The sequence below is a fragment of the Cupressus sempervirens genome, chromosome 11, assembly GCF_028749045.1.
Source record: "Cupressus sempervirens isolate cs-2001-9-10 chromosome 11, ASM2874904v1, whole genome shotgun sequence".
NCBI classification, from domain to species: domain Eukaryota; kingdom Viridiplantae; phylum Streptophyta; class Pinopsida; order Cupressales; family Cupressaceae; genus Cupressus; species Cupressus sempervirens.
In genome coordinates this window covers 461,385,940-461,458,028 of record NC_143128.1, presented here as the reverse complement: position 1 = coordinate 461,458,028, position 72,089 = coordinate 461,385,940, and the positions used below count along the sequence as shown (strand labels likewise).

Here is a 72,089-nt window from a genome sequence, read left to right as displayed (position 1 = left end):
TGGGGTAATTTGGATATGTGAAACTCACAATAACATCAAAATCTCAACCACAAAGAGATCTTTTAAGAGGTTAGCATTTTCAGTATCAAAAGAGGAAGCAATGAAAATAAAAAGCAAAAATGATCAATAAATAAGAAATAATTTTAAACAAATGATGCAAGTTGTACATTTGTTCTTTATTGTTCTCCTTCTCTTGCAATGTCGGGCTCTCAGTATTTAAGCTCAAAATCATAGCAGCATAAGAATTTCAAATCTATGGTTACCAAAATGTGAGAATCAACACTTTATTTATAAGAACATTAGGGGGTTCAATCAAAGATTTCATGATTGAAGGATTGATTGGGAGTGATTGAAGGGTTAAACTCTAAATGAGTCACAGTTTGCTAAGTTGATTTCTAAGGTAAGATGATATATTGCTCCAAATCAACAATTTTGATTGATATATAATAGATTTGATTGAGGACATAACAGATTACATGGGTGGGTTAATTGATTTGATTGGTTACAAGAGTGATTAGATGCATTAGAAGACTAAATTGATTGAATTGTAAACTGGTTACTGGGGGAGGAATTAATAATGTTGATTGAATATTCAAATTTGTGATTGAAGAGTGAGTTGAAAGTCAGTATGAGTTAACTTTTGGAAGAATAATTATGATTAAATAAAAATATTTTATTTACTTGCACATGTAAGAAGAATAATTACTTTAATTAATTAAATATAATGTATTTAATTGTGAATGGAGATCTGATTTAATTATTACATAAATGCAATAACAACAAAGAGGGAATATGATTAAATAATATGCATTATTTAATTAATTATAATGAGATAGAGTATAACCGAATAATGCTGATTTTTTAATTATATTAAATATATATAATTGATGAAGTATTAATTTTGATGTTCAATAATTAAAGTAATTAATGAAAATCACTTAATTATGAAATTAAAGAGAAATTATGCTTTGGAATTTAGAGTACAATAAAATGACACAATTTAATCAAATAATGAGATTACTTAATAACTTAAGAGGAATGTTAGGAAGTTGTTGCATTAGAGAAATTGGCCATTTTTAGGTGTCTACATTTTGTCCCTTTTTGATACAATGCTTTTTGATAACAAAGGAAATGATGCCCCTCGAGAGATTGTTTATACAAGAAAGGCCTAAATGATCTCTCAAAATGCCAATAGTGGCATGTTGTGATTGTTAAGTTGTTGAGTTGTTATCCTTGCCATCAAGGTTTGAATCTAATGGGGATGAGGTCTCCCATTTGTGGCCTCACCCCTCTTTAAAAAAAAAAAATGATCTCTCGAAATAAGACGTGGATTAAATGATGCAAGAAAAGTATAATGAGTAAGAAGTGAAGAATGTTGGTTCTCTAATAAGTAGATTTCAATGGATTTATTTCTCTATTAAATACCATTAATTAAGTTTTTAACTCTAGAAAAGAAATCTCACATGAATGTAGAACCGTCATAAGCTCATCATTTGTTATAGAAATTGGTAGTAGCATTAATTGATGTAGGAACATTTGAGGTAAAAATTAATCTAGTATGAATTAAAAATAATAATCATAGGGTTTGTTATTTTAATTTTTTCAAAAATTTATGTTATTTTATAATAGTATTCAAATTTATAATATTGCATATTTTGGTACCTTCATGTTTATTAGTATAAAGCTTCATATTTGCTATTGTAAATAAACATTCAAAAAGTATAGGCTCACACACATATCTTACCTCTTATAATTTTATGCACTCAAGATTTATAAGGTACATCTCTAGTAGGCTATATCACAAAGAATTTTGGCATTTTGAAAGGAAAAAATAGGACCATGCATATGATAAAACCACCCAATTAGAGACAATTATAGCGTCAATTCATGCCTATGATGAACATAATGTGATATAGGCTATTTGTCAACTTTGTACTGAGTGCATTTGATATTTTTGAAATGAACATAAAAATTGCTTCCCCAAAAATATGACTTTGATTCATTAAAAACCAAGACACATTGTTGTAGAGGGGACTAACATGAGCCTATGGGTGCAAACAAATCATGTGCAAGTACCATGGTGGGAAATAAATAGTTCATCAAAGTATGTCAATCTTATGCACTTAGTGCAAATAGGGGCTAGCCTTAAACATCACACATAGTAAGGAATAAACTAAGCTTGGAAAAATAAGTCAACTTTGATTATTTAACACTTTTAGCTTAGGATTCAAATCTTAGTGTGTGATGTTTAAGCCATCTGATAGTTAGGGGACATCACTGATAGGGTATATCTCTAAGTGTTTTGATGTGTTGAGATGCAAAATGGGACTATGTGTAGGGTTGCCCAGCACATTCAAACATGATCATAGTGCTAGTTTGTTACAATGATGATAAAATGTGGTATGAGCTACTCCAAAACTTTGTGCAATGAATGAATTTGATAATTTTTGCATGAATAGGAAAAAAAATCCCTTAAAAAATGACTTGAAGTCTTCAAAAACTAAGACAATTTATTAAAAAGGAGATTGCATGATTGTATAGGTTTAAACAAATCATGCATTGTTAGAATGTTTAGAATAACTAAGAGAGTGGGGGGGTGTGAATCAGTTACTCAAGGTCCATAAGTACCATTTGAACAATCAAACATTTAAACATTATTTGTTCTACTTAACTTGCATATGCTTATACGATCTTGAAAAAATCCCTAAAAATCATAAAATGTCCTGAGAAAATCTATAAAAATCACATAATGTCCTGAAAAAAAATCTTTAAAAATTCAAATATGATCCTGTAAAAATCACTAAAAATCACATAATGTTTTAAAAAAATCCTGAAAAATTCAAATATGATCCTGAAAAAATCACTAAAAATCATAAAATGTCCTGAAAAAACCCTAAAAATCGTAAAATGACCTGAAGAAATCAGTTACACAAAAAAATCAAATATCCCCCAAAAACCCTAAAAATCACAAAACTCGTCAAAAATTTGCAATAAACCTTGTACATACTCACTGTGGATAACTATCCCTTTGCGTTCACCCTTGCACTTTGCAGACTAAAAATCAAAGCACTACACTTCAATGCCAATCACAATATCTAAACAACGTGAACCAACAATCAATCCAACATGTCACTACGAACCTATCAACTGAATCCACAAATAGTGCTATCACATTATCAACTTGTCGAACACCTTCTAAACACCTAACACACTAAAAAGAAAGTAATAATGGACAAGGATAGTTGTTGGCTCACGTTGTTTAGTGAGTGATTTATTTTTTTTGCTTTGTTTTTCTTTGATCATGTTCCTATGCCACTCGATGATATAAAACTAATCTATGAGACTGGCCGGGATGGTTCATGGTCATCTTTTCCCATTTTTGTCTGTTACAATGTACCTTTGAGAGTTTGGGGCATGTACATATGCCTCAGGAAGGACAAGGTCATTCTATGTTTGCATCGTGCTTATTTACGCAAAAGGCTTGCATTTGCGCTCTGGCCCTTTATGCCATGATGTGTTGCATTCCCTTTTCCATATCAAAATAAAGCTCCATTTGACATATAGTGCACTTTCTACAAGCAAAAGTCTTTCCATCAAACTAACATCTCCTCATTTCATCTTTCTTTTTCATCTCATTCTCCATCACCATGATCATGTCTTCCGATTCACCAAATCATCTTGATGTCACATTCATGCATTCCTGCATCATCCTGCACTATCAATCAACCTTTCTGTGGCTTTCCACCTGGTTCAACCTTAGTCTAACTTTTGTCTCATCATATTTGACCAAATATGTCCATTTGTGATGATTTCCCTCATGTTAGGACATCTTTCCATCATTTTGGGCATGCACGCACAGTTTTGGGTCATTCTTAGTCCAATCGAGCTGATTCTGGACCCCGGAGCCTTTTAGGGCATAGTTTGCACTTTTAGGGTACAACTGGGGTTCCCAACTGCATCATTGATGCACTTGGTCATGCCAACTGCGTCATTGATGCACTTGGTAGAGTTTGGGCGCACTTGGGAACCTAGGTTATCCAGAACTGCTCCCGGAGCCCGTATGTTGCACTCCGGAGCCTGCATTTTAACTCATAATTCCAATCCGTCAGTTGCGTTGGATTCATATCTTCATTACAAAAAACATGAACTACCATTTTAACCATTTTGTGTCTTTCTTAAGTGGTAACCCATGCAATTATTCTTGGGCTACGGATTGACCCTGTTTTGCACTCTAGGCCTCATAACTTTCACATTTTAGCTCTGATTTTCATTCTGTCAGTCGCTATGGTTTTTTCTTCTTGTTGTCAATAAATTGACTTATCATATGAATATCTTAGTCAATTTCTTGAGGGGACACCCATATATATCATCCCTACTGGGGCATGTTGTGGCTTTCTCATCAGTTATTCTTTGATACAACGCTGTAAATCACATGATATCAAAGAGGGGCAAAATGTAGACACTCAAAACTGGTTCGCATCTACAACTTCATCACTTCTTCATACCAATTTTCCCATTTTCTCATTCTACTAACTTTGATCTTTTGGCCAGATTGACCATATTTCGTCATTTGTATCCCCTTTCACATCAATTTCATATCAACTCGGAATCACCCCAAATCAACCCGAAATCACTTGAAATCAGTCCTAGTCAACCCGAAACATAGAAAACATCCCAAATCAATCATCATTTGTCCGACTCCTAGGTATTGTTGTGGCTTTCAGTGCCTTGGAAACCTATCAACTTATCAATCTTTTCAATATGACCTTAGTACTGTCATGGCTCTCAGTGCTTGGTCAAACTATCATTCATATCATTCAATCTTTGACGTTGTTGAGGCTTTCAATGTCAGATCATGGCATCATCAATCATTTTAATAATATTGATAGCGTCCATCAATGTTATTATGATCAAACCTTATCAATCAATTTCGATCCTGTAGCATTTACAATGTCGGTTAAATGTTACATATCAATTTATTCATGTCATGTGTCCTTGGCATGTTATCAATTTCAATCTATCAATCAATTTGACCATGGCTTTGGTCTACTTTCCATCATCTTATTCGATATCCATCATCGTTACATTTTTGTCAAAGGATACGGTCGCATTCATTTAATCAATTTGGCCAATTATTTACTAATTTTCTCTATAGAATTAAATAACCCATAATTTAATTCTATGATTCCTTCTAATTATTCTTCCTAATTATCATCCTCAATTAATTAATTTTATTAATTAATTGGTTCATTATCTGCAAACCATGGAAATTCTTAATTTCCTAAGTTCCATTTTCCATCATTAATTCCATTTTCTACTAATTCTTATTTTGTGGAATAAGAGGATTTTTAATTCAAATATTCCATAAAATATTCCATCCTCATGACACTTGGATGTAACACCTCGTGGATTCTCCTTTGACACTTGGCTGAGATTTGTCATAATCAAATATTATTACCTCTTACGCATGTCTCTAATTGGCTTCTTTGTCATAGATTCTTGATTTTAAGTGGGTTGAGGTGTCTTATGACGCGTCATAGATTCTCTTCCACATTTAGCCAAGTTTGACTTGCATGTGTCATAGAATCTCACAATTTGCATATTCTGTCATATGCGTCATAGGAATCTCTTGCCACATCGCACATCTATGGGTGACAAATCCAATGCCCTCACTTTGAGTGTTGATTATAAAATGAACACTCTTTCTCTCATCTTGGGACCTTGAATCCTTGAATGCTTAAGTTTTGAAAATCCAAATCTTTGAATCATTGAGTCTCTACTTTTTTGCATTTTGCATTCTTGCTCTCACATGAAAAATCTGGTTCACAAATTATAACATGATTTTTCCCTCTTCTTCTTCGTGAATTTCCCTCTTCTTCTTCGTGAATTCCTTATCCTTAGTGCATGATGTTTAAAGATGGCGGTAAAACATACCTTGATGGGGCTTGTGGAATGCTGAATCTTCTGCCGACTTGAGACTCTTTTCGGTTCTCTCTTAGAGGTGGAAGCACTTGGCATCTTCATCCTGCTATTATGCTTCAGTTTTGAAAGAGAATACCTGTGATTGCGAGCGGCCTTGGTATGATCAATGAAATTGCTACTCTCTGCTGCCTCTGGAATCATAAATCTTGACTTGGCTCCATTAATGGAGGATGACTAGTATTGGGCAGTGGAAGGACCAATCGAAGAGTTGGGTATGCCCTGATTGATTAGGGCATCCATGTTATCCAAGATTTCATCAGAGGCCTCCGAGACTCCAATTCCTCCAAGTAGACTATCAACACAACAATCCACAAGGAGAGGATCAGGAGGACCCATAATTGAAGGTGGAATAAATGCATACCCCAAGAACTTCACAATTCCCCTTCTCCCTCCCCCAAAAGCATTGATCTGCGCTTTCACATTATTCATACCCATAAAACTGAAAACCCCACTGATTTCATTCACCGAGACAGGACACCTATTTATGTCCAACCACTTATGAGCTAGCTGCTCCAACAAAGAATAATGCTGAAACTGCATATTTATACTATGCATATTGCAGTTGTACTCCAAACAAAAATTCTGCTCATTCTGTATATGCCAATTGTAGCTTACATGCAAAGCCCCTTCAACAGGGTGTTGTGACTGCAAACCCACTTGAGGTGGAGGTGGAGGTGCAATAGTGGTATTAATGGCGGCATAAGGAGTAATACTGGTATTAAAGGCGGCATAAGGAGTAATACTGGTATTAAAGGCGGTATAAGGAGCAATAGTGGTATTAATGGCGGCATAATTTCCATCTTCCCCTGCCGCCTCCGTCTCTGGGAGCTCAAGGACTGATTTCCCCTTGTAATCTATGTTGTCTGTGAACGGGTCATATAAGAACCAGGCGTCCAGTTCAGAACGCATACCGGCATAATCAGCGCTGCCGGAATTAATGAAAGAAGCATCAGATGCCTCTGCAAAAAAATCAGGCTCCGGAACATTTGACATTGTGATAAATGCCCTTCTTGACAAATGGCGGTCTGTAAAAGTGTCACTACCGAGTCACTGACACGGCCTTCTATCATGTTCTTCAGATTTCCCCTCCTTGAATAAATCCGGTGATCTTGCACACTGTACTAATATTTTTGCGATCCAGGATGACTGCTTGTCTCAGATTCCTCGTTTTCATCAAATCGTTCTCCATGGCAATCATCTTTACTAGTAGCTGACTGAATGAATACAGAGCTTAAATCTATTCCCCTCTAAATTAGAATTAATTCACCGCCTGATGCTTGGCGAGCTTAAATCTCCCCAGTGGTACAAAATTTGAAAGAAGAGAAATCTTCTTTTAGGGTTTCCACTAACGATTTCTCATACACCAAGATCAGCATTCATATACAGAAAGGGACCATTCAGTTTTCCCAATGCACTTTTTCCCAAATATCTAAATATGTTGTTTCCCTCCAAGAAGTGGAGGAAAAACTTGTGTAAAATGTTCTTGAATCATGATTATATTGTAGAGGGAAACTTTGTTTAGGTATTATGAAATTGAAGGCCATCTTCATATGATTTGCTTTAGCTTTTTTGAATTTTTCTAACCCTTTCTAACCGTTGCAACGCGTCGAGAACAAAAATTTGGGTACAGATGGAACCAATAGATCATCCGCCCGTTAAGGATTCATTAAGGCTCAACGCCTTTTTCGGCTTTGCCTCTTTTAGGTTTATGATAATGAGATGGATACTGACATCATAATGTACAATGATATATTAGAGATGTTATGCCACAATGCAATAACTCAATACATTGTAGCTCTCTTTGAGAAGATTTAGGTTAATGATATCTGATTAGGCATTCACATCATAATGAACACTTACACACTAGAGATGTCATCACACAATGCAATGACTTGATACATGCAATATCAATGCACAAAGCTTGGTAGTGTAACTGGGGTAATTTGGATATGCGAAACTCACAATAACATCAAAATCTCAACCACAAAGAGATATTTTAAGAGGTTAGCATTTTCAGTATCAAAAGAGGAAGCAATGAAAATAAAAAGCAAAAATGATCAATAAATAAGAAATAATTTTAAACAAATGATGCAAGTTGTACATTTGTTCTTTATTGTTCTCCTTCTCTTGCAATGTTGGGCTCTCAGTATTTAAGCTCAAAATCTTAGCAGCATAAGAATTTCAAATCTATGGTTACCAAAATGTGAGAATCAACTATTTATTTATAAGAATATTAGGGGGTTCAATCAAAGATTTCATGATTGAAGGATTGATTGGGAGTGATTGAAGGGTTAAACTCTAAATGAGTCACACTTTGCTAAGTTGATTTCTAAGGTAAGATGATATATTGCTCCAAATTAACAATTTTGATTGATCTATAATAGATTTGATTGTGGACATAACAGATTACATAGGTGAGTTAATTGATTTGATTGATTACAAGAGTGATTAGATGTATTAGAAGACTAAATTGATTGAATTGTTAACTGGTTACTGGGGAAGGAATTAATAATGTTGGTTGAATATTCAAATTTGTGATTGAAGAGTGAGTTGAAAGTCAGTACGAGTTAACTTTTGGAAGAATAATTATGATTAAATAAAAATATTTTATTTACTTGCACATGTAAGAAGAATAATTACTTTAATTAAATAAATATAATGTATTTAATTGTGAATGGAGATCTGATTTAATTATTACATAAATGCAATAACAACAAAGAGGGAATATGATTAAATAATATGCATTATTTAATTAATTATAATGAGATAGAGTATAACTGAATAATGTTGATTTTTTAATTATATTATATATACATAATTGATGAAGTATTAATTTTGATGTTCAATAATTAAAGTAATTAATGAAAATCACTTAATTATTAAATTAAAGAGAAATTATGCTTTGGAATTTAGAGTACAATAAAATGACACAATTTAATCAAATAATGAGATTACTTAATAACTTAAGAGGAATGCTAGTAAGTTGTTGCATTAGAGAAATTGGCCATTTTTAGGTGTCTACATTTTGTCCCTTCTTGATACAATGCTTTTTGATAACAAAGGAAATGATGCCCCTCCAGAGATTGTTTATACAAGAAAGGCCTAAATGATCTCTCAAAATGCCAATAGTGGCATGTTGTGATGGTTAAGTTGTTGAGTTGTTATCCTTTCCATCAAGGTTTGAATCTAATGGGGATGAGGTCTCCCATCTGTGGCCTCACCCCTCTTTTAAAAAAAAATGATCTCTCGAAATAAGACGTCGATTAAATGATGCAAGAAAAGTATAATGAGTAAGAAGTGAAGAATGTTGGTTCTCTAATAAGTAGATTTCAATGGATTTATTTCTCTATTAAATACCATTAATTAAGTTTTTAACTCTAGAAAAGAAATCTCACATGAATGTAGAACGGTCATATGCTCATCATTTGTTATAGAAATTGGTAGTAGCATTAATTGATGTAGGAACATTTGAGGTAAAAATTAATCTAGTATGAATTAAAAATAATAATCATAGGGCTTGTTATTTTATTTTTTTCAAAAATTTATGTTATTTTATAATAGTATTCAAATTTATAATATTGCATCTTTTGGTACCTTCATGTTTATTAGTATAAAGCTTCATATTTGCTATTGTAAATAAACATTCAAAAAGTATAGGCCCACACACATATCTTACCTCTTATAATTTTATGCACTCAAGATTTATAAGGTACATCTCTAGTAGGCTATATCACTAAGAATTTTGGCATTTTGAGAGGAAAAAATAGGACCATGCATATGATAAAACCACCCAATTAGAGACAATTATAGCGTCAATTCATGCCTATGATGAACATAATGTGATATAGGCTATTTGTCAACTTTGTACTGAGTGCATTTGATATTTTTGAAATGAACATAAAAATTGCTTCCCCAAAAATATGACTTTGATTCATTAAAAACCAAGACACATTGTTGTAGAGGGGACTAACATGAGCCTATGGGTGCAAACAAATCATGTGCAAGTACCATGGTGGGAAATAAATAGTTCATCAAAGTATGTCAATCTTATGCACTTAGTGCGAATAGGGGCTAGCCTTAAACATCACACATAGTACTAAGGAATAAATTAAGCTTGGAAAAATAAGTCAACTTTGACTATTTAACACTTTTAGCTTAGGATTCAAATCTTAGTGTGTGATGTTTAAGCCATCTGATAGTTAGGGGACATCACTGATAGGGTATATCTCTAAGTGTTTTGATGTGTTGAGAGGCAAAATGGGACTGTGTAGGGTTGACCAGCACATTCAAACATGATCATAGTGCTAGTTTGTTACAATGATGATAAAATGTGATATGAGCTACTCCAAAACTTTGTGCAATGAATGAATTTGATAATTTTTGCATTAATAGGAAAAAAAATCCCTAAAAAAATGACTTGAAGTCTTCAAAAACTAAGACAATTTATTAAAAAGGGGATTGCATGATTGTATAGGTTTAAACAAATCATGCATTGTTAGAATGTTTAGAATAACTAAGAGAGTGGAGGTGGTGTGAATCAGTTACTCAAGGTCCATAAGTACCATTTGAACAATCAAACATTTAAACATTATTTGTTCTACTTAACTTGTTGTAACTCGATCTCTACTATAATTTGTGCTAGTTCTAAGAAGTAAAAATGTACCTTCAATTCTTCAAAACTCGATTAGGTTTCGAAGAACATTGTTTTGATTTTACCAATTTGTGACTCGAGTGGATTAATTAAAATTTTATATGATCTGATTGAGTTAATAAGAATTTTGGCTTTTGTTTTTATATTTGGCCACTTTTTTTACCAGCAACTTGGTGCATTCATGCATAAGAAACATATTATTTTAATGTTGATCATCACTACATATTATAGATCAATCATACTTGTAGAAATATGAAATTGTCAAATACATAATAAAAAAAGATTACAGAAGATTTATAATGAAGCATTGAATAATTAGTGATCATGAGTATCAACACAAAGACAATAAGAATCCAATATTAAGATAATATATTATCCTTCATCAATCAAAAAATGGTCAAATATCAATGCATACTAGATAAAGGTGATTATTTATAATAGAGAATCATTGATGTAGTGATTAACCTTAAGATAACTAATGACATATGTTGCCAATAACATGAAAATTTGTGATTATTCCTGAATGATAGCATCAATAAGAGATAATTACCAAAGTAGATAGGCAAATACAAAGATGACATATGTGATTGAGATTAGTAAAGGGATATAAAAAAAATATTGATTGTGTGGAAGGTAACAATACTAAGTTGGTCAATGTTATTTAATGTGTGTCAAAATTACCGATTTGTTTTACTTAACATAAAGAGTGAACAATGAATGGATGAAATTAGTCAAGAGGTGGCCAACACCCTCAAAGAGATAGCCTAATGTCTTTTTTTTTCTTCTAGTCATGTTTTTTTTTTTGTTGTTGGCTTCGCATGAGGTTTTTCATTTTTTGTTTCTTCTGTTGTTGTTAGGGGTGTTGGCTTTTTGCTAGCCTTTTGTTATTGGTTGCTGCATTTTTTCGCTCTATTGAAATATTTTGTTGTTCTATGGGCTTGGAACTATATCTTTGTAATCTTATATTGTAAAAGTTTTTAGGGCCCATCAAAACCTATTTTTCCCATAATAAAAAACAAAAAGAGTGTAAAACACTAGTCATAAAGATTTACATATAGGAAAATATACATGTTATGAAGAGATGTGATTATGGAGAAGCATAAGATGTCTCTATGAGAATATAATAATTTCCTTCTATTGAAAGGGAATAATTGGAAAATAAATCTTAGTCAATTAAATCATCAATTATCGAACAATCAAACTCAGTCAATTTTTAATTATAGGTAATCGATTGAAGACTAGATTATTTATTATTATTATTTTTAGATTAATTATTATCATGTGTTAATCTAATGTAGAATTGAACCCAAGACCTCCTCAATGAGAGGCTCGCAATTTGCCGAGGCATCCTAGGCTCTTGCCTAATCAAACTCAATCAATTAAGGCATCAATCAAAAAAAAATTTATCTCTTATGCATATCTTATGATTTGGATAGCTTGAATGAGCATTTTGGATGAAGTGCCAAAGATGGTTGCATACATTTTAAGAATCAATGTCAAAGAGAGAACTACCATTTTTGCAAACTTCTATAGTAAGATTAAAAACAAAATAATTGATTTTTTTGCAAGCATATAAATTTATATAAAAAACAACATGTCACTATAAGTGATTCCCTGATAATTGCATATTCATATTTTTATATCAAAAATGACAACATATCACTCTTGTCGATATCTTGAAATTGACTACATAAGTTCAAGGATTATCTTTATACATCTATCTAAAACATGTGGAGAGATCAATCTTGAGGGCCCTATCTATTATCAATAACTATTTATTGAAATGGGAACCTTCAGATAGATATCTCTCAGTGTGTTTTAGATAGACGTATAAAGATATCTAAGCTAGTAAAATAATATACTAACAAATTAAAATTTATGATTTTTTTTTTTAAATTAGTATATTAAAATAATATTATTATATTCATTTTATTTTTTATTTGAATTAAATTGATCTTCAAATGTACTAAATTACTATTTTCTCATCTTTAGTTTAATATTAAAAAAGTTGCACATTATTAAATAAAAATTGACTATGCAAAGTTTTTATATTTAAAAAAATTCTACATTATTGTTGTTAAACATATTTGTCACTGTGAATGTTTTCTTCACAATGACCTTGTGTGCCATGTGAATAGTGATAATTTTGCCAATAGTTGGATTGGATACAATTGATCACTATCAACTTACAATCTTCCTTTGCATTTGAGAGGGGAAACCCCCTCATATGATGGGTGTATTTGAATTTTTGTGTACTTTTATAATGTCCCCACTAATAGGGTTAGTTAGGGACAAGTAATACTTGCAAAATAAATGTTAGAATCACAATAATAATAAAATTAACTATATTACTCTACCCTCTAATTTAACCCCAATCTTAAGGACGTCTCCAAGTCAGGCTTCTTAGCTCATACCTACCTTGTCATCTTCTCGAAAGCGCACCCCTTAGGATTCTTCTTGGATAGGCATCATCTATCCAAGGATACTCACATATGCATATGTTGACAACTTCAGAATATTCTAGTAGGTCGATTATTGGCCATGGCGGACAATGGAGATCTTAAATATCTCACATGCTCCATGCTACGATATCAACACTCAGCCATGGTAGACAATTGAGATCTTAAATATCTCACATGTTCCATGCTACAAGTAACATTGATTCTCGGCCATGGCAAACAATGAAGATCTTAAATAACTTGCATGCTCCATGCTACGAGTAGCATTAATTCTCGACCATGGCAGACAATGGAGATCTTAAATATCTCACATGCTCTATGCTTCAAGTCTCATTAATATCTATGGTGTTAACCCCATGAGCTAACACAATATTATCCACAAGTATGGTTCATAAATAAATTCATAAAAAAAATTAAACAAAAATAATTCATAAACATACTTTTCTCACCTTCTTCTTTTTCAAGAGTCACACCCTTTCATAATACAAATCCTTTGAAAAGTCACAACACTTCATAGTTATAATCCTTCCAAAAAGTCACAACCCTTCATAACTAAAATCCTTTGGAATAATCTCAATACTTTATAATCAAAATATTTTTGAAGAGTCGCGACTGTTCATAATTATGACCCTTTCAAAAGTTACACATCCTTTCAATATCATTGATACTTTTTCAGAAAGTCACTTTCTTATTTTCTTCACATTACTTTCCTCTTCCATTTTCCCTTTCTGAACTCCTCTCCTCTTCTCTTCCTTTTTTTTTTCCCTCCCCTCTCTAAAATAAACTCTCATCTCTTTTATATCTTAATTTTAAAGAGTCATGTCTATTTGTTAAACATCTCTTGACTTTTTATTAGATTTAGTTAATTTTTTTATTATTCTATGTTATATTATTTATTTACTTACTTATTTATATTTATTTTATTTATTATTAAATTGTATTTAGAATGTTAACATACTATCTACAATATTGTCTCTTGTATTTAATTTTATTTATTTCTTTACTCATTGAAATTTTATTATTTTTTAATTATTTAAAATATCATACTAAATATTATTTTATTAATAATATAGATTAAATAAATATTATTTTCTTATTTATATTTTAGTATTAGTTTTAATATAACTTTATTATTTATTTAATAACATTGTATTATCTAATAATTATTAAAATTCTATCTTAAAATGGGGATATGACAACTTTTTACCTAAAAGTACAAAATCATAGAAAGAAAAATGAATATTGGAAACCTCACTGATAGAACTACGCATACCAAATTAGATTCCATAGTGGATAGAAAATTGTAAGAATGATAATGTTGGAAATATAATAGGGAAAGTGTGATACTAAGGGGAGGGGTTGGGGGGTGCATCAATAAGGATCTATAAAAATTCTTTCACTTCAAACAATAAAACAAATTGATATCACCACATAAAAACCCTCATTTAAATATTTATCTCATATCAATGCAATCATTCACATTAACATAATATCATATCTACCTTCTAACTTTATGAATGTAAACTCATAAACACATAACACATCATGACACAAATTTGGTAACGCAAAAACCCTCCAAGATGAAGGTAAAACTGCGGTTGGGATGACACCCACAAAATCTTCACTACTGCAACAATAAAGTTGTGTATGCTAAGGATACAATGATTTGATCACTTTTGATGATCTACCCTATGAAGAGTCTACTTTATTAAAGGCTAAAAGAACTACTAAGTTCTACCTTGGTTAAAAGATTTTTACATCACAATGAAGTGAGTACTCTATTAGGAGATTTACATAGGCATTCTAAAGCTACCCTATTAAGAGATTTAAACCTTGAAACACATGTTAAAATTTTTAGTACTCAATCCTTTGGCTAGCACTTCAATGCTTGATAACAAATCTCCTCTATTCAATATAATATCACCTTGTTGTGATAGATTTCCTCTATCTCTGCTCAAAACTCTTCACTAAACTATTTGGTATCTACACTATGATTAATCTCCAAAACTTCACATGCAATCAAAATCTCCACACACATGCACCCATACACTTATTATATTGAATTAGGTCATAGATCTTCCTTAAATAGATGTTTAGGTGAATCTTCTAGATCCAAATCCATGTTCTAGAATCAATCCTTTTATAAAATAGTCCTTACATTTTTCAAATGGGTGGATTACCTTACCTAGGGATTAGTGGTCTTCCTTTGAATGCGTAATCATCTCCTTGATTACCTCCTCAATCTTCAAAATATGCTTCCATCTCAATAAAAATGATTAACATAAGATTTTATGTCATTCCAAAAAAAAATGTTAAACTAAGTTACTCATCACTTACATAAGACTGATGCTTGACATAAATTATTTCTTCATATTGTCCCTCGGCATGAACTAAATAACTCAGCTTTGTAGTACCCCTAAATTGGCACATTGGCATTATGAGCACATAAATAAATTGATACAGGAGCATCTTGTGTCAGAAAAAACAAAAAAACAAAAACTAGAGGAGAGAGAAAGTGACAAAATTAGACAAAAAAAATAGAAAAAAGGAGAAAAAGAGGAATTTCTATTTTTGAGGTGCATAGGTGGCATAAATAAAAAAATAAATAAAAATGGTTGTCATTCCATTTATCAAGGTGTGTAGGTGGAATTCTAGAATTTTTTGGACATTTCTTTAAATCATGCATTTAATATTTGTTGGGCCACATGATGGTCCTTAGTTGTATTTGGGTGGGAATTAAATATTTGTTGAAGGTAGTTGCATTTACTTTTTATCCCACATTGGTTTTGTTTGTAACATCTTGGGTGATAAGTGCCTATTTAAGCAAGACATATGAGCATTTGTAATCAGGCTTCAAGGTGTGATCTCTTCTTAGTAGAAGCTTGGAGAGAAAGAGGAAGCTAAACATAAAGTTTTCCTAAGTTTGTCGATAGAGAATCGAATGTGAGGCAATTTACAATAGGATTGTGGTGGATTTGTGAGTTTGCAGAGAGAGCACCAAATGTGAGGCAATTTACACTTGGATCTTGGATAAATTTGAAGAAGAGCTAGTGGTTGCAATTTCAAAACAAGGAGGTTTCTTGGCGGCTTGCGAGCACAAGTTGAGATCTTAGAGTTTTCTATCAGAGTGTAGATTTGGACTAGCTAGTGTAGATTTGGACTAGATTACAATGCACTTATTTAGCTTAATTTCCTTCTCATTGATCTAAGATTAATTTGAAAATCATCTAGATTAATTCATATCTTTGCATACAAAAAATATCAAAAACATAGATCAATATTGCATTTTCATTGATTCAAATCCTTTATACTAGTTTGGTTTGGTTACTGAATGTTAGCGTGAATGTTGATGCTATGCGAGAGCATTGCAAAGCATTGTCATGATGTGTTTGTAACTATGTTTGTCATTGATGACAACATAGTAATAAGTCTGTAGAAGATTGACAGAGTAGTAGACTATGATTTTTGTATTGAGAACATTATATTACTTATCTAATGATGCATAGTTACCTGAGTATACTACAATGTGTTTTTGTTACATGGGCAAGTTCTCAGAACCTGAATCGACAGTGTACAAAAGATATGATTGATTTATAGAGAACTGTATAGAAACATCGTATTGGAAAAGAAGTTCCCATTGCATGATTGCTACAATTCACTACAATTGAAGTAAAAGGTTGCATAGTGAACTAGAGATAGGTTATTGACCATTGATGATGTCAGAAAGTGCGTATGTACAGAAGTTGCATGTGTGAAAGTTTGTGTATAACTGTGACCGGACAACCTTGATTAAATAGGTATTTCATTTAATTAATGTATGATAATATAGTGTGAAGCCAACTCAAGGATTTATTATTGAGCATGGTATAATGAAAGATATTTTTCATGTTTTACAAACATGGTGAAGAAGAAAAGACTTGCAAATTATTGAGTAGAAGAGAAAAGTGATTTACTAATGTGTGTAAGTGACCTTAAGGGTTACTGTTACTGATCACAGAGTTCCAAATCTAATTGCATGATTTGAAGGTGAAGGAGTATGATGTACTAGATAGAGGAAGAATTAAAAGCCTATTACACATCTATTATTTTGAAAGGAATAGTATTGAGGTCAATTGGACAGTGGGTTTGTTGATATGATCCTGCAGTTGTTTGGACAGTGGGTTCAGTTGTCTTCCACAACTCCTAACAAGATTGAAATCTGCAACGCCCTGCCAATGGATCCAAAAGAATTAACCTAAATTTTTACTAAGTTTTCCAAACAATTTTTTTAAAAAAACATGAAAGATAAACCATTCATATCAAACACATAGTAGTGGAAGTAATAACATACATACAACTAAAACCATTCATAACAAGTTACATTCCTTAAGGATCCCAAGACGTTGAGTCACATTTAATCTAACTAGTACTAAGTCTAACAACTACCACATCCACATGAAAGAATAAATAGAAATTTCAATGTCCACATTATACATTTGTTTGAAATGTCTATTCGGAATGCTCAATCATCCACTATACATGTCACAGGGTATGAAAGGCTTAAAAGAATATACATATGTAAAAATAAAGATGCATCATCCTCATCAAATCCATGATACAAGTGGAATAAAGTAAATGAAACCAATAACATACATGATACATCCATCCAACAATAAAGATATAACAACCATCATAAAAGATATCCATCCATCAATAAAACACATCTAATCTAAGTGTGTGGTTCCTCCCAATCGTCAATAACATCATTAGACCATCGTGGGCCCTAGCCATCCCTCTGCATGTAACATCCCAAATCACCAAATAGATCATTGGTATTAACATAGTAGGGACATCACTCCTAAAACATACTACATCATATGCAGAAAGCAATCTAACATGCAAAATAACGCATAAGATAAGTAAACAACATCATCTATCATATGCTAATCATCAATATAAGGATACATGTTCGTCATTATAATCCAAGAATAGAATGAAGATAGATACCAACCAAGATGCAAAAGATGGAATATCACCTACTTGATATGTTGATGCTGTGCCCTCAACATGACATGATGGAGTGTGTACATTGTTAGATGTAGATATTAGAATCTCTTCAACATGAGATGATGATATGACTCCAACATAGGAAGATGGTGTAGCTTCACAATTCAATTGTCATCTTGAGCATTGTTCTCTTTTTCTTTCCAATTCTTCCTCTTTATTTCTTTGTATTGGTGGTTCATGTTCCTCTTCAAAAGACAATTCTTCATTATTGCATTACAATTTTCTTTGTTTATGTAGTAGTTTCATTTTATCTCCTTTATTTACAAAATCTCTCTCCCTCTCTTCCATTGTTTCAGTTTTTGGTTTCTTCCTTGGCATGATAACAAATCATTCAAATACATATAAAAATTACAATTATTTCAATGAATACAATCAATATATATATATATATATAACAACTTTTAAAATTGTAATGAAATATTCATACGTTAAAATTTCTAACCATGTCCAAATAATAATTCATTCAAACATACAAATTTTAATGAATTCACTATATATTAAACAACTTATCAAATTATAATGAAATTTATCTCTATAGTGACAAAGAATATTTAAAAATGATTGCATTAACCTTTTCTATACAAAAAATGTTCAAAAACTCTTCAAATAGTATATTTAATGATTCAATTTGGTGTTTGATAGCTTCTAATACCATGAAACCCATGCTTTTTATCAGAACAACACAATAGACAATAGACAAAAAAGAGAATATGGGTTAGTAGGGACCCAAACTTTCATTGTAAGCATTTTTTGGTGTTTTCACATAGCACATATGTACGATATAAAAACTCTCTCCCCCCCCTCTCTCTCCCCTATCCCACCCCCTCTCTCTTCCCCCTATCTCACCCTCTCCCATCCCCTACTCTCTCTCTCTCTCCCCTCCATCCCACCCTCTTCCATCCCCTACTCTCTCTGTCCCTATCCCACCCCTCTCTCTCTCTCCCCCCCTCCCTCTCCCTATCTTGCCCTCTCCCATCTACTAGTCCCTCCCTCCCTCCCCTACTCCCCCACTCCATTTCTCCCTCTGTCTCTCCCTATCCTAGCCTCTCCTATCCCCTACTCTCTCTCTCTCTCTCTCTCTCTCTCTCTCTCTCTCTCTCTCCCCCCATTTCTCCCTTTGTCTCTCCCTAAGTCACCCTCTCCCATCCCTTACTCACTATCTCTCCATTTCTCCCTCTGTCTCTCCCTATCCCACCCTCTCCTATCCCCTAATCTCTCTCTCCCTCTCTCCCTATCCCACCCTCTCCCACCCCCTACTCTCTCTCTCTCTATTTCTCCTCCATCTCTCATCCCCTTCTCTCTCTCTCTCTCTATATATATATATATATATATATATATATATATATATCTTGATCTTCATCTCCATGTTTCTCTAGCCAAATTTTTCTCTTACTCCTCTCTTTTACTATATATTTCTCCCACACACATCTCTCTCTCTCTCTCTCTCTCTCTCTCTCTCTCTCTCTCTCTCTCTCTCTCTCTCTCTCTCTCTCTCCCCCTCTCCCTATCCCACCCTCTCTCATCCCCTACTCTCTCCCCATCCTCTACTCTCTCTTGAACTCTCTAGCCTCTCTTTCTATCTCCTTCCCTCTCTCCCTATCCATCCTCTCTATTGAAGTACAAGGCTTACACAGTGTGTGTGTACTATAGTGCATGCACACTATTTAAGGTTTGAAATTAAAAATGCTTTAAATTGCATGGAAACACTATATAAAGAATTGGATACCACCATGCCTAAGGCTTAGATTTTCCTTGGGGATCCAACTTAAAGGTTTGGAGTTTCTAAATTGGCCTAAGACATGTTTTGTAGCAAGTAGACAAAAAATGATTGATTTTCCTTGTGTGCTCTCCTTCAAGTTTCCTCATGCTTGAGCATCAATAAAATCAAGTTACATGATATTGTAGATCTCTGTATTAGCTATATAACCATACAATTTATTTTGAATTCATACTATTTCAAGCCTTTTAGCTATAATATCTTTTGAATGTATATCCATTTTCTCTCAAAAACCAACGTCCACTAATTGGGGTGTAGATTTTAGCTCGTTCATTGAATTTTGCAACTTAGGTTTTTAGAAACTAGACTCCATTCTATACACTTTGAAAATAAGAAATTTTGATTTTGGATTAGTTTTCAATCATTTCTAGGGGGAGCACAGAGATATTTCACAATACTGGGATGTGTCCAATTACAAAATTCATATTAAAAAAAATACACATTATAAAATTGCCTGAAAAATCTAGGATAAACTATGCAGTGTTAGAAAGCTTTTGACTATAGTGATAAAGAATTTTTATGAAAAAAAAAAAATTATGGGGGCCACACTTTGCACTATGTTATGTTTTTCTGAAAAAATAGTACCACTTTCTATGGCCCCATTTTTGAGGACCTAAATCTAAACCATTTTGAAAAAAAATTAGTGATTTAGAAACTAGATTCAAAGGAATACTACTTTTTTTTTTGTCATATCTTAAAAATTTAAGTGTAATTATCTTCATATTCTTGTTAAAGTTCATAAATTGTTGATTTTAGAAAAGAAAAGAAAAAGTGGCCACTTGTACTCCACTTTTGGCACCAAAACTTGGTCCACTTACCCCTAGATGTTGGTTATGACTAGTGTATTGATATCCATTTGGGATTTGAGACTATCTCCTTAGTGTGGTGAGATTGGGCCATTTAGGTTCCACGAGGGCGGGTGGTAGTGCTTTTTCTTATACCATTGAGATCTGATAGTTGGATGTCCTTGTGCAATATTTCTTTTCTTTCTAATCTTTTATTTTATTATGGATGGTTATACTCTATTGTACTGTATTTGATTTTTAGAGATTATATGACATGATGTATTTTATTGATGATGTATATTATTTGAACTTTTCATACCCCTTGACTTGTATAATGGATGATTGTTCAAATTAACTATAGACATAAATAACATTTACATGCAAATATAACTAACATCAAATATACCTTTCGGGAGGCCAACGGTGCTGCTGATTGGGTTGCCAACTATGCTGTCCTAACAGGGCAAATGGTGAGGTGGATTGATGAATTAAATAATCAAGTTGATCTCAAAGAAATTATTCATCATGAAGCTATTCATGCGAAGGTGGGTAAGATTTAAAAAGATTGGAAAGTTAATGATTTCGTGGAGTGATCAAATTATTGCCAGATTTTCTTCCCCTATGAAGTACACTCAAATGAATGTGACGTGGTGTTCGCACATTTCTCCGAACGAAGGTGTCTCTTTTGGTGGGAAGAAAAGCAGTTTTCTTTCTAACCCTCTCTTTCTATGCATCTGGGTTTTCTGGTTTGAATGTGTTTACTATTCTCTACTGATCGAGGGTGAACCGTGCAAACAAGAACCAAAAAATTGTGAGGCATGGAAGGCTTGCAAGGATGTTTGGAAAATTCTGCAGAAAGGAAAAGTGACTTGTTACATGGAGCGACTCAATGGTTTTAAGCCTCACATCACTACGACTTTCTTTAAGAACTGGTCCAATGACAAAGTCACTCTCCATGGTGTGACTATGAAACTTACGGAGGAGTTTATTGCTAAGATCACAGGACTTCCAATGCTGGGCATAAAATTCACGAAGCAAACTAGTATATCAAATGCAGCCTACAAAAAGTTTTCGAAAATGAAAGAAGAGGAGAAGCTTCTGGAAAAGAATAGTGATTTCTTTGATGCGAACTAGATAAAGGAGATCTGAAGGGATGTTCTCTGCTGCATCCGTGAGTATTTCATACTTGACGGAAGAAATAAAAGAGTACATAAATGTCATTTTGTTTTTTTGAATCATTTCAGATATAAAGATAGAATATCTTTCCCCTTCTTTTTGCGGTTTTCTTTACTTAATAGTTTAGAAGCCCATAAGAATAAGGATTCCAGACCCATTCTTCATGAAGGTCTGATCCTTCTTATTGAGGGATATTGTAAAAATAAGCACATTGCCTCTACTCCCTCTAAGGACAAGAAGAAAGAGCCCATAGAAGGGTGACTCTGTTAAAGGTAAAGAAAATGGCCTGAATTTGAAACCCTCTGCCTCTCAAGTTCTTGAGGATGAGGAGTTTGAGACTGATAATTCGAAAAGTTGTGAGAATTGGAAACCTGAGGATGAGGATGATACTGAAACTGGAGAGTTAAGTTCTGATTTGGACGGGTATCCAGAGACTGAAGATGAAAAAGGAAAAGAGGAAAACAATAGTGAAGGTAATTTTGAACAGAGTAAATCTAATAATGAGGGTAACCAGGTTATTTCTAGTGGGGGTAATAAAGTGGAAGATAACACTGATGGGAATCCTATTGAGAAGAATAAGTAGGACCATACGGCTATTACTGCTTCTCCTATTAAGGGGATACAGGAAGTAAAAAGGAAGGACTCTTCTCATCCTGAGGACTATGCCGAGGGTAGAAAGGAGGATCAAACGAAAAATGGAGGATATCAATGACAATGTCTACTCCCCACCACACGAGACTACTGAAGATGTTTGTGATGCTATGCAGAGGGATACCATGCTTACCTTCCTGCATTCTCCTAAGGAGAAAGCCGACACCAGCCTTAAGGGTTATTCCTAGATCTACAATGAAATAATGGGTTTGAAGAAAAAGGTGAAAATTTTGCAACATAACCTAGATACTATCAATGCTAAACTTAGTCATATGGAAGGACAGATGGGAGACATCCCTAACAGACTCAACAACTATGAGCAAAACCTCACAATGTTAATCAAGGAGAGTAGCACTAAGATGGAACAAGTCACCTCGAGTATTTGGGCAGCCGCTGCCAGCCTGGGCAAAAGGGCAAATGAAGATATCATTTCGGCTAAGGGTCCGAGCAAAAGATAAAGGCAGAGCTCGAGGAAGAGTGCTATGAAAGCTGCTGCTACTATGGATGTTGCTTCCATTAAAGAGACTTCTGCAATTTGTAAGGAAGCAGCTAAATTGATCCTGGAGCTGCAATAGTGGCACTGGGGTGGGTTCTCTGGTTTGGTGCCTGTCTAGTATTGGTCACTGGTTGGGGACTCTGGTCTTGGTTTCTGGTTTTTTATAGTTTAAACTATTTGTGGTTCCAGGTCCCTATAAAACTTGGGTTAGTTTTTTTTTTGACTTTTCTAGTGTTTTCAGGTCCTTGTAAAACCTGATTTGGATGTTGTTCTTCAGTTTGTTGCAGGTTTTTTCCTGGTTGGGCTATCTTGCTTTATCTTTCTATTTTTTTTTAAAGGGTTTCAGGGTCCCTTCAAAACCTACTTTTACCGTAATCTAAAACTAACATCAAAAAAAAAAAAAGATTGCACAAAAGAGAACACAAGACACCAAGATTTAATGTGGTTCACCCAATCCTTGGGCTACATCTACCAACAACAAGTTCAATATTATTATTATCCAATGATTATAATCCACAATCCCTTATAGCTCAATACTGCCACAAGAAGTTACAATATCACCATTACATTGTTAAATCTCTAACCCTAAGCCTTTTTATACAAGCATTTTCCACTTACAAAATTAGGGCTAGAATAATAGAAAAATAATAGCTGACACCTTTTACAATATAAGGTCATTTTTGGCTTCCTAGTATTTTCCCTTGAAAACCCTCATAGGCGCACTACCCCTTGACCCCCCCCCCCCCCCAGTACTGCGATAGGGAGTGCACCTGGGGAGTTGCCCCTTGACCCCTTCTTGGGGCACTGCCCTCAAATCCTCATAGTAATAATTTAGAGGGAAACCACATTAAATAAACCTCTAAGTTTGATTAGGCTCCACATGACAACAATCCCCTACTTGAACACTGATCAAACTCCATAATAATGACCTCCCACTTGGAGACTGATCATAGCACTGCTAAACCTATAGCTCCCACTAGAATATCAAACCACCCTTGACTCTATTGTTCATTTATTCTATTGAGTTTAGAAGACCAACCAAAGTTGAAGAGGAATTAAGCTTCTCCCTTATCACTACCTTTGTAAACATATGTGTTGGATTGTCATCTATATGTATCTTGTCTAGCTTTAACCATCCATCATCCACAATTGACCTAATGAAATGGTACCACAAGTATATATGTTTTGTCTTTGAATGTAGAGCATAATTCTTTGAAAGATGAATGACACTCTGACTATCTGTAAACAAATAATTATCCCACTATGGATGTCCCAATTCTTCCAAAAAAACCTCAAGCCATATCATGCCCTTGGCTACTTCTGTAGCAGCAACATACTCTATCTCTATATTGGAAAAAATATTAACCTTCTATAACCTAGAAACCTAGCTCACTACTGCCCCACTGTTGGAATAATGATATATTTGTCATTAGTTACAACACTTATTTGATTCTGAATGCTTACCAAGTTCATCACTCAGTTTACAGTTCATACTGAGCATTCGTTGGTTACCAAGTATGCTCAGCAGTGTTTACCGAGTCAGGAAGGTAAACAAAGGTTTTAGTGTTTATCGAGTTAGAGAGGTAAACAAAGGTTTTAGTGTTTATCGAGTCAGAAAGGTAAACGAAGGTTTTGGTGTTTACCAAGTCAAGAAGGTAAACAAAGGTTTTAATGTTTACCGAGTCAGAAAGGTAAACCAAGGATTTAGTATTTACCGAGTCAGGAAGGTAAATGAAGGTTTCAGTGATTACCAAGACAGAAAGGTAAAAGAAGTATTCAATGCTTACCAAGTGAATCAAAGGAGTTAGTTTCTACCGAGTGACATAATGTTTACCGAGTCACCAGTGGTTACCAAGTTCCAAGCTACTCAGAGTGATTAGTATGGACCGAGCCCCTACCTCTACCGAGTGCATGACAATGCCATCTAATGTAGTGGATGCTGAGTGTCAGAAGGTCACCGAGTGAGTTTGAGGAACCTGAGTTTTCTACTATCTAGCTGACTCAGTAATGTTTTGTCCACTTATGTTTGGCCGACCTTGTTGCTGTAAATATTGGAATGGTATATATGTAATGTATTGTGCCATTTGCAATATAGAGAAAAAATGAAGAGAAGTAACAGTGAAGTAAGAGCGAATTGAAAGAGAATCAGCAACGGAGTATTCAACAAGGTTATCAAGGAGCAGCAAAGATATATCCATCACATCAAGTGATCAGTACATAAGATCTAATTAGCAAACCAGTTGCAAGTAGATCCACTGCTTCATCCTAACAGGTGAATCAGTTTTGTAAATCCTTTAACAGGGTAGACTTAATAGTCTTTTGTAAATCTCCTAATAGAGTGCATACTTCATTGTATGTTTTTAAATCCTCTAACAAGGTGGATCTAGCAGTCCTACTTGCTCCTAACAAGGCAGATCACTAGTAGTGATCATTGTAAGCCTTAACCGACCAACTTTATACTACAGTATTGAAGTTTCGTGGGCATCATCCCCACCCCAATTTTACTTTCAATTTGAAAGGTTTCTGGGTCACCAAATTAGTGTGTTAATCTTTTCATGCGTTCAGTAAAGTAGATGAATGAATGGTGAATTTGTTATTATGTTGAATTGGTTTAAATTTTAAAGCTTACTGATTCACCCCTCCCCTCTCAGTAACCTTGTTAGTTCTGAATATTTCCAACACCCACCACCAGTAAATATGTAACTTGTAGTACTCTACCTAGTATCAATATCCCTTACCAAATCTAAGTCAACATAGCCTTGTAAGTTAGTAGTAGAGCCCCAAAGTGTAAACACTTATTGGATGTTCCTCTTGAATATCTGAGAATCCATTTAAGTACATTTCAATGCTCAAGCCTTGGATGACTCATATACTTGCTAACAACTCTCACTACATGTGCAATATCTAGCCTAGTACATACTATAGCATACATCAAGTTTCCTATAGCTGAAGCATAAGGTACCTTGGACATATTATCCTTCTCTTCTTGTGTTTTTGGACACATCTCCTGAGTCAATTTCAAATGACCATGTAAAGGTGCTGACAACTTTAGCATTCTCCATAGAGAAACAGTACAACACCTTCTCAATATAATCAGCCTAAGATAAAGTAAATTTCCTATTCTTCCTATCTCTGAAAATGTTCATACCAAGGGTTTGTTTTGTTGCCCCCTAATCCTTCATAGAAAATAAATGTGCTAACTATTATTTTAACCCCTTAATGTGATCCATGTTAGACCCAAATACAAGAATATCATCAACATATAAACATAAAATAATATAGCTATCATCATCCAACCTCTTAAAATAAACAAAAAGATCTGAATGACACTTACTATATCCATGCTCATGCATAAAATTGTCAAATTTTAGATACCATTGCCGAGGTGCTTGCTTCAAGCCATATAAATTTTTTTTCAATCTATACACTAAGTTCTCCTAACCTTTGACCTCAAATCCCTATAGCTATGCCATATATATCTCTTCATCCAAATCACCATGAAGAAAGATTTTTTTAACATCAAGTTGCTACAAATGCAAATCTTCAATAGCCACAATACTTAAAACAATACAGATAGAAGTCATTTTAACAACATGAGAGAATATCTCATCAAAATCAATTCCTTTTTTTCTATGAAAATCCTATTACAACTAACTTAGCTTTAAATATTTTCTTACTTCCATCCTCTTCTTTCAACCTGTAAACCCATTTATTCTGTAAAACCCTTATACCTACAGGCAACTTGCATAAATCTCAAGTCTGATTTTTTAGTAAAGAGTTAATTTTCTCTTTCATTGCAGACTCCCATTGAATCTTTGTATCCACATGCACAACTTCATCATAACATTCAGGTTCACTAGCATCAGTAAAAAAAAATAGAATACAAAAAGGGAGAAAAACTTTTTAGAGTTCTACTTAGCCTTGTTGACCATCTAACATTCACTTGGGTGTGTGGTATTTGTTGTTGTGTTTGTTGCACATCATGAGGAATTACTAGAACATCATCTTTTGCAGTATCATCCATCACTACATAATCATTTTCTTTATTCTCATGTTGCTGCAATAGATCTTTATACAACACTTTCTCATTGAATATGACATCCCTGCTTCTTACAATTTTATGATTTTCAAAATCTCAAATCTTATAACCAAATTCATCAATGTCATATCCAAAAAATAAACATTTCTTTGACTTAGCTTCCAGCTTGGTTCTATTTTCAGAATTAGCATGTGCAAATGCTTTGCAACCAAAGGTTTTGAGAGAAGAATAGCTCACCTTCTTACCACTTCATGCTTCCTCTAGAATATCGCAACCTGAAGGAGTAGAGGGACCTCTATTAATCAAATATACAACAATATTGACAACCTTTGTCCACATGTTTAAGAGCAACCCAACATGTAACCTCATGCTCCTTGCATGCTCCATTATTGTCCTGTTCATGCATTTAGCCACTCCATTTTCCTATGGAGTCCTTGGAATAGTGTTATGTCTATGAATACCATTAGTGGAGCAATAATATTTAAATTCTTTTCTGCAATACTCACTACCATTATCAGATCTGAGACATTTTAATCTTTTACAAATCTCATTTTCAACCAAACATTTCCATTTCTTAAAAGTTTGAAATACATTAGATTTTTATCTAAGGAAATAAACCCATACTTTTATAGTTGCATCATAAATAAATGTAACATAATAATGAGAGCCACCAAGGGAAGATACCTGAGTTGGTCCCCATACATCTATATGCACAAGCTCTAATTTCTCATTTATTTTTTCTTTCCCAGTTTTCACAAAACTCACTCTCTTTTGTTTTTCTTACACACAAATTTCATAGAAATCTATATTGACACATTTTAGAAAACGTAAAAATTCCTTTGAATGAAGTAATTTAATACCTTTCTCACTCATGTGCCCAAGTCTATTGTACCACAATGTTGTATCAGAATCTACAGAAGCTATTTGTTCTCCTTGCTCAACTACAACTATTGTTACTAAACATTCATTTTTCTCTGAAACAATCAAAGTAGAAGGAACAATACAACTTGTACAAAGATATAAGGTACCTAATTTCTCACCTTTTTCTACTACAAGGGAACCTTTTGAAACCTTCCAATTTTTATGATTAAAAGTAACTACACAACCCTCATCACTAAGTTGCCCTACTGAAATTAAATTCCTACTCAGCCTTGGAACATGTCTTACCTTAGGTAGTAGCCAATGATTCCCATTTTTCAGCTTAATCTTAACTTTTCCCTTTCCAACAATCTCATAGAGTTCATTATCCCCCAAATAAAAAAACCCAAAATCTCCTTGGAGATAATTAATAAAGTAACCTCTATGAGATGTAGCATGAAATGAAGCACTAAAATCTAAAACCCATGAATCATCAACACTTTCTAAAGATATAAATAAAGAATCCTCTTTAAATTTGTTACTTACCACATTTTCTTCCTCATTCCCTTCTAGTTTATATCCTTCTTTGTTCTTGCGAGTCTAATAATCATTCTTCTTATGCCCTAGTTTCCCACAATACTAGAAATCTCTCGGTCCTCTGGATTGAGACCTCTTCCCCTTTGACTTTCCTCTTGATTTCTCACAATTTTTAGAATTACTTCCTCTCTCAATCGTTCTACTTCTACTTTGTGCATTCAAAGCACTTCCTAATGTAGACCCATCTGAGGATTTCCTACAATTTTCCTCACTCAAAATAACACTGATCACATCATCATATTTTAGGGTGTTAGATCCAGAAACATAATTACTCACAACTATTACCAAGCCATTATAGCTTTCAAACAAAGAACACAAAATCAAGAGAGCCCTAATTTCTTCATCAAAATCAATATCCACCAAAGATAACTTACTAGTAATAGTATTAAACTCGTTTAAATGATCTGCAATAGATCCACCTTCTGCCATCTTCATATTAAATAAATGCTTCATGAGAAATACCTTATTTGAAGTGGAGGGCTTTTCATACAATGTTTCTAGGGTTTGCATCAACTCTTTCATAGTCCTCTCTTTTGTAATGTTAAATATCACTAATGGTTCTAGGCATAATTGAATACTTCCAAGTGCCTTTTTATCTAAAATATCAGTCCTCATCCACCATAGTTCTCTAATTCTTGTTTTTTTTCCAATGGCTTGTATAAATCCTTCTAATAGAGATAGTCCTTCATTTGCATTTTCCATAATTGAAAATTCTTCCCATTAAACTCATCAACCTTTAGCTTACCCTCATCTACCATTGCTCCCACTAAACTGTGAGACTTTCTTGCAAATGATCACTAAAAAAATAATGGTGGTTTAGCTTAAAAAAACAAAAACAAAAATGATGACAATCTAGCTAAAAAAATGATGTCATTTTGGCTCTGATACCACTTGTTAGGATTAACCATAGAAAAAAATAACAGTTACATGCACATATAACCAATATCATAAAAAATAATAGATCACACATAAGAGAACACAAGACACCAAAGATTTAACATGGTTCACCCAATCCCTAGGCTATGTCCACCAACAAGTCCAATATTATTTTTATTGAGTGATTATAATTCGTAATCCCTTATAGCTCAATAGTACCACAAGAAGCTACAATATTACCATTACATTGTGAAATCCCTAACCCTGAGCCTTTTTATACAAGATTTTGTTGCTTACAAAATTAGGGCTAGAATAATAGAAAAATAATAATTGACAACTTTTACAATACAAGGTCATTTTTGGCTTTAGGGGCACTGCTCCCAAAAACCCTCACTAGGGCATTGTCCCTTGACCCCACCTTGTACAGCGACAAGGAGTGCACTTGGGGCACCACCCCTTGACACCATCTTGGGGTTGCTACCTATTGACCCTATCCTGGGCCCGTATAAATAATCTAGAGGGAAACCAAGCCGAATAAACCTCTATGTATGATTAGGCTTCACATCACAACAATGATTATGCATTCCGTTTTTGCCAAGTGACATCTTATGTAATTATATATTTTTGAATTGGAATTGTACTTGTAATAATTCTTTAATGTGGATTTGTTGTGTATCGAATTTCATATTAATAAATCTTATTTATATATGTGATTCAACATCATGGGATCCTTATGAGATGTAATATGTTTTTGATTGTTGTATGCATGTGAGTTATTGCTTCCGCTATATTATATCTATTGTTGTTTAATTATTATCTTTAAAAAAAAAAATGTTTGACAAACTTAGTAAAACTTTAGGTTAATTTCTTTTGGTTCCCTAGCGGGGCATTACATATTGCATCCCTTCTTGATTATTCTTGGACATTACTACAAGTTTTTACCTATCATATTATTCACGATTACATGACCCTAATAATCTTATTGAAATTTACAAATTTGAAAATTTTAATTATTATGCATATTGAATTAGTACTTAGTAAATATTTTAGAATTATATATGTTTCTAATTTATTTGATTTCTTATATGTTTAAAAAAGTAACCTCTTTTAAAAATAAATATTAATTTATTTTATTTTGTTTATTAATTTCATACACATGAACATATTTCTATTTAATTATTCTTGTCTAACTATTTTTTTGTTTTCACTTCTTCAAGTGACACTCATGCTTAAGTTTAGCTGATAAGACTAATGGAGTTGAACCCAATCAAATTAGTTAACTCTTTAGTCAATTTATAGTCTATTTGATCATTTAATTAATTCTAAGTGGTTATCATCTAAATCAACCAGTTCATCTTGATCATACAACCAATTTCACCTCGTTATTATCTAAATCAAAGTGTCTCATCAAATCTCAATCGTCCATCATCCATCTACACCTAATAATTAATATCCTAAAATTTATAAACGTAAAATTACTTTCTAATTATCATTAACCGTAGTCTTCAAATCTTGATATAATGTCTACAAATTTAAGAACCAAACATTACATCACAAAGAAGAGAAGATTAATGGAAGTTACATATAGAATTGATGCAATTGTATTATTTTATATTTTATATTATTATATTAATTTTATTGTTTACTGCAGACGCTCAAAAATGGTTTGCATCTACGACTTCATCACTTCATAATACTAATTTGTCCCATTTTCTCATTCTACTAACTTTGATCTTTTGGACAGATTGACCATATTTCGTCATTTGTACCCCCTTTCACATCGATTTCATATCAACTCGGAATCACCCCAAATCAACTCAGAATCACCCCAAATAAACCCCAAATCACTCGAAATTAGTTCAAATCAACTCGAAACATAGCAAACATCCCAAATCAATCATCATTTGTCTGACTCCTAGATATTGTTGTGGCTTTTAGTGCCTTGGAAACCTATCAACTTATCAATCTTATCAATATGACCTTAGTACTGTCATGGCTCTCAGTGCTAGGTCAAACTATCATTCATGTCATTCAACATTTGACATTGTTGAGGCTTTCAATGTTAGATCACGGCATCGTCAATCATTTTAATAATATTGATAGTGTCCATCAATGTTATTATGATCAAACCTTATCAATCAATTTCGATCCTGTAGCATTTACAATTTCGGTTAAATGTTACATATCAATTTATTCATTTTATGTGTCCTTGGCATGTTATCAATTTCAATCTATCAATCAATTTGACCATGGCTTTCATCTACTTTTCATCATCTTATTCGATATCCATCATCGTTACATTTTTGTCAAAGGATACGGTCGCATTCATTTAATCAATTTGGCCAATTATTTACTAATTTTCTCTATAGAATTAAAGAACCCATAATTTAATTCTATTATTCCTTCTAATTATTATTCCTAATTATCATCCTCAATTAGTTAATTTTATTAATTGATTGGTTCATTATCTACAAACCATGTAAATTCTTAATTTCCTAAGTTCAATTTTCCATCATTAATTCCATTTTCTACTAATTCTTATTTTGTGGAATAAGAGGATTTTTAATTCAAATATTCCATCCTCATGACACTTGGATGTGACACCTCGTGGATTCTCCTTTGACACTTGGCTGAGATTTTTCATAATCAAATATTATTACCTCTTATGCATGTTTCTATTTCGCTTCTTTGTCATAGATTCTTGGCTTTAAGTGGGTTGAGGTGTCTTATGACGCATCATAGATTCTCTTCCACATTTAGCCAAGTTTGACTTGCATGTGTCATAGAATCTCACAATTGGCATATTCTGTCATATGCGTCATAGGAATCTCTTGCCACATCGCACATCTATGGGTGGCAAATCCAATTCCCTCAATTTCAGTGTTGATTATAAAATGAACACTCTTTCTCTCATCTTGGGTCCTTGAGTTCTTGAATGCTTAAGTTTTGAAAATCAAAATCTTTGAGTCTTTGAGTCTCAACTTTTTTGCATTTTGCATTCTTGCTCTCACATTAAATCACACTTCAAGTATTCTCATGGCTTTATCCCTATCATAGGCTCTTTGCTTCAATTTTGTGTACACTATAGTCAAATTGGAGCTACAATCATTTGGAGAAGAAAGAAGGACATGGGGGCTACAAATGGAAAACGAAGTTTTTGATTATGTTCGCTTTCTTTTGTTTAGTTTGGCTTTCATGGTAGACTAGTGGATGCTAATGTATGTTGATTGAGTTTGTGATTTTCTCATAGTATGTTATGCTCCAAGGTTTGAAAAATACCGAGGAAAAGGAAACCCTATTGATCATATCCGAGAATTTTTTGCTTCATGTACTGAACTCAGTGATGAGCCCACTTACCTTATGAGATTGTTCTTTCGTTCTCTAGGTGGGCCTGCACTTGAATGGTATTCCAAACTTCCTGGTAATATCAAATCTTGGTCAGAGCCAGCAGATAATTTTATCTCCCACTTTGCCTTTAACATTACAAATGAGGTGACACTTTCTGATTTGTGCTCAACTAAACAGAAGATAGGAGAATCATTCATCACATTCTTACTGCGTTGGAGAAGCTTAGTTAGTCAATGCTCACTAGACATTCCTGAAGAACAACAAGTAAACTTGTGCACTGAAAACTTAGTCCTAGACTTAATGTATGAACTCAAAATCAAGAGTCCAAGCACCATTTCTAAGCTAATGAAAAAAGGGGCTAGTATTGAAGATGCTCTTATCTATAAGGGAATCCTCAAGTAAAACAAGGACAACACCGATACCAACTCGTCTAATGACATGGCAAAAATTTTCTCCAAAAATAAGAATGTGACTAATGATGGCATTGTGGATGCCCACACAATTAGCACATCACAACCTCAACTGACTTTGAAAGGTGTAAACCCTACAAATTCACAAACTCCTAATCAAACAACACCTCAACAATAGAAAACTGAGACTTCCACGCAAGACAAAACACATCCTAGAACCAAAGATAGGAAATTCACACCATTGGGAATACCACTTGAGACTGCATTACAACAGTTACTCAGTAATAACTTCCTGCAGCTACCCCCAATCAAAGATGAACCATTAACTAAAGCAGCATGGTGGGATGACAAAAAGTATTGTGATTACCATCGCACCAAAGGACACAAGACTTCATCACGCTTCCAATTGAAACATGCAATACAAAACCTTATTAATGATGGTGTCATCATAGTTGATCCATCACTATTAGCATCCAACTCTGATCATATTTTTTTCAAAGATCCTTTGGGTAATCATGACAAAGAGAAACCCTCAAGTTCAAACTCAAACTCACAAGGTAATGTGAATTACACACACACCGGCTATGACTACACCATCAATTGCTTTAATGTGTCTGACTTTCGCATATCCACATTCACATTGAAGGCTGAAGACCCTCGTTGTGCTGTCACTACACACCATAGCAAGATCACCCTACTTGGAGCCCCATATAGACCTACTACTTCTACTAGACCTGCACCTCCAAGTAGACTACTTCTCCTACTTCATCTAATTATAGCCTTGTTGAACAACTCGGAAAAACCCCTGCACAAATATCCATTTTGGACCTACTGTGTGCATCCCCCCAACACCAAAAGATCTTGGAGCAAGCCCTTAAATAGTCAATAGTCCTAGATAACATTGATATTGCACAATTCCAAGCCATGGTTGGGAACCTATCTGCGTCACAACATATCACTTTTTCACCCCGAGATATTACTAAGGACAAACCTAACCATAATGATCCCCTTTATCTCGAAGTCTTCATCCATAATGCCAAAGTCAGACGTGTCTTAATAGATGGAGGAGCAGGACTAAACATCTGTACTCTTAAGGTTGTCAACAATTTGGGTTATTCTGAAGATGATGTGGATCCCTCTCGAAGAATCACAATAAAAGCTTATGATGATGGTGAACGCTTCTCTAGAGGCATCATCACATTACCTGTTAGAGTTGGTCTATCTACTGAAGACACATTGTTCCATGTCCTAGACATTGAAATGAATTGCAACATGATACTAGGACGCCCTTGGCTTCATGCTATGAAAGAAATCCCTTCTACATATCATCAATGTTTGAAGTTTTCCTATGCCAACATGGAGGTTACCATCCCCGGCGATCCAGATCCTTTCTAGTTTTGTGCTAATCTAAGAGATGCTACTGCATTCCAAATCCCAACAAACAATGAAGCACAATCCACAAATCCCTCTAACTATGTGGATGCTGATATATTGCTCAGTAAAGCCAAGGAAAAGATGAAGATTGAAGACAATGGGTGTGGAGAGTACTATATGTCTCAAGTCTCTCACATTAGGGAGTCACCACTTTCTCCCATTAGTACAAAGAATTATACTTCTATCAATGAGAATACATCCGTATGTATTGAGAAAGCAAAAGCAGAACGAGAACCCACTTTGATATTTCCTAGCAAGTATGGACTTGGGTTTACCATCATGCAAAAACAAGGCTATGATGGCTATAGTGGTCTTGGATCTCAGAAACAAGGAATCATTGACCCTATCACTACAAAAGGACAACCTCCTAGTTTGGCGCTTGGTTTTAAACCATTACAAATAGGTCCTCCTAGTACCACGGTACCTACATGTAAGACTATGGATGTTTCGAATGATGAAAAGGCATCTGAGGATATCCCACTTGAGACCAACAATCCCCTAGCCTCTGAGCATAACCCCAATGACCCAGTTGAATCAGTTACCCATATATCTACCTTCAACCAAAGCCCATTCAACACTGATGATGACATCTCCTCAAGTTATCCTAAACCTTTGGATTGGGACCAACGTGGACCACCAATTTTTGATTGATTTGACAATGATGACACTCTTATAATAGAATTTGAAGGCATTATGACTGAAGATCATAAAGAAGCATTTTCTCCTAAAGAGAACACATTGGCATATTTTGGGGAGCCAACTCCACTTTCTAGTTACAAAGCAAAAAGAGAAAAAGATAACAAGCATAGGTGTCTTGGTGAAAATCGAAAAGCACGATTAGACCGTAAAAAAATCAAAAGCTAAGAAGCTCCCACTGATACAAAATGAAAAATATGATGCCATGAATATCAGTGTTCCAGTGTTCAACATGCCAAAAAGTATTTTGGAGCTCTCTCAATCAGCATTCATGCAGAAGGTCATTGGTCTCAACCCTCCCTTATATCCCTTTGTTTATCCCCCAATCCAGCTACCTAATTTTTCCTATAAGCAAAATCAGTCCTTTATCCAACAAGCCTCTACATATGTCATCATCAGTAACATCCCACATGACATTTCTATTGACCCAATTATCCTCAAATGCCTTGATTCGATACACGACAGTATCTCTCGAGGTCTTTCTAGTGGTTTGATTTTAGCTACAGACTTGGAACAACTCCTATGTAGTTATGGTCAGTCATGGATCTAGAGCTCATCATCTAGCAACACCAACAACAGATATCTTCTCAGCATTTTTCAGTGACATTCTTGATTTCATCTAAAAGTCCTGAAAAAATATCAAAAAAAAAGTAAAAAGTCATGAAAAAAGAAAAAAAAAGAAGTGAAAAAAGTCATGAAAAAATAGATGCCTTGATGAAAACCTGGCAAACAGGCATCTTGGCAAGAAAATTTGAGTCAAGAGAAAAATTTCATCCAAAAGTGAAAACCTGGCGAACAAGTGCTTTGGACAAGTACCATGGTGAAAACCTGGCAAATAGGCGCCATGTGTAATCAGTTATTGCTCCTCCATCTATCAAGATTCCATCTGGTCTTTTCCCCCTCCATCATTCCTCGATCATATCCTTCATATTGCAAGACATCCTTGGCTCCTTGATCATGGCTCACAAACTGGTTAATGTCCTTTGTTACCTTGCCTAAGCATCACCAGTCTGCACACACACTTTATCATTGGCCTTTGTACATAGTTTGTGTCTTCTGTAGGGGCATATTCCCTACATGGTGCATGAATTTGAACTTGAACTGGGGGCATATCCCTAAGCACTTTTATCCATTGGATCTATCGCATAACAGATTGGAGCTAACACTTGTATATGCTTATACGATTCTGAAAAAATCCCTAAAAATCATAAAATGTCCAAGGAAAATCTATAAAAATCACATAATGTCCTAAAAAAAAATCCTTAAAAATTGAAATATGATCTTGAAAAAATCACAAAAAATCACATAATGTCCGAAAAAAATCCTTAAAAATTCAAATACTATCCTAAAAAAATCACTAAAAATCATAAAATGTCCTGAAAAAACCCTAAAAATTGTAAAATGACCTGAAGAAATTAGTTACACAAAAAAATCAAATATCCCCTAAAAACCCTAGAAATCACAAAACTCGTCAAAAATTTGCAATAAACCTTGTACATACTCACTGTGGATAACTATCCCTTTTGCGTTCACCCTTGCACTTTGTAGAGTAAAAATCAAAGCACTACACTTCAATGCCAATCACAATATCTGAGCAATGTGAACCAACAATCAATCCAACATGTCACTATGAACCTAACTAAATCCACAAACAGTGCTATCACATTATCAACCTGTCGAACACCCTCTAAACACCTAACACACTAAAAATCAAGTAATAATGGACAAGGATAGCTGTTGGCTTATGCTGTTTAGTGAGTGATTTTTTTTTTTGCTTTATTTTTCTTCAATCATGTTCCTATGCCACTCAATGATATAAAACTAATCTATGAGACTGGTCAGGATGGTTCATGGTCATCTTTTTCCATTTTTGTTTGTTACAATGTACCTTTGAGAGTCTAGGGCATGTACATATGCCTCAGGAAGGACAAGGTCATTCTATGTTTGCATCGTGCTTGTTTATGCAAAAGGCTTGCATTTGCGCTCTGGCCCTTTATGCCATGATGCGTTGCATTCCCTTTTCCATATCAAAATAAAGCTCCATTTGACATATAGTGCACTTTCTACAAGAAAAAGTCTTTCCATCATACTAACATCTCCTCATCTCATCTTTCTTTTTCATCTCATTCTCCATCACCATTATCATGTCTTCCGATTCACCAAATCATCTTCATCTCACATTCATGCATTCCTGAATCATCCTGCACTATCAATCAACCTTTATGTAGCTTTCCACCTGGTTCAGCCTTAGTCTAACTTTTTTCTCATCATATTTGATCAAATACGTCCATTTTTGATGATTTCCGTCATGTTAGGACATCTTTCCATCATTTTGGGCATGCACGCACAGTTTCGGGTCATTCCCAGTCCAATCAGGCTGATTCTGGGCCCCGGAGCCTTTTATGGCGTAGTCTGCACTTTTAGGGCATAGTTGGGGTTCCCAACTGCATCATTGATGCACTTGGTCATGCCAAATATGTCATTGATGCACTTGGTAGAGTTTGGGCGCACTTGGGAACCTAGGTTATCTAGAACTGCTCCCAGAGCCCCTATGTTGCACTCCGAAGCCCATAACTTTTGCATTTTAACTCAAAATTGCAATCTATCAGTTGCGTTGGATTTGTATCTTCGTTACAAAAAACATGAACTACCATTTTCACCATTTTTTGTCTTTCTTAAGTGGTAACCCATGCAATTATTCTTGGGCTATGGATTGACCATGTTCTGCACTCTAGGCCTCATAACTTTCACATTTTAGCTCTGATTTTCATTCCCTCAATTGCTATGGTTTTGTCTTCTTGTTGTCAATAAATTGACTTATCATATGCTTATCTTAGTCAATTTCTCGAGGGGGCACCCATATATATCATCCCTACTGGGGCATGTTGTGGCTTTCTCATCAGTTATTCTTTGATACAACGCTCTAAATCACATTATATCAAAGAGGGGAAAAATGTAGACGCTCAAAAATGGTTCGCATCTACGACTTCATCACTTCTTCATACTAATTTGTCCCATTTTCTCATTCTACTAACTTTGATCTTTTGGCCAGATTGACCATATTTCGTCATTTGTATCCCCTTTCACATCAATTTCTTATCAACTCAAAATCACCCCAAATCAACTCGGAATCACCCCAAATCAACCCGAAATCACTTGAAATCAGTCCTAGTCAACCCGAAACATAGCAAACATCCTAAATGAATCATCATTTGTTCAACTCCTAGGTATTGTTGTGGCTTTCAATGCCTTGGAAACCTATCAATCTTATCAATATGACCTTAGTACTGTCATGGCTCTCAGTGCTAGGTCAAACTATCATTCATGTTATTCAATCTTTGACGTTGTTGAGGCTTTCAATGTCAGATCACGACATCATCAATCATTTTAATAATATTGATAGCGTCCATCAATGTTATTATGATCAAACCTTATCAATCAATTTCAATCCTGTAGCATTTACAATGTCGATTAAATGTTACATATCAATTTATTCATGTTATCAATTTCAATCTATTAATCAATTTGACCATGGCTTTGGTCTACTTTCCATCATCTTATTCGATATCCATCATCGTTACATTTCTATCAAAGGATACGGTCGCATTCATTTAATCAATATGGCCAATTATTTACTAATTTTCTCTATAGAATTAAATAACCCATAATTTAATTCTATTATTCCTTCTAATTATTCTTCCTAATTATCGTCCTCAATTAATTAATTTTATTAATTAATTGGTTCATTATCTGCAAACCATAGAAATTCTTAATTTCCTAAGTTCCATTTTCCATTATTAATTCCATTTTCTACTAATTCTTATTTTGTGGAATAAGAGGATTTTTAATTCAAATATTCCATAAAATATTCCATCCTCATGACACTTGGATGTGAGACCTCATGGATTCTCCTTTGACACTTGGCTGAGATTTGTCATAATCAAATATTATTACCTCTCACGCATGTCTCTATTTGGCTTCTTTGTCATAGATTCTTGGCTTTAAGTGGGTTGAGGTGTCTTATGACGCGTCATAGATGCTCTTCCACATTTAGCCAAGTTTGACTTGCATGTGTCATAGAATCTCACAATTAGCATATTCTGTCATATGCGTCATAGGAATCTCTTGCCACATCACAAATCTATGGTTGACAAATCCAATGCCCTCACTTTGAGTGTTGATTATAAAATGAACACTCTTTCTCTCATCTTGGGTTCTTGAATCCTTGAATGCTTAAGTTTTGAAAATCCAAATCTTTGAGTCTTTGAGTCTCTACTTTTTTGCATTTTGCATTCTTGCTCTCACATTAAATCACACTTCAAGTATTCTCATGGCTTTATCCCTGTCATAGGCTCTTTGCTTCAATTTTGTGTACACTATAGTCAAATTGGAGCTACAACCATTTGGAGAAGAAAGAAGGACATGGGAGCTACAAACGGAAAAAGGAGTTTTTGATTATGTTTGCTTTTTTTTGTTTAGTTTGGCTTTCATGGTAGACTAGTGGGTGCTAATGTATGTTGATTGAGTTTGTGATTTGCTCATAGTATGTTATGCATTTTAACCCTTTTTCTGGTCCTACATTTACCTAATATGTTTCACTTTGAAAGTTAGATTGTATAGTAACCCCAACATTTCTTTACAAGTTATTTTTCAATTTCCTATTTTAAAGTAAATAATCACATTATATAATATAATAGTAAAATTAGTGAAGTCAAAGACATTGCAATTCGATTCATATCCAAAATGCACGACCTATATATCTTGATGGCAATAAAAAAAACATAATATCAGTAGCACAATTCAAAATCCCAAAATGCAACACATGTTAATTTATATATTAAAGTTAAAAATACTAGCTTAATAAGCTAAGAAATTATGTGTTAAGAAAACAATATGAGCCTCCATTTTTACAAACACATTAAATAGCATGATCATATTAGGATAAAGATATTATATGTCATTATACATTCATTTATCTTCCCTACAAATGTGCCATTTTAAACAAGGGTCATGTAGTGGCTAAGTAGTGGCTAAGTACTTGCCTTTAGAAAAGTAACAATATAATTTAAATTTAGTTTATATATAAGAAAAATGTTATTTGAAAATTTTATTATAATTTTGAGTTAAATTATTTTAATCAATATTAAAAAGTAATATATTAATATTTCTATACAAATTAGTGGGTTCAAGATGGTAGCTTACTTTGTGAAGTGTAGATATTAATTTTAATTATATCTTAAAATAATATTCTAATTCCTAAATTATAAACGTTGAAATTTTTTAAAAATTAAATGACATTCTTTAATGTTAACCCTATTAAAAATTATTATTTGGTTCTACATCTAATTGATTATTAATTTTTTTTCACATTGTACAATTATTTTATAATGATGTAATATATAGAAGTGTGTTGTGCTTTAATATGAAAATTATTTGTAATTGTTAAAATAAAAATTAAATTTAAAGATGGGAGAAAATAGTGGGATAAATAAGGCTTAGAATTATACTTTATAAAAAATCACATCTCCCAACTTCTTCATATAAGACTCCAATTCGTTCAACCAATCAAAACATAGAAAATTAATGTATAAAAATAGAAAAGTTAAAAAATTGTCATATAACTTTTAAAAATATAATATTTATATGAAAAAGTCAAATAAAATGAATTATAATAGGTATATTGGAAGTCATTTAATAACTTACTAATGTCAAGAATCATAAAATGTAACAATAGTACTAAAAGGACATCAGAAATTTAATAGTGTTGCAAAGAGAAATCTTCGCTGTCCATAGGCAAATCATTGAAGAAATTGAGGATATCTTCATCATATACGTTTGTTTCAATTTTGACGTTCTCTATGGCGTTAATGTTATCTGTGGCGTTAGCATTAATGGTGTTATTATTATTTCCATTCTGATCGGCTGCATGGCCACCCTCGCATTCTCTCCTTGGCGCCGCCTTTGCCACTTTTGCGGCTCTAATCACCTGGCCCATTATACAAAAAACAATGTTTAAGATAAAATAAGATAACATTGAATATGAATCACATTTATTAGAATCTCACCATTTGGCCTGTCTCATCTTCGTAAAGCATCATGTAATCTCCAACTTCCAGACCATGCAAACGCACAAACTCCTCTGAAATAAACGATTCAATTTTAGAAATCATCAACTGTCTATGTTTGAAAACATGAACAAGAATGGTGGACTCTATAGAGAACTGAACAGAGAGAGAATTTTTACTACTTACTCGTGTTTTCTAGAACATACATTCTGGTCGTGTTGTTGGGCCAAAATCTGCATCAATAATAGAACAATGTAAATGAAGGATTTTCATGACCCATTTCCACAATTCTATGTCACGAAAGTAGAAGAAGCATTCAATGCCTGAAACGTAGACACCAAATGTTGGACGTTGCAAAGTCCTTCACGTCAATTAGCATGCCCGCTTTATCATTCAGCAGTGGAAGGTGTGCTTCTGCTGCTTTCTGATAACCATGAAAATTAGTTCAATTTGAAACCATGGTGAAAGAATGGTGGTGTTCAAGATCATAATAATTACAATGGGCAGAAGAAAAACAAATGAAATTTAACTGAGATGTGTATGGATTAAGAATCCCGTACCTTGGGAAGCACAATCCTTCCAAGGGTGTTCACGTCGCTGTTTTGCAGTTCCTTCTGCAGCAGGAATGTTAAGCTCTTGTTGGAGTTATCAACCTGCTTCAAGAAAACATGAAATAATCTAAGTTGATGGTATGAACCTTTCCTGGTTCACAAATTATAACATGATTTTTCCCTCTTCTTCTTCGCAAATTGGGATCAGACAGTGTAATGGTAACCCAAAACATGGAATGTTAAAATTAACCCAATCTTGTACCCAAACCTAAAAATTCATTTCAAGACTGCAGGACTGTAAAATATAGGATGGCTTAAACATCACACAACGTTTGATTTCCAAGCTAAAAGTGTTAAATAGTCAAAGTTGACTTACTATTTTCAAACGTTATTTTTTCTTAGTGCATGATGTTTAAAGATGGCGGTAAAACATACCTTGATGGGGCTTATGGAATGCTGAATCTTCCGCCGACTTGAGACTCTTTTCGGTTTTCTCTTAGAGGTGGAAGCACTTGGCATCTTCATCCTGCTATTATGCTTCAGTTTTGAAAGAGAATACCTGTGATTGCGAGCCGCCTTGGTATGATCAATGAAATTGCTACTCTCTGCTGCCTCTGGAATCATAAATCTTGACTTGGCTCCATTAATGGAGGATGACTGGTATTGGGCAGTGGAAGGACCGAGCGAAGAGTTGGGTATGCCCTGATTGATTAGGGCATCCATGTTATCTAAGATTTCATCAGAGGCCTCCGAGACTCCAATTCCTCCAAGTAGACTATCAACACAACAATCCACAAGGAGAGGATCAGGAGGACCCATAATTAAGGGTGGAATAAATGCATACCCCAAGAACTTCACAATTCCCCTTCTCCCTCCCCCAAAAGCATTGATCTGCGCTTTCACATTATTCATACCCATAAAACTGAAAACCCCACTGATTTCATTCACCGAGACAGGACACCTATTTATGTCCAACCATTTATGAGCTAGCTGCTCCAACAAAGAATAATGCTGAAACTGCATATTTATACTATGCATATTGCAGTTGTACTCCAAACAAAAATTCTGCTCATTCTGTATATGCCAATTGTAGCTCACATGCAAAGCCCCTTCAACAGGGTGTTGTGACTGCAAACCCACTTGAGGTGGAGATGGAGGTGCAATAGTGGTATTAATGGCGGCATCAGGAGTAATACTGGTATTAAAGGCGGCATAAGGAGTAATACTGGTATTAAAGGGGGTATAAGGAGCAATAGTGGTATTAATGGCGGCATAATTTCCATCTTCCCATGCCGCCTCCGTCTCTGGGAGCTCAAGGACTGATTTCCCCTTGTAATCTATGTTGTCTGTGAACGGGTCATATAAGAACCAGGCGTCCACTTCAGAACGCATACCGGCATAATCAGCGCTGCCGGAATTAATGAAAGAAGCATCAGATGCCTCTGCAAAAAAATCAGGCTCCGGAACATTTGACATTGTGGTAAATGCCCTTCTTGACAAATGGCGGTCTGATTTCCCAAAAAACCCAAATCCAAATTCCTCGCCAATGCTGTAAAAGTGTCAAACCACTACTGAGTCACTGACACGGCCTTCTATCATGTTCTTCAGATTTCCCCTCCTTGAATAAATCCGGTGATCTTGCACACTGGACTAATATATTCAAGAACCGAACAAGCCCTAAATTAGAGTTTGATATATCTGTAGGTTTTCTTGTAATTGTCAAAATAGCTCCTGTATGTCCCACGATTCTCCGAGTATGGACATATGAACTGAAATTGACTGCCAGATATGTCCGGCTAAAATTGGGTTCCACTTGATCGATAGTTTGCATGACTTGATAATCCACCGCACCGCTTAAACAACCCGAGGAAAGATTTTGATGGGCGATTCAAGGAGACCCAACTGCAGAAACCAGCAAATTAACCGCTATTTTTGCGATCCAGGATGACTGCTTGTCTCAGATTCCTCGTTTTCATCAAATCGTTCTCCATGGCAATCATCTTTACTAGTAGCTGACTGAATGAATAGAGAGCTTAAATCTATTCCCCTCTATATTAGAATTAATTCACCGCCTGATGCTTGGCGAGCTTAAATCTCCCCAGTGGTACAAAATTTGAAAGAAGAGAAATCTTCTTTTAGGGCTTCCACTAAGGATTTCTCATACACCAAGATCAGAATTCATATACAAAAAGGGACCATTCAGTTTTCCCAATGCCCTTTTCCCCAAATATCTTAAATATGTTGTTTCCCTCCAAGAAGTGGAGGAAAAACTTTTCCCTCCAAGAAGTGGAGGAAAAACTTATGTTTAAAATGTTCTTGAATCATGATTATATTGTAGAGGGAAAACTTTGTTTAGGTATAATGAAATTGAAGGCCATCTTCATATGATTTGCTTCGGCTTTTTTGAATTTTTCTAACCCTTTCTATCCATTGCAGTGCGTCGAGAACAAAACATTTGGGTACAGATGGAACCAATAGATCATCCCCCTGTTACGGATTCGTTAAGGCTCAGCGCCTTTTTCGGCTTCGCCTCTTTTAGATTTATGATAATGAGATGGATACTGACATCATAATGTACAATAATATACTAGAGATGTTATGCCACAATGCAATAACTCAATACATTGTAGCTCTCCTTGAGAAGATTTAGGTTAATGATATCAGATTAGGCATTCACATCGTAATGAACACTTACACACTAGAGATGTCATCACACAATGCAATATCAATGCACAAAGCTTGGTAGTGTAATTGGGGTAATTTGGATATGTGAAACTCACAATAACATCAAAATCTCAACCACAAAGAGATCTTTTAAGAGGTTAGCATTTTCAGTATCAAAAGAGGAAGCAATGAAAATAAAAAGCAAAAATGATCAATAAATAAGAAATAATTTTAAACAAATGATGCAAGTTGTACATTTGTTCTTTATTGTTCTCCTTCTCTTGCAATGTCGGGCTCTCAGTATTTAAGCTCAAAATCATAGCAGCATAAGAATTTCAAATCTATGGTTACCAAAATGTGAGAATCAACACTTTATTTATAAGAACATTAGGGGGTTCAATCAAAGATTTCATGATTGAAGGATTGATTGGGAGTGATTGAAGGGTTAAACTCTAAATGAGTCACACTTTGCTAAGTTGATTTCTAAGGTAAGATGATATATTGCTCCAAATCAACAATTTTGATTGATATATAATAGATTTGATTGAGGACATAACAGATTACATGGGTGGGTTAATTGATTTGATTGGTTACAAGAGTGATTAGATGCATTAGAAGACTAAATTGATTGAATTGTAAACTGGTTACTGGGGGAGGAATTAATAATGTTGATTGAATATTCAAATTTGTGATTGAAGAGTGAGTTGAAAGTCAGTACGAGTTAACTTTTGGAAGAATAATTATGATTAAATAAAAATATTTTATTTACTTGCACATGTAAGAAGAATAATTACTTTAATTAATTAAATATAATGTATTTAATTGTGAATGGAGATCTGATTTAATTATTACATAAATGCAATAACAACAAAGAGGGAATGTGATTAAATAATATGCATTATTTAATTAATTATAATGAGATAGAGTATAACCGAATAATGCTGATTTTTTAATTATATTATATATACATAATTGATGAAGTATTAATTTTGATGTTCAATAATTAAAGTAATTAATGAAAATCACTTAATTATGAAATTAAAGAGAAATTATGCTTTGGAATTTAGAGTACAATAAAATGACACAATTTAATCAAATAATGAGATTACTTAATAACTTAAGAGGAATGTTAGGAAGTTGTTGCATTAGAGAAATTGGCCATTTTTAGGTGTCTACATTTTGTCCCTTTTTGATACAATGCTTTTTGATAACAAAGGAAATGATGCCCCTCGAGAGATTGTTTATACAATAAAGGCCTAAATGATCTCTCAAAATGCCAATAGTGGCATGTTGTGATTGTTAATTTGTTGAGTTGTTATCCTTGCCATCAAGGTTTGAATCTAATGGGGATGAGGTCTCCCATTTGTGGCCTCACCCCTCTTTAAAAAAAAAAAATGATCTCTCGAAATAAGACGTGGATTAAATGATGCAAGAAAAGTATAATGAGTAAGAAGTGAAGAATGTTGGTTCTCTAATAAGTAGATTTCAATGGATTTATTTCTCTATTAAATACCATTAATTAAGTTTTTAACTCTAGAAAAGAAATCTCACATGAATGTAGAACCGTCATAAGCTCATCATTTGTTATAGAAATTGGTAGTAGCATTAATTGATGTAGGAACATTTGAGGTAAAAATTAATCTAGTATGAATTAAAAATAATAATCATAGGGTTTGTTATTTTAATTTTTTCAAAAATTTATGTTATTTTATAATAGTATTCAAATTTATAATATTGCATATTTTGGTACCTTCATGTTTATTAGTATAAAGCTTCATATTTGCTATTGTAAATAAACATTCAAAAAGTATAGGCTCACACACATATCTTACCTCTTATAATTTTATGCACTCAAGATTTATAAGGTACATCTCTAGTAGGCTATATCACAAAGAATTTTGGCATTTTGAAAGGAAAAAATAGGACCATGCATATGATAAAACCACCCAATTAGAGACAATTATAGCGTCAATTCATGCCTATGATGAACATAATGTGATATAGGCTATTTGTCAACTTTGTACTGAGTGCATTTGATATTTTTTAAATGAACATAAAAATTGCTTCCCCAAAAATATGACTTTGATTCATTAAAAACCAAGACACATTGTTGTAGAGGGGACTAACATGAGCCTATGGGTGCAAACAAATCATGTGCAAGTACCATGGTGGGAAATAAATAGTTCATCAAAGTATGTCAATCTTATGCACTTAGTGCAAATAGGGGCTAGCCTTAAACATCACACATAGTAAGGAATAAACTAAGCTTGGAAAAATAAGTCAACTTTGATTATTTAACACTTTTAGCTTAGGATTCAAATCTTAGTGTGTGATGTTTAAGCTATCTGATAGTTAGGGGACATCACTGATAGGGTATATCTCTAAGTGTTTTGATGTGTTGAGATGCAAAATGGGACTATGTGTAGGGTTGCCCAGCACATTCAAACATGATCATAGTGCTAGTTTGTTACAATGATGATAAAATGTGGTATGAGCTACTCCAAAACTTTGTGCAATGAATGAATTTGATAATTTTTGCATGAATAGGAAAAAAAATCCGTTAAAAAATGACTTGAAGTCTTCAAAAACTAAGACAATTTATCAAAAAGGAGATTGCATGATTGTATAGGTTTAAACAAATCATGCATTGTTAGAATGTTTAGAATAACTAAGAGAGTGGGGGGGTGTGAATCAGTTACTCAAGGTCCATAAGTACCATTTGAACAATCAAACATTTAAACATTATTTGTTCTACTTAACTTGCATATGCTTATACGATCTTGAAAAAATCCCTAAAAATCATAAAATGTCCTGAGAAAATCTATAAAAATCACATAATGTCCTGAAAAAAAATCTTTAAAAATTCAAATATGATCCTGTAAAAATCACTAAAAATCACATAATGTTTTAAAAAAATCCTGAAAAATTCAAATATGATACTGAAAAAATAACTAAAAATCATAAAATGTCCTGAAAAAACCCTAAAAATCATAAAATGACCTGAAGAAATCAGTTACACAAAAAAATCAAATATCCCCCAAAAACCCTAAAAATCACAAAACTCGTCAAAAATTTGCAATAAACCTTGTACATACTCACTGTGGATAACTATCCCTTTGCGTTCACCCTTGCACTTTGCAGACTAAAAATCAAAGCACTACACTTCAATGCCAATCACAATATCTAAACAACGTGAACCAACAATCAATCCAACATGTCACTACGAACCTATCAACTGAATCCACAAATAGTGCTATCACATTATCAACTTGTTGAACACCTTCTAAACACCTAACACACTAAAAAGAAAGTAATAATGGACAAGGATAGTTGCTGGCTCACGTTGTTTAGTGAGTGATTTATTTTTTTTGCTTTGTTTTTCTTTGATCATGTTCCTATGCCACTCGATGATATAAAACTAATCTATGAGACTGGCCGGGATGGTTCATGGTCATCTTTTCCCATTTTTGTCTGTTACAATGTACCTTTGAGAGTTTGGGGCATGTACATATGCCTCAGGAAGGACAAGGTCATTCTATGTTTGCATCGTGCTTATTTACGCAAAAGGCTTGCATTTGCGCTCTGGCCCTTTATGCCATGATGTGTTGCATTCCCTTTTCCATATCAAAATAAAGCTCCATTTGACATATAGTGTACTTTCTACAAGCAAAAGTCTTTCCATCAAACTAACATCTCCTCATTTCATCTTTATTTTTCATCTCATTCTCCATCACCATGATCATGTCTTCCGATTCACCAAATCATCTTGATGTCATATTCATGCATTCCTGCATCATCCTGCACTATCAATCAACCTTTCTGTGGCTTTCCACCTGGTTCAACCTTAGTCTAACTTTTGTCTCATCATATTTGACCAAATATGTCCATTTGTGATGATTTCCCTCATGTTAGGACATCTTTCCATCATTTTGGGCATGCACGCACAGTTTCGGGTCATTCTTAGTCCAATCGGGCTGATTCTGGGCCCCGGAGCCTTTTAGCGCGTAGTCTGCACTTTTAGGGTGCAGTTGGGGTTCCCAACTATATCATTGATGCACTTGGTCATGCCAACTGCGTCATTGATGCACTTGATAGAGTTTGGGCGCACTTGGGAACCTAGGTTATCCAGAACTGCTCCCGGAGCCCCTATGTTGCACTCCGGAGCCCGCATTTTAACTCATAATTCCAATCCGTCAGTTGCGTTGGATTCATATCTTCATTAAAAAAAACATGAACTACCATTTTAACCATTTTGTGTCTTTCTTAAGTGGTAACCCATGCAATTATTCTTGGGCTACGGATTGACCCTGTTCTGCACTCTAGGCCTCATAACTTTCACATTTTAGCTCTGATTTTCATTCCGTCAGTCGCTATGGTTTTTTCTTCTTGTTGTCAATAAATTGACTTATCATATGCCTATCTTATTCAATTTCTTGAGGGGACACCCATATATATCATCCCTACTGGGGCATGTTGTGGCTTTCTCATCAGTTATTCTTTGATACAACGCTCTAAATCACATGATATCAAAGAGGGGCAAAATGTAGACACTCAAAAATGGTTCGCATCTACAACTTCATCACTTCTTCATACCAATTGTCCCATTTTCTCATTCTACTAACTTTGATCTTTTGGCCAGATTGACCATATTTCGTCATTTGTATCCCCTTTCACATCAATTTCATATCAACTCGGAATCACCCCAAATCAACTCGGAATCACCCCAAATCAACCCGAAATCACTTGAAATCAGTCCTAGTCAACCCGAAACATAGTAAATATCCCAAATCAATCATTATTTGTCCGACTCCTAGGTATTGTTGTTGCTTTCAGTGCCTTGGAAACCTATCAACTTATCAATCTTATCAATATGACCTTAGTACTGTCATGGCTCTCAGTGCTTGGTCAAACTATCATTCATATCATTCAATCTTTGAAGTTGTTGAGGCTTTCAATGTCAGATCATGGCATCATCAATCATTTTAATAATATTGATAGCGTCCATCAATGTTATTATGATCAAACCTTATCAATCAATTTCGATCCTATAGCATTTACAATGTCGGTTAAATGTTACATATCAATTTATTCATGTCATGTGTCCTTGGCATGTTATCAATTTCAATCTATCAATCAATTTGACCATGGCTTTGGTCTACTTTCCATCATCTTATTCGATATCCATCATCATTACTTTTTTGTCAAAGGATACGGTCGCATTCATTTAATCAATTTGGCCAATTATTTACTAATTTTCTCTATAGAATTAAATAACCCATAATTTAATTCTATTATTCCTTCTAATTATTCTTCCTAATTATCATCCTCAATTAATTAATTTTATTAATTAATTGGTTCATTATCTGCAAACCATGGAAATTCTTAATTTGCTAAGTTCCATTTTCTATTATTAATTCCATTTTCTACTAATTCTTATTTTGTGGAATAAGAGGATTTTTAATTCAAATATTCCATAAAATATTCCATCCTCATGACACTTGGATGTGACACCTCGTGGATTCTCCTTTGACACTTGGTTGAGATTTGTCATAATCAAATATTATTACCTCTTACGCATGTCTCTATTTGGCTTCTTTGTCATAGATTCTTGATTTTAAGTGGGTTGAGGTGTCTTATGACGCGTCATAGATTCTCTTCCACATTTAGCCAAGTTTGACTTGCATGTGTCATAGAATCTCACAATTTGCATATTCTGTCATATGCGTCATAGGAATCTCTTGCCACATCGCACATCTATGGGTGACAAATCCAATGCCCTCACTTTGAGTGTTGATTATAAAATGAACACTCTTTCTCTCATCTTGGGACCTTGAATCCTTGAATTCTAAAGTTTTGAAAATCCAAATCTTTGAATCTTTGAGTCTCTACTTTTTTGCATTTTGCATTCTTGCTCTCACATGAAAAATCTGGTTCACAAATTATAACATGATTTTTCCCTCTTCTTCTTCGTGAATTCCTTATCCTTAGTGCATGATGTTTAAAGATAGCGGTAAAACATACCTTGATGGGGCTTGTGGAATGTTGAATCTTCTGCCGACTTGAGACTCTTTTCGGTAAAAACTTGTGTAAAATGTTCTTGAATCATGATTATATTGTAGAGGGAAACTTTGTTCAGGTATTATGAAATTGAAGGCCATCTTCATATGATTTGGTTCAGCTTTTTTGAATGTTTCTAACCCTTTCTATCCATTGCAACGCGTCGAGAACAAAAGATTTGGGTACAGATGGAACCAATAGATCATCCGCCCGTTCAGGATTCATTAAGGCTCAACACCTTTTTCGGCTTCGCCTCTTTTAGGTTTATGATAATGAGATGGATACTGACATCATAATGTACAATGATATATTAGAGATGTTATGCCACAATGCAATAACTCAATACATTGTAGCTCTCTTTGAGAAGATTTAGGTTAATGATATATAATTAGGCATTCACATCATAATGAACACTTACAGACTAGAGATGTCATCACACAATGCAATGACTTGATACATTTAATATCAATGCACAAAGCTTGGTAGTGTAATTGGGGTAATTTGGATATGTGAAACTCACAATAACATCAAAATCTCAACCACAAAGAGATCTTTTAAGAGGTTAGCATTTTCAGTATCAAAAGAGGAAGCAGTGAAAATAAAAAGCAAAAATGATCAATAAATAAGAAATAATTTTAAACAAATGATGCAAGTTGTACATTTGTTCTTTATTGTTCTCCTTCTCTTGCAATGTTGGGCTCTCAGTATTTAAGCTCAAAATCTTAGCAGCATAAGAATTTCAAATCTATGGTTAACAAAATGTGAGAATCAACTCTTTATTTATAAGAATATTAGGGGGTTCAATCAAAGATTTCATGATTGAAGGATTGATTGGGAGTGATTGAAGGGTTAAACTCTAAATGAGTCACAGTTTGCTAAGTTGATTTCTAAGGTAAGATGATATATTGCTCCAAATCAACAATTTTGATTGATCTATAATAGATTTGATTGTGGACATAATAGATTACATGGGTGAGTTAATTGATTTGATTGATTACAAGAGTGATTAGATGTATTAGAAGACTAAATTGATTGAATTGTTAACTGGTTACTGGGGAAGGAATTAATAATGTTGGTTGAATATTCAAATTTGTGATTGAAGAGTGAGTTGAAAGTCAGTACGAGTTAACTTTTGGAAGAATAATTATGATTAAATAAAAATATTTTATTTACTTGCACATGTAAGAAGAATAATTACTTTAATTAATTAAATATAATGTATTTAATTGCGAATGGAGATCTGATTTAATTATTACATAAATGCAATAACAACAAAGAGGGAATATGATTAAATAATATGCATTATTTAATTAATTATAATGAGATAGAGTATAACCGAATAATGTTGATTTTTTAATTATATTATATATACATAATTGATGAAGTATTAATTTTGATGTTCAATAATTAAAGTAATTAATGAAAATCACTTAATTATGAAATTAAAGAGAAATTATGCTTTGGAATTTAGAGTACAATAAAATGACACAATTTAATCAAATAATGAGATTACTTAATAACTTAAGAGGAATGCTAGTAAGTTGTTGCATTAGAGAAATTGGCCATTTTTAGGTGTCTACATTTTGTCCCTTTTTGATACAATGCTTTTTGATAACAAAGGAAATGATGCCCCTTGAGAGATTGTTTATACAAGAAAGGCTTAAATGATCTCTCAAAATGCCAATAGTGGCATGTTGTGATGGTTAAGTTGTTGAGTTGTTATCCTTTCCATCAAGGTTTGAATCTAATGGGGATGAGGTCTCCCATCTGTGGCCTCACCCCTCTTTTAAAAAAAAATGATCTCTTGAAATAAGACGTCGATTAAATGATGCAAGAAAAGTATAATGAGTAAGAAGTGAAGAATGTTGGTTCTCTAATAAGTAGATTTCAATGGATTTATTTCTCTATTAAATACCATTAATTAATTTTTAAACTTTAGAAAAGAAATCTCACATGAATGTAGAACGGTCATATGCTCATCATTTGTTATAGAAATTGGTAGTAGCATTAATTGATGTAGGAACATTTGAGGTAAAAATTAATCTAGTATGAATTAAAAATAATAATCATAGGGCTTGTTATTTTATTTTTTTCAAAAATTTATGTTATTTTATAATAGTATTCAAATTTATAATATTGCATCTTTTGGTACCTTCATGTTTATTAGTATAAAGCTTCATATTTGCTATTGTAAATAAATATTCAAAAAGTATAGGGTCACACACATATCTTACCTCTTATAATTTTATGCACTCAAGATTTATAAGGTACATCTCTAGTAGGCTATATCACTAAGAATTTTGGCATTTTGAGAGGAAAAAATAGGACCATGCATATGATAAAACCACCCAATTAGAGACAATTATAGCATCAATTCATGCCTATGATGAACATAATGTGATATAGGCTATTTGTCAACTTTGTACTAAGTGCATTTGATATTTTTGAAATGAACATAAAAATTGCTTCCCCAAAAATATGACTTTGATTCATTAAAAACCAAGACACATTGTTGTAGAGGGGACTAACATGAGCCTATGGGTGCAAACAAATCATGTGCAAGTACCATGGTGGGAAATAAATAGTTCATCAAAGTATGTCAATCTTATGCACTTAGTGCCAATAGGGGCTAGCCTTAAACATCACACATAGTACTAAGGAATAAATTAAGCTTGGAAAAATAAGTCAACTTTGATTATTTAACACTTTTAGCTTAGGATTCAAATCTTAGTGTGTGATGTTTAAGCCATCTGATAGTTAGGGGACATCACTGATAGGGTATATCTCTAAGTGTTTTGATGTGTTGAGAGGCAAAATGGGACTGTTTAGGGTTGACCAGCACATTCAAACACGATCATAGTGCTAGTTTGTTACAATGATGATAAAATGTGATATGAGCTACTCCAAAACTTTGTGCAATGAATGAATTTGATAATTTTTTCATTAATAGGAAAAAAAATCCCTAAAAAAATGACTTGAAGTCTTCAAAAACTAAGACAATTTATTAAAAAGGGGATTGCATGATTGTATAGGTTTAAACAAATCATGCATTGTTAGAATGTTTAGAATAACTAAGAGAGTGGGGGTGGTGTGAATCAGTTACTCAAGGTCCATAAGTACCATTTGAACAATCAAACATTTAAACATTATTCGTTCTACTTAACTTGTTGTAACTCGATCTCTACTATAATTTGTGCTAGTTCTAAGAAGTAAAAATGTACCTTCAATTCTTCAAAACTCGATTAGGTTTCGAAGAACATTGTTTTGATTTTACCAATTTGTGACTCGAGTGGATTAATTAAAATTTTATATGATCTGATTGAGTTAATAAGAATTTTGGCTTTTGTTTTTATATTTGGCCACTTTTTTTACCAGCAACTTGGTGTATTCATGCATAAGAAACATATTATTTTAATGTTGATCATCACTACATATTATAGATCAATCATACTTGTAGAAATATGAAATTGTCAAATACATAATAAAAAAAGATTACAGAAGATTTATAATGAAGCATTGAATAATTAGTGATCATGAGTATCAACACAAAGACAATAAGAATCCATTATTAAGATAATATATTATCCTTCATCAATCAAAAAATGGTCAAATATCAATGCATACTAGATAAAGGTGATTATTTATAATAGAGAATCATTGATGTAGTGATTAACCTTAAGATAACTAATGACATATGTTGCAAATAACATGAAAATTTGTGATTATTCCTGAATGATAGCATCAATAAGAGATAATTACCAAAGTAGATTGGCAAATACAAAGATGACATATGTGATTGAGATTAGTAAAGGGATATAAAAAAAATATTGATTTTGTGGAAGCTAACAATACTAAGTTGGTCAATGTTATTTAATGTGTGTCAAAATTACCGATTTGTTTTACTTAACATAAAGAGTGAACAATGAATGGATGAAATTAGTCCAGAGGTGGCCAACACCCTCAAAGAGATAGCCTAATGTCTTTTTTTTTCTTCTAGTCATGTTGTTTTTTTTGTTGTTGGCTTAGCATGAGGTTTTTCATTTTTTGTTTCTTCTGTTGTTGTTAGGGGTGTTGGCTTTTTGCTAGCCTTTTGTTATTGGTTGCTGCATTTTTTCACTCTATTGACATATTTTGTTGTTCTATGGGCTTGGAACTATGTCTTTGTAATCTTATATTGTAAAAGTTTTTAGGGCCCATCAAAACCTATTTTTCCCATAATAAAAAACAAAAAGAGTGTAAAACACTAGTCATAAAGATTTACATACAGGCAAATCTACATGTTATGAAGAGATGTGATTATGGAGAAGCATAAGATTTCTCTATGAGAATATAATGATTTCCTTATATTGAAAGGGAATAATTGGAAAATAAATCTTAGTCAATTAAATCATCAATTATCGAACAATCAAACTCAGTCAATTTTTTATTATAGGTAATCGATTGAAGACTAGATTATTTATTATTATTATTTTTAGATTAATTATTATCATGTGTTAATCTAATTTAGAATTGAACCCAAGACCTCCTCAATGAGAGGCTCGCAATTTACCGAGGCATCCTAGGCTCTTGCCTAATCAAACTCAATCAATTAAGGCATCAATCAAAAAAAAATTTATCTCTTATGCATATCTTATGATTTGGATAGCTTGAATGAGCATTTTGGATGAAGTGCCAAAGATGGTTGCATACATTTTAATAATCAATGTCAAAGAGAGAACTACCATTTTTGCAAACTTCTATAGTAAGATTAAAAACAAAATAATTGATTTTTTTGCAAGCATATAAATTTATATAAAAAACAACATGTCACTATAAGTGATTCCCTGATAATTGCATATTCATATTTTTATATCAAAAATGACAACATATCACTCTTGTCGATATCTTGAAATTGACTACATAAGTTCAAGGATTATCTTTATACATCTATCTAAAACATGTGGAGAGATCAATCTTGAGGCCCCTATCTATTATCAATAACTATTTATTGAAATAGGAACCTTCAGATAGATATCTCTCAGTGTGTTTTAGATAGATGTATAAAGATATCTAAGCTAGTAAAATAATATACTAACAAATTAAAATTTATGATTTTTTTTTTTTAAATTAGTATATTAAAATAATATTATTATATTCATTTTATTTTTTATTTGAATTAAATTGATCTTCAAATGTACTAAATTACTATTTTCTCATCTTTAGTTTAATATTAAAAAAGTTGCACATTATTAAATAAAAATTGACTATGCAAAGGTTTTATATTTAAAAAAATTCTACATTATTGTTGTTAAACATATTTGTCACTGTGAATGTTTTCTTCACAATGACCTTGCGTGCCATGTGAATAGTGATAATTTTGCCAATAGTTGGATTGGATACAATTGATCACTATCAACTTACAATCTTCCTTTGCATTTGAGAGGGGAAACCCCCTCATATGATGGGTGTATTTGAATTTTTGTGTACTTTTATAATGTCCCCACTAATAGGGTTAGTTAGGGACAAGTAATACTTGCAAAATAAATGTTAGAATCACAATAATAATATAATTAACTATATTACTCTACCCTCTAATTTAACCCCAATCTTAAGGACGTCTCCAAGTCAGGCTTCTTAGCTCAAACCTACCTTGTCATCTTCTCGGAAGCGCACCCCTTAGGATTCTTCTTGGATAGGCATCATCTATCCAAGGCTACTCACATATGAATATGTTGAAAACTTCAGAATATTCTAGTAGGTCGATTATTGGCCATGGCGGACAATGGAGATCTTAAATATCTCACATGCTCCATGCTACGATATCAACACTCAGCCGTGGTAGACAATTGAGATCTTAAATATCTCACATGTTCCATGCTACAAGTAACATTGATTCTCGGCCATGGCAAACAATGGAGATCTTAAATAACTCGCATGCTCCATGCTACGAGTAGCATTAATTCTCGGCCATGGCAGACAATGGAGATCTTAAATATCTCACATGCTCTATGCTTCAAGTCTCATTAATATCTATGGTGTTAACCCCATGAGCTAACACAATATTATCCACAAGTATGGTTCATAAATAAATTCATTAAAAAAATTAAACAAAAATAATTCATAAACATACTTTTCTCACCTTCTTCTTTTTCAAGAGTCACACCCTTTCATAATACAAATCCTTTGAAAAATCACAACACTTCATAGTTATAATCCTTCCGAAAAGTCACAACCCTTCATAACTAAAATCCTTTGGAATAATCTCAATACTTTATATTCAAAATATTTTTGAAGAGTCGCAACTATTCATAATTATGACCCTTTCAAAAGTTACACATCCTTTCAATATCATTGATACTTTTTCAGAAAGTCACTTGCTTATTTTCTTCACATTACTTTCCTCTTCCGTTTTCCCTTTTTGAACTCCTCTCCTCTTCTCTTCCTTTTTTTTTTCCCTCCCCTCTCTAAAATAAACTCTCATCTCTTTTATATCTTAATTTTAAAGAGTCATGTCTATTTGTTAAACATCTCTTGACTTTTTATTAGATTTAGTTAATTTTGTTATTATTCTATGTTATATTATTTATTTACTTACTTATTTATATTTAGTTTACTTATTATTAAATTGTATTTAGAATGTTAACATACTATCTACAATATTGTCTCTTGTATTTAATTTTATTTATTTCTTTACTCATTGAAATTTTATTATTTTTTAATTATTTAAAATATCATACTAAATATTATTTTATTAATAATATAGATTAAATAAATATTATTTTCTTATTTATATTTTAGTATTAGTTTTAATATAAATTTATTATTTATTTAATAACATTGTATTATCTAACAATTATTAAAATTCTATCTTAAAATGGGCATATGACAACTTTTTACCTAAAAGTACAAAATCATAGAAAGAAAAATGAATATTGGAAACCTTACTGATAGAACTACGCATACCAAATGAGATTCCATAGTGGATAGAAAATTGTAAGAATGATAATGTTGGAAATATAATAGGGAAAGTATATACTAAGGGGAGGGGTTGGGGGGTGCATCAATAAGGATCTATAAAAATTCTTTCACTTCAAACAATAAAACAAATTGATATCACCACATAAAAACCCTCATTTAAATATTTATCTCATATCAATGCAATCATTCACATTAACATAATATCATATCTACCTTCTAAGTTTATGAATGTAAACTCATAAACACATAACACATCATGACACAAATTTGGTAATGCGAAAACCCTCCAAGATGAAGGTAAAACTGCGGTTGGGATGACACCCACAAAATCTTCACTACTGCAACAATAAAGTTGTGTATGCTAAGGATACAATGATTTGATCACTTTTGATGATCTACCCTATGAAGGGTCTACTTTATTAAAGGCTACAAGAACTACTAGGTTCTACCTTGGTTAAAAGATTTTTACATCACAATGAAGTGAGTACTCTATTAGGAGATTTACATAGGCATTCTAAAGCTACCCTGTTAAAAGATTTAAACCTTGAAACACATGTTAAAATTTTTAGTACTCAATCCTTTGGCTAGCAATTCAATGCTTGATAACAAATCTCCTCTATTCAATATAATATCACCTTGTTGTGATAGATTTCCTCTATCTCTGCTCAAAACTCTTCACTAAACTATTTGGTATCTACACTATGATTCATCTCCAAAACTTCACATGCAATCAAAATCTCCACACACATGCACCCATACACTTATTATATTGAATTAGGTCATAGATCTTCCTTAAATAGATGTTTAGGTGAATCTTCTAGATCCAAATCCATGTTCTAGAATCAATCCTTTTATAAAATACTCCTTACATTTTTCAAATAGGTGGATTACCTTACCTAGGGATTAGTGGTCTTCCTTTGAATGCGTAATCATCTCCTTGATTACCTCCTCGATCTTCAAAATATGCTTCCATCTCAATAAAAATGATTAACATAAGATTTTATGTCATTCCAAAAAAATATGTTAAACTAAGTTACTCATCACTTACATAAGACTGATGCTTGACATAAATTATTTCTTCATATTGTCCCTCGGCATGAACTAAATAACTCAGCTTTGTAGTACCCCTAAATTGGCACATTGGCATTATGACCACATATATAAATTGATACAGGAGCATCTTGTGTCAGAAAAAACAAAAAAACAAAAACTAGAGGAGAGAGAAAGTGACAAAATTAGACGAAAAAAATAGAAAAAAGGAGAAAAAGAGGAATTTCTATTTTTGAGGTGCATAGGTGGCATAAATAGAAAAATAAATAAAAATGGTTGCCATTCCATTTATCAAGGTGTGTAGGTGGAATTCTAGAATTTTTTGGACATTTCTTTAAATCATGCATTTAATATTTGTTGGGCCACATGATGGTGCTTAGTTGTATTTGGGTGGGAATTAAATATTTGTTGAAGGTAGTTGCATTTACTTTTTATCCCACATTGGTTTTGTTTGTAACATCTTGGGTGATAAGTGCCTATTTAAGCAAGACATATGAGCATTTGTAATCAGGCTTCAAGGTGTGATCTCTTCTTAGTAGAAGCTTGGAGAGAAAGAGGAAGCTAAACAGAAAGTTTTCCTAAGTTTGTTGATAGAGCATCGAATGTGAGGCAATTTACAATAGGATTGTGGTGGATTTGTGAGTTTGCAGAGAGAGCACCAAATGTGAGGCAATTTACACTTGGATCTTGGATAAATTTGAAGAAGAGCTAGTGGTTGCAATTTCAAAACAAGGAGGTTTCTTGGCGGCTTGCGAGCACAAGTTGAGATCTTAGAGGTTTCTATCAGAGTGTATATTTGGACTAGCTAGTGTTTGGGTTGGATCTTGATGGATCCTGTTGTTGTAATTTCTATTGAATTTTTCCATAACCTAGAAGGCCTTACAACCTGACACATTGCATGTAAAAATTATTTTATAAATAAAGAGTTGTGATTTGATATTAGATCTTGCATTATTGTTTTGTTTCCACTATGTGGTTATTTGTTGGGGGCTAGGACATATCCTTTGGGGATTCTCCTACCTTGCACTACATCATGAATGGATCAATGTTATCCCCTATTTCATCTCATTCAACTCCATCAAAAATAGAGGACTCAATCTCACATTCAGTCTGAACTGTACACTTGGTTTAATCTTGATTGTTGATTGGATCCAAAATTCTATAAAAAGAGACCTCAACCTCTCATTTGAGAGGAAGAAAATGAAGAGTATCAAATTTTTGATGGATTGATTACTCAAGCATCTTGCATTCAAATTTCTATTTCTTTTACATGCTCATAATCTAGATTACAATGCACTTATTTAGCTTAATTTCCTTCTCATTGATCTAAGATTAATTTGAAAATCATCTAGATTAATTCATATATTTGCATACAAAAAATATCAAAAACATAGATCAATATTGCATTTTCATTGATTCAAATCCTTTATACTAGTTTGGTTTGGTTACTGAATGTTAGCATGAATGTTGATGCTATGCGGGAGCATTGCAAAACATTGTCATGATGTGTTTGTAACTATGTTTTTCATTGATGACAACATAGTAATAAGTCTGTAGAAGACTGACAGAGTAGTAGACTATGATTTTTGTATTCAGAACATTATATTACTTATCTAATGATGCATAGTTACCTGAGTATACTACAATGTGTTTTTGTTACATGGGCAAGTTCTCAGAACCTGAATCGACAGTGTACAAAAGATATGATTGATTTATAGAGAACTGTATAGAAACATCGTATCGAAAAAGAAGTTCCCATTGCATGATTGCTACAATTCACTACAATTGAAGTAAAAGGTTGCATAGTGAACTAGAGATAGTTTATTGACCATTGATGATGTCAGAAAGTGCGTATGTACAGAAGTTGCATGTGTGAAAGTTTGTGTATAACTGTGACCGGAAAACCTTGATTAAATGGGTATTTCATTTAATTAATGTATGATAATATAGTGTGAAGCCAACTCAAGGATTTATTATTGAGCATGGTATAATGAAAGATATTTTTCATGTTTTACAAACATGGTGAAGAAGAAAAGACTTGCAAATTATTGAGTAGAAGAGCAAAGTGATTTACTAATGTGTGTAAGTGACCTTAAGGGTTACTGTTACTGATCACAGAGTTCCAAATCTAATTGCATGATTTGAAGGTGAAGGAGTATGATGTACTAGATAGAGGAAGAATTAAAAGCCTATTACACATCTATTATTTTGAAAGGAATAGTATTGAGGTCAATTGGATAGTGGGTTTGTTGATATGATCCTGCAGTTGTTTGGACAGTGGGTTCAGTTGTCTTCCACAACTCCTAACAAGATTGAAATCTGTAACGCCCTGCCAATGGATCCAAAAGAATTAACCTAAATTTTTACTAAGTTTTCCAAACAATTTTTTTAAAAAAACATGAAAGATAAACCATTCATATCAAACACATAGTAGTGGAAGTAATAACATACATACAACTAAAACCATTCATAACAAGTTACATTCCTTAAGGATCCCAAGACATTGAGTCACATTTAATCTAACTAGTACTAAGTCTAACAACTACCACATCCACATGAAAGAATAAATAGAAATTTCAATGTCCACATTATACATTTGTTTGAAATGTCTATTTGGAATGCTCAATCATCCACTATAAATGTCACAGGGTATGAAAGGGTTAAAAGAATATACATATGTAAAAATAAAGATACATCATCCTCATCAAATCCATGATACAAGTGGAATAAAGTAAATGAAACCAATAACATACATGATACATCCATCCAACAATAAAGATATAACAACCATCATAAAAGATATCCATCCATCAATAAAACACATCTAATCTAAGTGTGTGGTTCCTCCCAATCATCAATAACATCATTAGACCATCGTGGGCCCTAGCCATCCCTCTGCATGTAACATCCCAAATCACCAAATAGATCATTGGTATTAACATAGTAGGGACATCACTCCTAAAACATACTACATCATATGCAGAAAGTAATCTAACATGCAAAATAACGCATAAGATAAGTAAACAACATCATCTATCATATGCTAATCATCAATATAAGGATACATGTTCATCATTATAATCCAAGAATAGAATGAAGATCGATACCAACCAAGATGCAAAAGATGGAATATCACCTACTTGATATGTTGATGTTGTGCCCTCAACATGACATGATGGAGTGTGTACATTGTTAGATGTAGATATTAGCATCTCTTCAACATGAGATGATGATATGACTCCAACATAGGAAGATGGTGTAGCTTCACAATTCAATTGTCATCTTGAGCATTGTTCTCTTTTTCTTTCCAATTCTTCCTCTTTATTTCTTTGTATTGGTGGTTCATGTTCCTCTTCAAAAGACAATTCTTCATTATTGCATTACAATTTTCTTTGTTTATGTAGTAGTTTCATTTTATCTCCTTTATTTACAAAATCTCTCTCCCTCTCTTCCATTGTTTTAGTTTTTGGTTTCTTCCTTGGCATGATAACAAATCATTCAAATACATATAAAAATTACAATTATTTCAATGAATACAATCAATATATATATATATATATATATATATATATATATATATATATATATATATATATATATATATATATATATATATATATATATATATATATAACAACTTGTAAAATTGTAATGAAATATTCATACGTTAAAATTTCTAACCATGTCCAAATAATAATTCATTCAAACATACAAATTTTAATGAATTCACTATATATTAAACAACTTATCAAATTATAATGAAATTTATCTCTATAGTGACAAAGAATATTTAAAAATGATTGCATTAACCTTTTCTATACAAAAAATGTTCAAAAACTCTTCAAATAGTATATTTAATGATTCAATTTGGTGTTTGATAGCTTCTAATACCATGAAACCCATGCTTTTTATCAGAACAACACAACAGACAATAGACAAAAAAGAGAATATGGGTTAGTAGGGACCCAAACTTTCATTGTAAGCATTTTTTGGTGTTTTCACATAGCACATATGTACGATATAAAAACTCTCTCCCCCCCTCTCTCTCCCCTATCCCACCCCCTCTCTCTTCCCCCTATCTCACCCTCTCACATCCCCTACTCTCTCTCTCTCTCTTCCCTCCATCCCACCCTCTTCCATCCCCTACTCTCTCTATCCCTATCCCCCCCCTCTCTCTCTCTCTCCCCCTCCCTCTCCCTATCTTGCCCTCTCCAACCCCCTACTCTCTCTCTCTATTTCTCCTCCCTCTCTCATCCTCTCTCTCTCTCTCTCTCTCTCTCTCTCTCTCTCTCTCTCTCTATATATATATATATATATATATATATATATATATATATATATACTCATGTATTTCTATATATATATATATCTTGATCTTCATCTCCATGTTTCTCTAGCCAAATTTTTCTCTTACTCCTCTCTTTTAATATATATTTCTCCCACACACATCTCTCTCTCTCTCTCTCTCTCTCTCTCTCTCTCCCCCTCTCCCTATCCCACCCTCTCTCATCCCCTACTCTCTCCCCATCCTCTACTCTCTCTTGAACTCTCTAGCCTCTCTCTCTATCTCCTTCCCTCTCTCCCTATCCATCCTCTCTATTGAAGTACAAGGCTTACACAGTGTGTGTGTACTATAGTGCGTGCACACTATTTAAGCTTTGAAATTAAAAATGCTTTAAATTGCATGGAAACACTATATAAAAAATTGGATACCACCATGCCTATGGCTTAGATTTTCCTTGGGGATCCAACTTAAAGGTTTGGAGTTTCTAAATTGGCCTAAGACATGTTTTGTAGCAAGTAGACAAAAAATGATTGATTTTCCTTGTGTGCTCTCCTTCAAGTTTCCTCATGCTTGAGCATCAATAAAATCAAGTTACATGATATTGTAGATCTCTGTATTAGCTATATAACCATACAATTTATTTTGAATTCATACTATTTCAAGCCTTTTAGCTATAATATCTTTTGAATGTATATCCATTTTCTCTCAAAAACCAACGTCCACTAATTGGGGTGTAGATTTTAGCTCGTTCATTGAATTTTGCAACTTAGGTTTTTAGAAACTAGACTCCATTCTATACACTTTGAAAATAAGAAATTTTGATTTTGGATTAGTTTTCAATCATTTCTAGGGGGAGCACAGAGATATTTCACAATACTGGGATGTGTCCAATTACAAAATTCATATTAAAAAAAATACACATTATAAAATTGCCTGAAAAATCTAGGATAAACTACGCAGTGTTAGAAAACTTTTGACTATAGTGATAAAGAATTTTTATGAAAAAAAAAAATTATGGGGGCCACACTTTGCACTATGTTATGTTTTTCTGAAAAAATAGTACCACTTTCTATGGCCCCATTTTTGAGGACCTAAATCTAAACCATTTTGAAAAAAAATTAGTGATTTAGAAACTAGATTCAAAGGAATACTACTTTTTTTTTTGTCATATCTTAAAAATTTAAGTGTAATTATCTTCATATTCTTGTTAAAGTTCATAAATTGTTGATTTTAGAAAAGAAAAGAAAAAGTGGCCACTTATACTCCCCTTTTGGCACCAAAACTTGGTCCACTTACCCCTAGATGTTGGTTATGACTAGTGTATTGATATCCATTTGGGATTTGAGACTATCTCCTTAGTGTGGTGAGATTGGGCCATTTAGGTTCCACGAGGGCAGGTGGTAGTGCTTTTTCTTATACCATTGAGATCTGATAGTTGTATGTCCTTGTGCAATATTTCTTTTCTTTCTAATCTTTTATTTTATTATGGATGGTTATACTCTATTGTACTGTATTTGATTTTTAGAGATTACATGACATGATGTATTTTATTGATGATGTATATTATTTGAACTTTTCATACCCCTTGACTTGTATAATGGATGATTGTTCAGATTAACTATAGACATAAATAACATTTACATGCAAATATAACTAACATCAAATATACCTTTCGGGAGGCCAACGGTGCTGCTGATTGGGTTGCCAACTATGTTGTCCTAACAAGGCAAATGGTGAGGTGGACTGATGAATTAAATAATCAAGTTGATCTCAAAGCAATTATTCATCATGAAGCTATTCATGCGAAGGTGGGTAAGATTTAAAAAGATTGGAAAGTTAATGATTTCGTGGAGTGATCAAATTATTGCCAGATTTTCTTCCCCTATGAAGTACACTCAAATGAATGTGACGTGGTGTTCGCACATTTCTCCAAACAAAGGTGTCTCTTTTGGTGGGAAGAAAAGTAGTTTTCTTTCTAACCCTCTCTTTCTATGCATCTGGTTTTTTTGGTTTGAATGTGTTTACTATTCTCTATTGATCGAGGGCGAACCGTGCAAACAAGAACCAAAAAATTGTGAGGCATGGAAGGCTTGCAAGGATGTTTGGAAAATTCTGCAGAAAGGAAAAGTGACTTGTTACATGGAGCGACTCAATGGTTTTAAGCCTCACATTACTACGGCTTTCTTTAAGAACTGATCCAATGACAAAGTCACTCTCCATGGTGTGACTATGAAACTTACGGAGGAGTTTATTGCTAAGATCACAGGACTTCCAACGCTGGGCATAAAATTCACTAAGCAAACTAGTATATCAAATGCAGCCTACAAAAAGTTTTTGAAAATGAAAGAAGAGGAGAAGCTTCTGGAAAAGAATAGTGATTTCTTTGATGCGAACTAGATAAAGGAGATCTGGAGGGATGTTCTCTGCTGCATCCGTGAGTATTTCATACTTGATGGAAGAAATAAAAGAGTTCATAAATGTCATTTTGTTTTTTTGAATCATTTTAGATATAAAGATAGAATATCTTTCCCCTTCTTTTTGCGGTTTTCTTTACTTAATAGTTTAGAAGCCCATAAGAATAAGGATTCCAGACCCATTCTTCATGAAGGTCTGATCCTTCTTATTGAGGGATATTTTAAAAATAAGCACATTGCCTCTACTCCCTCTAAGGACAAGAAGAAAGAGCCCATAGAAGGGTGACTCTGTTAAAGGTAAAGAAAATGGCCTGAATTTGAAACCCTCTGCCTCTCAAGTTCTTGAGGATGAGGAGTTTGAGACTGATAATTCGGAAAGCTATGAGAATTGGAAACTTGAGGATGAGGATGATACTGAAACTGGAGAGTTAAGTTCTGATTTGGACGGGTATCCAGAGACTGAAGATGAAAAAGGAAAAGAGGAAAACAATAGTCAACGTAATTTTGAACAGAGTAAATCTAATAATGAGGGTAACCAGGTTATTTCTAGTGGGGGTAATAAAGTGGAAGATAACACTGATGGGAATCCTATTGAGAAGAATAAGGAGGACCATATGGCTATTACTGCTTCTCCTATTAAGGGGATAGAGGAAGTAAAAAGGAAGGACTCTTCTCATCCTGAGGACTATGCCGAGGGTAGAAAGGAGGATCAAACAAAAAATGGAGGATATCAATGACAATGTCTGCTCCCCACCACACGAGACTACTGAAGATGTTTGTGACGCTATGCAGAGGGATACCATGCTTACCTTCCTGCATTATACTAAGGAGAAAGCCGACACCAGCCTTAAGGTTGATTCCTAGATCTACAATGAAATAATGGGTTTGAAGAAAAAGGTGGAAATTTTGCAACATAACCTAGATACTATCAATGCTAAACTTAGTCATATGGAAGGATAGATGGGAGACATCCCTAATAGACTCAACAACTATGAGAAAAACCTCACAATGTTAATCAAGGAGAGTAGCACTAAGATGGAACAAGTCTCCTCGAGTATTTGGGCAGTCGTTGCTAACCTAGGCAAAAGGGCGAATGAAGATATCATTTCAGCTAAGGGTCCGAGCAAAAGATAAAGGCAGAGCTCAAGAAAGAGTGCTATGAAAGCTGCTGCTACTATGGATGCTGCTTCCATTAAAGAGACTTCTGCAATTTGTAAGGAAGCAGCTAAATTGATCCTGGAGCTGCAATAGTGGCACTGGGGTGGGTTCTCTAGTTTGGTGCCTGTCTAGTATTGGTCACTGGTTGGGGACTCTGGTCTTGGTTTCTGGTTTTTTATAGTTTAAACTATTTGTGGTTCCAGGTCCCTGTAAAACTTGGGTTAGTTTTTTTTTGGACTTGTCTAGTGGTTTCAGGTCCTTGTAAAACCTAATTTGGATGTTGTTCTTCAGTTTGCTGCAGGTTTTTTCCTGGTTGGGCTATCTTGCTTTATCTTTCTATTTTTTGTTAAAGGGTTTCAGGGTCCCTTCAAAACCTGCTTTTACCGTAATCTAAAACTAACATCAAAAAAAAAAAAAGATTGCACAAAAGAGAACACAAGACACCAAGATTTAATGTGGTTCACCCAATCCTTGGGCTACATCTACCAACAACAAGTTCAATATTATTATTATCCAATGATTATAATCCACAATCCCTTATAGCTCAATACTGCCACAAGAAGTTACAATATCACCATTACATTGTGAAATCTCTAACCCTAAGCCTTTTTATACAAGCATTTTCCACTTACAAAATTAGGGCTAGAATAATAGAAAAATAATAGCTGACACCTTTTACAATATAAGGTCATTTTTGGCTTCCTAGGATTTTCTCTTGAAAACCCTCATAGGCGCACTACCCCTTGACCCCCCCCCTGTACTGCGATAGGGAGTGCACCTGGGGAGTTGCCCCTTGACCCCTTCCTGGGGCACTGCCCCCAAATCCTCATAGTAATAATTTAGAGGGAAACCACATTAAATAAACCTCTAAGTCTGATTAGGCTCCACATGACAACAATCCCCCACTTGAACACTGATCAAACTCCATAATAATGACCTCCCACTTGGAGACTGATCATAGCACTGCTAAACCTATAGCTCCCACTAGAATATCAAACCACCCTTGAATCTATTGTTCATTTATTCTATTGAGTTTAGAAGACCAACCAAAGTTAAAGAGGAATTAAGCTTCTCCCTTATCACTACCTTTGTAAACATATGTGTTGGATTGTCATCTATATGTATCTTGTCTAGCTTTAACCATCCATCATCCACAATTGACCTAATGAAATGGTACCACAAGTATATATGTTTTGTCTTTGAATGTAGAGCATAATTCTTTGAAAGATGAATGACACTCTGACTATCTGTAAACAAATAATTATCCCACTATGGATGTCCCAATTCTTCCAAAAAAACCTCAAGCCATATCATGTCCTTGGCTACTTCTGTAGCAGCAACATACTCTATCTCTATATTGGAAAAAATATTAACCTTCTATAACCTAGAAACCTAGCTCACTACTGCCCCATTGTTGGAATAATGATATATTTGTCATTAGTTACAAAACTTATTTGATTATGAATGCTTACCGAGTTCATCACTCAGTTTACAGTTCATACCGAGCATTCGTTGGTTACCAAGTATGCTCAGCAGTGTTTACCGAGTCAGGAAGGTAAACAAAGGTTTTAGTGTTTACCGAGTTAGAGAGGTAAACAAAGGTTTTAGTGTTTACTGAGTCAGAAAGGTAAACGAAGGTTTTGGTGTTTACCGAGTCAAGAAGGTAAACGAAGGTTTTAATGTTTACCGAGTTCGAAAGGTAAAACAAGGATTTAGTATATACTGAGTCAGGAAGGTAAATGAAGGTTTCAGTGATTACCAAGACAGAAAGGTAAAAGAAGTATTCAGTGCTTACCAAGTGAATCGAAGGAGTTAGTTTCTACCGAGTGACACAATGTTTACCGAGTCACAGTGGTTACCAAGTTCCAAGCTACTCAAAGTGATTAGTATGGACTGAGCCCCTACCTCTACCGAGTGCATGACAATGTCGTGTAATGTAGTGGATGCTGAGTGTTAGAAGGTCACCGAGTGAGTTTGAGGAACCTGAGTTTTCTACTATCTGGCCGACTCAGTAATGTTTTGTCCACTTATGTTTGGCCGACCTTGTTGCTGTAAATATTGGAATGGTATATATGTAATGTATTGTGCCATTTGCAATATAGAGAAAAAATGAAGAGAAGTAACAGTGAAGTAAGAGCGAATTGAAAGAGAATCAGCAACGGAGTATTCAACAAGGTTATCAAGGAGCAGCAAAGATATATCCATCACATCAAGTGATCAGTACATAAGATCTAATCAGCAAACCAGTTGCAAGTAGATCCATTGCTTCATCCTAACAGGTGAATCAATTTTGTAAATCCTTTAACAGGGTAGACTTAATAGTCTTTTGTAAATCTCCTAATAGAGTGCATACTTCATTGTATGTTTTTAAATCCTCTAACAAGGTGGATCTAGCAGTCCTACTTGCTCCTAACAAGGCAGATCACTAGTAGTGATCATTGTAAGCCTTAATCGGCCAACTTTATACTGCAGTATTGAAGTTTCATGGGCATCATCCCCACCCCAGTTTTACTTTCAATTTGAAAGGTTTCTGGGTCACCAAATCAGTGTGTTAATCTTTTCATGCGTTCAGTAAAGTAGATGAATGAATGGTGAATTTGTTATTATGCTGAATTGGTTTAAATATTAAAGCTTACTGATTCACCCCTCCCCTCTTAGTAACCTTGTTAGTTCTGAATATTTCCAACACCCACCACCAGTAAATATGTAACTTGTAGTACTCTACCTAGTATCAATATCCCTTACCAAATCTGAGTCAACATAGCCTTGTAAGTTAGTAGTAGAGCCCCAAAGTGTAAACACTTATTGGATGTTCCTCTTGAATATCTGAGGATCCATTTAAGTACATTTCAATGCTCAAGCCTTGGATGACTCATATACTTGCTAACAACTCTCACTACATGTGCAATATCTAGCCTAGTACATACTATAGCATACATCAAGTTTCCTATAGCTGAAGCATAAGGTACCTTGGACATATTATCCTTCTCTTCTTGTGTTTTTGCACACATCTCCTGAGTCAATTTCAAATGACCATGTAAAGGTGCTGACAACTTTAGCATTCTCCATAGAGAAACAGTACAACACCTTCTCAATATAATCAGCCTAAGATAAAGTAAATTTCCTATTCTTCCTATCTCTGAAAATGTTCATACCAAGGGTTTGTTTTGTTGCCCCCTAATCCTTCATAGAAAATAAATATGCTAACTGTTCTTTTAACCCCTTAATGTGATCCATGTTAGACCCAACTACAAGAATATCATCAACATATAAACATAAAATAATATAGCTATCATCATCCAACCTCTTAAAATAAACAAAAAGATCTGAATGACACTTACTATATCCATGCTCATGCATAAAATTGTCAAATTTTAGATACCATTGCCGAGGTGCTTGCTTCAAGCCATATAAATTTTTTTTCAATCTATACACTAAGTTCTCCTAACCTTTGACCTCAAATCCCTATAGCTATGCCATATATATCTCTTCATCCAAATCACCATGAAGAAAGATTTTTTTAACATCAAGTTGCTACAAATGTAAATCTTCAATAGCCACAATACTTAAAACAATACAGATAGAAGTCATTTTAACAACATGAGAGAATATCTCATCAAAATCAATTCCTTTTTTTCTATGAAAATCCTATTACAACTAACTTAGCTTAAAATATTTTCTTACCTCCATCCTCTTCTTTCAACCTGTAAACCCATTTATTCTGTAAAACCCTTATACCTACAGGCAACTTGCATAAATCTCAAGTCTGATTTTTTAGTAAAGAGTCAATTTTCTCTTTCATTGCAGACTCCCATTGAATCTTTGTATCCACATGCACAACTTCATCATAACATTCAGGTTCACTAGCATCAGTAAAAAAAATAGAATACAAAAAGGGAGAAATTTTTTTTAGAGTTCTACTTAGCCTTGTTGACCATCTAACATTCACTGGGGTGTGTGGTATTTGTTGTTGTGTTTGTTGCACATCATGAGGAATTACTAGAACATCATCTTTTGCAGTATCATCCATCACTACATAATCATTTTCTTTATTCTCATGTTGCTGCAATAGATCTTTATACAACACTTTCTCATTGAATATGACATCCCTGCTTCTTACAATTTTATGATTTTCAAAATCCCAAATCTTATAACCAAATTCATCAATGTCATATCCAAAAAATAAACATTTCTTTGACTTAGCTTCCAGCTTGGTTCTATTTTCAGAATTAGCATGTGCAAATGCTTCGCAACACAAGGTTTTGAGAGAAGAATAGCTCACCTTCTTACCACTTCATTCTTCCTCTAGAATATCGCAACCTGAAGGAGTAGAGGGACCTCTATTAATCAAATATACAACAATATTGACAACCTTTGTCCACATGTTTAAGATCAACCCAGCATGTAACCTCATGCTCCTTGCATGCTCCATTATTGTCCTGTTCATGCATTTAGCCACTCCATTTTCCTATGGAGTCCTTGGAATAGTGTTATGTCTATGAATACCATTAGTGGAGCAATAATATTTAAATTCTTTTTTGCAATACTCACTACCATTATCAGATCTGAGACATTTTAATCTTTTACAAATCTCATTTTCAACCAAACATTTCCATTTCTTAAAAGTTTGAAATACATTAGATTTTTATCTAAGGAAATAAACCCATACTTTTCTAGTTGCATCATAAATAAATGTAACATAATAATGAGAGCCACCAAGGGAAGATACCTGAGTTGGTCCCCATACATCTATATGCACAAGCTCTAATTTCTCATTTATTTTTTCTTTCCCAGTTTTCACAAAACTCACTCTCTTTTGTTTTTCTTACACACAAATTTCATAGAAATCTATATTGACACATTTTAGAAAACGTAAAACTTCCTTTGAATGAAGTAATTTAATACCTTTCTCACTCATGTGCCCAAGTCTATTGTACCACAATGTTGTATCAGAATCTACATAAGCTATTTGTTCTCCTTGCTCAACTACAACTATTGTTACTAAACATTCATTTTTCTCTGAAACAATCAAAGTAGAAGGAACAATATAACTTGTACAAAGATATAAGGTACCTACTTTCTCACCTTTTTCTACTACAAGGGAACCTTTTGAAACCTTCCAATTTTTATCATTAAAAGTAACTACACAACCCTCATCACTAAGTTGCCCTACTGAAATTAAATTCCTACTCAGCCTTGGAACATGTCTTACCTTAGGTAGTAGCCAATGATTCCCATTTTGCAACTTAATCTTAACTTTTCCCTTTCCAACAATCTCATAGAGTTCATTATCCCCCAAATAAAAAAACCCAAAATCTCCTTGGACATAATTAATAAAGTAACCTCTATGAGGTGTAGCATGAAATGAAGCACTGAAATCTAAAACCCATGAATCATCAACACTTTCTAAAGATATAAATAAAGAATCCTCTTTAAATTTGTTACTTACCACATTTTCTTCCTCATTCCCTTCTAGTTTATATCCTTCTTTGTTCTTGCGAGTCTAATAATCATTCTTCTTATGCCCTAGTTTCCCACAATACTAGAAATCTCTCGGTCCTCTGGATTGAGACCTCTTCCCCTTCGACTTTCCTCTTGATTTCTCAC

The 72,089-nt window shown here is 33.6% G+C and overlaps 1 protein-coding gene across 1 annotated transcript; it reads right to left on the bottom strand.

The window, feature by feature from the left end:
• Window positions 1-41,036: 41,036 nt before the first annotated feature.
• Window positions 41,037-41,618, bottom strand: LOC149530381 (B3 domain-containing transcription factor ABI3-like). The gene is made up of 3 exons (XM_089808192.1): window positions 41,533-41,618; window positions 41,347-41,420; window positions 41,037-41,267 (listed from the first exon to the last, which is right to left on the bottom strand). Exons 1-3 carry the CDS (start codon window positions 41,552-41,554, stop codon window positions 41,037-41,039), a joined length of 327 nt encoding a protein of 108 aa, XP_089664318.1. The 5' UTR covers window positions 41,555-41,618.
• Window positions 41,619-72,089: the final 30,471 nt, after the last annotated feature.

Coding starts and splice junctions, on each gene's coding strand:
- LOC149530381 (XM_089808192.1), bottom strand. CDS start 41,554: ATGTATGTTCTAGAAAACACGA. Junction 41,421..41,532: donor GTATGTTCTAGAAAACACGA/GTAAGTAGTAAA, acceptor CGTTTATTTCAG/AGGAGTTTGTGCGTTTGCAT. Junction 41,268..41,346: donor AAGATGAGACAGGCCAAATG/GTGAGATTCTAA, acceptor ATAATGGGCCAG/GTGATTAGAGCCGCAAAAGT.